The 64,886-nt window shown below is 42.8% G+C and overlaps 3 protein-coding genes across 14 annotated transcripts; 1 reads left to right on the top strand and 2 right to left on the bottom strand.

Annotated features, from left to right (window-relative positions):
- The first annotated feature begins 9,631 nt into the window (after window positions 1–9,631).
- Window positions 9,632–17,447, top strand: LOC127345491 (uncharacterized). The gene is made up of 4 exons (XM_051371969.2): window positions 9,632–10,652; window positions 10,978–11,028; window positions 11,507–11,579; window positions 17,151–17,447. The coding sequence occupies exons 1-4, from the start codon at window positions 9,979–9,981 to the stop codon at window positions 17,355–17,357; spliced, it is 1,005 nt and encodes a 334-aa protein (XP_051227929.1). The 5' UTR covers window positions 9,632–9,978; the 3' UTR covers window positions 17,358–17,447.
- Window positions 17,448–24,655: 7,208 nt separating this feature from the next.
- Window positions 24,656–28,696, bottom strand: LOC127345490 (uncharacterized). Its single transcript, XM_051371968.2, has 11 exons — window positions 28,441–28,696; window positions 28,285–28,344; window positions 28,019–28,186; window positions 27,450–27,513; window positions 26,694–26,983; window positions 26,518–26,589; window positions 26,372–26,408; window positions 26,078–26,160; window positions 25,285–25,323; window positions 25,130–25,207; window positions 24,656–25,038 (listed from the first exon to the last, which is right to left on the bottom strand). The coding sequence occupies exons 1-11, from the start codon at window positions 28,642–28,644 to the stop codon at window positions 24,976–24,978; spliced, it is 1,158 nt and encodes a 385-aa protein (XP_051227928.1). The 5' UTR covers window positions 28,645–28,696; the 3' UTR covers window positions 24,656–24,975.
- A 751-nt stretch (window positions 28,697–29,447) lies between these two features.
- LOC127345489 (uncharacterized) lies at window positions 29,448–37,117 on the bottom strand. 12 transcript variants are annotated; one of them, XR_011756229.1, is made up of 6 exons: window positions 36,872–37,115; window positions 33,374–33,837; window positions 30,673–30,804; window positions 30,150–30,584; window positions 29,771–30,005; window positions 29,448–29,628 (listed from the first exon to the last, which is right to left on the bottom strand). XR_011756229.1 is itself a non-coding variant. In XM_071828640.1 (5 exons), the coding sequence occupies exons 1-4, from the start codon at window positions 31,385–31,387 to the stop codon at window positions 29,962–29,964; spliced, it is 366 nt and encodes a 121-aa protein (XP_071684741.1). In that variant the 5' UTR covers window positions 31,388–33,367; the 3' UTR covers window positions 29,448–29,628; window positions 29,771–29,961. The 12 variants fall into 12 exon arrangements, 1 of the variants encoding a protein (XP_071684741.1); XR_007878723.2 differs by having other exon boundaries at window positions 30,150–30,588; window positions 36,872–37,114; XR_007878722.2 differs by having other exon boundaries at window positions 30,538–30,584; window positions 36,872–37,108.
- Window positions 37,118–64,886: the final 27,769 nt, after the last annotated feature.

Raw genomic sequence — 64,886 nt, 5'->3', positions numbered from 1 at the left:
TTCCTTTAGATCCTGCAATTGCAACTTTTTGTTTCTTGTTTACACTAGTTAGGCATAATGGAAAACAACAAAAATATGAGAGATCTTTATGAACTTTATCTTGAATTAGGACATGATGTGTTTGAAGAGAGAATTAAAAAACCCATGGAACTTTATATGCATGCTAATGGGAATGTTATTGATATGAATGCTTTGAACACTATTGTTGCTAATGCTTCTAAGCTTGGGGAAGCTGGTTTTGATGAGCATGATATTTTTAGTCCCCCAAGCATTGAGGAGGAAATTTACTTTGATGATATTTTGCCTCCTATTTATGATGATTATAATGATAGTAATCTTTTGTTGCCACCTGTTATGGAGGATAAATTTGATTATGATTACAATATGCCTCCTATATTTGATGATGAGAATAATAATGATAGCTACTTTGTTGAATTTGCTCCCACTACAACTAATAAAATTGATTATGCTTATGTGGAGAGTAATAATTTTATGCATATAGCTCATGATAAGAATGTTTAATTTGATAGTTATATTGTTGAATTTGCTCATGATACTACTGAAAGTTATTATGAGGGAGGAAAATATGGTTGTAGAAATTTTCATGTTACTAAAACACCTCTCTATGTGCTATTTTTTTTGAAGCTATACTTGTTTTATCTTCCTATGCTTGTCACTTTTCTCTTCATGAACTTGTTTATTTACAAGATTCCTTTTCATAGGAAGCATGTTAGACTTAAATGTGTTTTGAATTTGCCTCTTGATGCTCTCTTTTGCTTCAAATACTATTTCTTGCGAGTGCATCATTAAAATTGCTGAGCCCATCTTAATGGCTATAAAGAAAGAACTTCTTGGGAGATAACCCATGTGTTATTTTGCTACAGTACTTTGTTTTATATTTGTGTCTTGGAAGTTGTTTACTACTGTAGTAACCTCTCCTTATCTTAGTTTTGTGTTTTGTTGTGCCAAGTGAAGCCTCTAATCGAAGGTTGATACTAGATTTGGATTTCTGCGCAGAAACAGATTTCTATCTGTCACGAATCTGGGCTGTTTTCTCTGTAGGTAACTCAGAAAAATATGCCAATTTACGTGCGTGTTCCTCAGATATGTACGCAACTTTCATTAGTTTTGAGTTTTCTGATCTGAGCAACGGAAGTATTTATTAAAAATTCGTCTTTACGGACTGTTCTGTTTTGACAGATTCTGCCTTTTATTTCGCATTGCTTCTTTCGCTATGTTGGGTGGATTTCTTTGTTCCATTACCTTCCAGTAGCTTTGAGCAATGTCCAGAAGTGTTAAGAACGATTGTGTCACCTCTGAACATGTGAGTTTTTGATTATGTACTAACCCCTCTAATGAAGTTTATGAGAAGTTTGGTGTGAAGGAAGTTTTCAAGGGTCAAGAGAGGAGGATGATATACTATGATCAAGAAGAGTGAAAGCTCTAAGCTTGGGGATGCCCTGGTGGTTCACCCCTGCATATATCAAGAAGACTCAAGCGTCTAAGCTTGGGGATGCCCAAGGCATCCCCTTCTTCATCGACAAATTTATCAGGTTCCTCCCTTGAAACTATATTTTTATTCGGTCACATCTTATGTACTTTACTTGGAGTGTCTGTGTGCTTTTGTTTTTGTTTTTTTTTGAATAAATGCTTGTGTGGGAGAGAGACACGCTCCGCTGGTTCATATGAACACATGTGTTCTTAGCTCATAGTATTCATGGCGAAGTTTCTTCTTCGTTAAATTGTTATATGGTTGGAATTGGAAAATGCTACATGTAGTAGTTGCTATAATGTCTTGGATAATGTGATACTTGGCAATTGTTATGCTCATGTTTAAGCTCTTGCATCATATACTTTGCACCTATTAGTGAAGAAATACATAGAGCTTGTTAAAATTTGGTTTGCATATTTGGTCTCTCTAAAGTCTAGATAATTTCTAGTATTGAGTTTTGAACAACAAGGAAGACGGTGTAGAGTCTTATAATGTTTACAATATGTCTTTTATGTGAGTTTTGCTGCACCGGTTCATCCTTGTGTTTGTTTCAAATAGCCTTGCTAGCCTAAACCTTGTATCGAGAGGGAATACTTCTCATGCATCCAAAATACTTGAGCCAACCACTATGCCATTTGTGTCCACCATACCTACCTACTACATGGTATTTCTCCGCCATTCCAAAGTAAATTGCTTGAGTGCTACCTTTAAATTTCTATTCTCCACCTTTACAATATATAGCTCATGGGACAAATAGCTTAAAAACTATTGTGGTATTGAATATGTACTTATGCACTTTATCTCTTATTAAGTTGCTCGTTGTGCGATTATCATGTTCCTGGGGACGCCATCAAATACTCTTTGTTGAATATCATGTGAGTTGCTATGCATGTTCGTCTTGTCTGAAGTAAGGGCGATTTACCACCTTATGGTTAGAGCGTGCATATTGTTAGAGAAGAACATTGGGCCGCTAACTAAAGCCATGATCCATGGTGGAAGTTTCAGTTTTGGACATATATCCTCAATCTCATATGAGAAAATTAATTGTTGCTACATGCTTATGCATAATAGAGGAGTCCATTATCTGTTGTCTATGTTGTCCCGGTATGGATGTCTAAGTTGAGAATAATCAATAGCGAGAAATCCAATGCGAGCTTTCTCCTTAGACCTTTGTACAGGCGGCATAGAGGTACCCCTTTGTGACACTTGGTTAAAACATGTGCATTGCGATAATCCCGGTAATCCAAGCTAATTAGGACAAGGTGCGGGCACTATTAGTATACTATGCATGAGACTTGCAACTTGTAGGATATAATTTACATAACTCATATGCTTTATTACTACCGTTGACAAAATTGTTTCATGTTTTCAAAATAAAAGCTCTAGCACAAATATAGCAATCGATGCTTTCCTCTTTGAAGGACCATTCTTTTACTTTTATTGTTGAGTCAGTTCACCTATTTCTCTCCATCTCAAGAAGCAAACACTTGTGTGAATTGTGCATTGATTCCTAGATACTTGCATATTGCATTTGTTATATTACTCTATGTTGACAATATCCGTGGGATATACATGTTACAAGTTGAAAGCAACCGCTGAAACTTCATCTTCCTTTGTGTTGCTTCAATGCCTTTACTTTGAATTATTGCTTTATGAGTTAACTCTTATGCAAGACTTATTGATGATTATCTTGAAGTACTATTCATGAAAAGTCTTTGCTATATGATTCACTTGTTTACTCATGTCATTTACATTGTTTTGATCGCTGCATTCACTACATATGCTTACAAATAGTATGATCAAGGTTATGATGGCATGTCACTCCAGAAATTATCTTTGTTTATCGTTTACCTGCTCGGGACGAGCAGGAACTAAGCTTGGGGATGCTGATACATCTCCGACGTATCGATAATTTCTTATGTTCCATGCCACATTATTGATAATATCTACATGTTTTATATACATTTTATGTCATATTTATGCGTTTTCCGGAACTAACCTATTGACGAGATGCCGAAGGGCCGATTCTTTGTCTGCTGTTTTTGGTTTCAGAAATCCTAGTAAAGAAATATTCTCGGAATCGGACGAAATCAACGCCCAGGTTCCTATTTTGCCCGGAAGCATCCAGAACACACGAGAACCGCCAGAGAGGGGGCACAGGCCCACCAAACCCTAGGCCGGCGCGGCCAAGGGGGGGCCCGTGCCCCCCTATAGTGTGGTCGCCCCTTCGACCTCCTGACGCCGCCTCTTCGCCTATATAAAGCCCCTGGAACTAAAACCTCGATACGAAAAAGCCACGGTACGAGAAACCATCCAGAGCCGCCGCCATCGCGAAGCCAAGATCTGGGGGACAGGACTCTCTGTTCCGGCACGCCGCCGGGACGGGGAAGTGCCCCCGGAAGGCTTCTCCATCATCACCACTGCCATCTTCATCACCGCTGCTGTCTCCCATGAGGAGGGAGTAGTTCTCCATCGAGGCTCGGGGCTGTACCGGTAGCTATGTGGTTCATCTCTCTCCTATGTACTTCAATACAATAATCTCATGAGCTGCCTTACATGATTGAGATTCATATGATGATGCTTGTAATCTAGATGTCGTTATGCTAGTCAAGTGAATTTTACTTATGTGATCTCCGGAGACTCCTTGTCCCACGTGTGTAAAGGTGACAGTGTGTGCACCGTGTGGGTCTCTTAGGCTATATTTCACAGAATACTTATTCACTGTTATGAATGGCATAGTGAAGTGCTTATTTATATCTCTTTATGATTGCAATGTGTTTTGTATCACTATTCATCTATGTGCTACTCTAGTGATGTTATTAAAGTAGTTTTATTCCTCCTGCACGGTGTAATGGTGACAGTGTGTGCATCCGTGTTAGTACTTGGCGTAGGCTATGATTATGATCTCTTGTAGATTATGAAGTTAACTATTGCTATGATGGTATTGATGTGATCTATTCCTCCTACATAGTGTGAAGGTGACAGTGTGCATGCTATGTTAGTACTTGGTTTAGCCGTGTTGATCTTTCATGCACTCTAAGGTTATTTAAATATGAACATTAAATTGTGGAGCTTGTTAACTCCGGCATTGAGGGTTCGTGTAATCCTACGCAATTGTGTTCATCATCCAACAAGAGTGTAGAGTATGCATTTATTTATTCTGTTATGTGATCAATGTTGAGAGTGTCCACTAGTGAAAGTATGATCCCTAGGCCTTGTTCCTAAATACTGCTATCGCTGCTTGTTTACTGTTTTACTGCGTTACTACTGCTGCGTTACTACTGCTTGTTTACTGTCCTGGGCAAAGCACTTTTCTGGTGCCGTTGCTACTGCTCATATATATTCATACCACCTGTATTTCACTATCTCTTCGCCGAACTAGTGCACCTATTAGGTGTGTTGGGGACACAAGAGACTTCTTGCTTTGTGGTTGCAGGGTTGCATGAGAGGGATATCTTTGACCTCTTCCTCCCTGAGTTCGATAAACCTTGGGTGATCCACTTAAGGGAAAACTTGCTGCTGTTCTACAAACCTCTGCTCTTGGAGGCCCAACACTGTCTACAGGAAAAGGAGGGGGGCGTAGACATCAGCCATCAACTACTCTTTGTTGAATATCATGTGAGTTGCTATGCATGTCCGTCTTGTCTGAAGTAAGGGAGATTTACCACTAAAATGGTTAGAGCATGCATAATGTTAGAGAAGAACATTGGGCCGCTAACTAAAGCCATGATCCATGGTGGAAGTTTCAGTTTTGGACAAATATCCTCAATCTCATATGAGAAAATTAATTGTTGCTACATGCTTATGCATTAAAGAGGAGTCCATTATCTGTTGTCTATGTTGTCCCGGTATGGATGTCTAAGTTGAGAATAATCAATAGCGAGAAATCCAATGCGAGCTTTCTCCTTAGACCTTTGTACAGGCGGCATAGAGGTATCCCTTTGTGACACTTGGTTAAAACATATGCATTGCAATGATAATCCAGGTAATCCGAGCTAATTAGGACAAGGTGCGGGCACTATTAGTATACTATGCATGAGGCTTGCAACTTGTAAGATATAATTTACATAACACATATGCTTTATTACTACCGTTGACAAAATTGTTTCTTGTTTTCAAAATCAAAGCTCTAGCACAAATATAGCAATCGATGCTTCCCTCTGCGAAGGGCCATTCTTTTACTTTTATGTTGAGTCAGTTCACCTATTTCTCTCCACCTCAAGAAGCAAACACTTGTGTGAACTGTGCATTGATTCCTACATACTTGCATATTGCACTTGTTATATTACTCTATGTTGACAACTATCCATGAGATATACATGTTATAAGTTGAAAGCAACCGCTGAAACTTAATCTTCCTTTGTGTTGTTTCAATACCTTTACTTTGAATTATTGCTTTATGAGTTAACTCTTATGCAAGACTTATTGATGCTTGTCTTGAAGTACAATTCATGAAAAGTCTTTGCTATATGATTCATTTGTTTACTCATTGCATTACCATTGTTTTGATCGCTGCATTCATTACATATGCTTACAATAGTATGATCAAGGTTATGATGGCATGTCACTCCAGAAATAATCTTTGTTATCGTTTACCTGCTCGGGACGAGCATAAACTAAGCTTGGGGATGCTGATACGTCTCCGACGTATCGATAATTTCTTATGTTCCATGCCACATTATTGATGATATCTACATGTTTTATGCATACTTTATGTCATATTTATGCATTTTTCGGCACTAACCTATTAACGAGATGCCGAAGAGCCAGTTGCTGTTTTCTGCTGTTTTTGGTTTCAGAAATCCTAGTAAGGAAATATTCTCGGAATTGGACGAAATCAACGCCCAGGGGCCTATTTTGCCACGAAGCTTCCAGAAGACCTAAGGGAAGACGAAGTGGGGCCACGGGGCGCCGCCACACTAGGGCGGCGCGGCCCAGGGGGGCCCGCGCGGCCCTAGCGTGTGGGGCCTCTGTGTGGCCCCCTGACCTGCCCTTCCGCCTACATATAGTCTTCGTCGCGAAACCCCCAGTACCGAGAGCCACGATACGGAAAACGTTCCAGAGACGCCGCCGCCGCCAATCCCATCTCGGGGGATTCAGGAGATCGCCTCCGGCACCCTGCCGGAGAGGGGATTCATCTCCCGGAGGACTCTTCACCGCCATGGTCGCCTCCGGAGTGATGAGTGAGTAGTTCACCCCTGGACTATGGGTCCATAGCAGTAGCTAGATGGTCGTCTTCTCCTTATGTGCTTCATTGTCGGATCTTGTGAGCTGCCTAACATGATCAAGATCATCTATCTGTAATGCTATATGTTGTGTTTGTTGGGATCCGATGGATAGAGAATACTATGTTATGTTGATTATCAATCTATCTATGTGTTGTTTATGATCTTGCATGCTCTCCGTTATTAGTAGAGGCTCTGGCCAAGTTTTTACTCTTAACTCCAAGAGGGAGTATTTATGCTCGATAGTGGGTTCATGCCTCCATTAAATGCAGGACGTGTGAGAAAGTTCTAAGGTTGTGGATGTGCTGTTGCCACTAGGGATAAAACATTGATGCTATGTCCGAGGATGTAGTTATTGATTACATTACGCACCATACTTAATGCAATTGTCTGTTGTTTTCAACTTAATACTGGAAGGGGTTCGGATGATAACCTGAAGGTGGACTTTTTAGGCATAGATGCATGCTGGATAGCGGTCTATGTACTTTGTCGTAATGCCCAATTAAATCTCACAATACTCATCATATCATGTATGTGCATTGTCATGCCCTCTCTATTTGTCAATTGCCCAACTGTAATTTGTTCATCCAACATGCTATTTATCTTATGGGAGAGACACCACTAGTGAACTGTGGACCCCGGTCCATTCTTTTAATCGAATACAATCTACTGCAATACTTGTTCTACTGTTTTCTGCAAACAATCATCATCCACACTATACATCTAATCCTTTGTTACAGCAAGCCGGTGAGATTGACAACCTCACTGTTTCGTTGGGGCAAAGTACTTTGGTTGTGTTGTGCAGGTTCCACGTTGGCGCCGGAATCCCTGGTGTTGCGCCGCACTACATCTCGCCGCCATCAACCTTCAACGTGCTTCTTGGCTCCTACTGGTTCGATAAACCTTGGTTTCTTACTGAGGGAAAACTTGCCGCTGTACGCATCACACCTTCCTCTTGGGGTTCCCAACGGACGCGTGTTGTACGCGTATCAGTGACTTCGCCCCCATCATGACCAAAAGCGACATGCGCCTCTCTGGCTGGCGTGGTCGTTGCCTCCCTATTGGAGGCCGCTTGATCCTTGTAAACTCGATCCTCACTTCTATGCTCTCGCATGCCATGGCCGGTGGACTCCTTCCCGTTGGTGTTATTGAAGCCATTGACAAAAGGCGGCGTGCTTTCCTCTGGACCGGGGAAGAAACCTGCCATGGCGGTCAATGCAAGGTCGCCTGGGAAGGCGTCTGCACCCCAAAATCTCTTGGGGGTCTTGGCGTCATCTCCCTTCTGGCTCAAAACTCGGCCCTCATGGCAAAATTCCTCACCAAGCTTCACTCCGACACTTCGGCCCCCTGGGCTTCCTGGTTCCGTCGTATGTACGGATGGAACAACTCTCGGGACTTGGGCGATCCCCACCACCTTGACACCCCCATTTGGAAAGACATCGTGGCTGGGCTCTCCTCCTTCCACTCCATTTCTAAAGTTTCTCTTGGCAACGGCTCCTCCACGGCTTTCTGGCTCGATCGATGGTTGGGCGATCAAACCCTTCAGGAACGCTTTCCAAACCTTTTCTCCCACTCCACCCGCCCCAACATCAATGTTGAGGCCACCCTCTCTCTGGGGCTTCGCAGCTCTCTTGGACCGCGCCTCACTACTGCTGTGGAAGATGACCTTCGCGTCTTGGCTGTCGAGCTAAACCTGGTGGATCTCCGCATCGATGTTCCGGACATACGGGGCACTCGCCTCTCTAACAAAAAACTCTCAAACAAGTGTTTCTATGTCAACTCTTTCAGCCATTTGCAGATAGATGACGTCGCGCCAATGGTTTGGAGGAGTGCTGCCCCCTTGAAGTGCAAGATTTTCTGTTGGCTTGCCCGGAAAAGACGCCTACCCACCAACGAACGGCGGTTTCGGCACCACCTCTCCACCTCTGCAACCTGCCTCTCCTGCTCCCTCGATGAAGATACTGACCACCTGCTGCTCTTCTGCCCCCAAGCGACAGAAGTCTGGGGGTACTTCCACCGCGGCTTCGACCCCGCTGCCTACACAGGTTTCTCAGATTTCTGCCTCCAACGCAACTGCACCTATGAAGAGGCCACCATCAACACGGCCATCGCCTGGAACATCTGGAAGCGCAGAAACGCCCTAACTTTCAATGGTGTCTCTGAGCACCTGCTTTCAGTTTCCCGCAGATGTATTGAAGATGTTAGACTATGGGCTTATAGATGTACCACCCCCTCCTCCACCTCCTTTCTTAATTCCTGGTGTAATGGTTATGATCCTCCCTGAGCCCCCTCTCCCCTAGTTTCTGCTCCTCTGCTCTCCCTCAATACTTGTAAAAGCAAACCCTGTATGACCTTTTTCGGTTGGTATAAAGTTGTTCAAGCTGGCGTAAGCCCGCCGTAGTCCAGATCAAAAAAAAAAAATTTAATGTACCGCAAATATTTTTTGATGAAGATAAAGACGAGTTGCACAGATAGATAACTTTTAGTTGGTGCAAAGCTACACTACTTGCACCAAATATTGTTACCTTGATCGACCATGTTTTTTAGGAACTATTACTCGTCATCTTAATAAGGTAAGGGAGCTGCCATGCTGTCACTTCAAGGTAGAACATACTTCACTTACCCACATCCATTTCTCCTACCTGATCTCTGTCTTTCTCTAGCATTCTCTCTCGATCTCTACCCTATGGTTATGTCTACGTGAGTTTGTTCGCGTAGGTAGTTTTCGTGTCCAGTGCCATATCTGTCCACCTAGCTTGCACATAGATTCTACTAGTACTACACCAAGGATGGCATGCACATATATAATTATTATTTTCACAAATCACACATATAGTTATAAATTAGTTAACAACTGACAGCTCCTGGTTTCCAAATTATCTTTTTTTTTCTTCAGTTTCTCTCTCCTCTGCCTGTCCCCCCTCTCTGAAACTTTTATCAACATTCTCTCTCTAGCAAGTCCTAGTATTAAGTTTCAGACCAAAGGGGAAATTTATAGTTCGCTCTCCTCTGTCTCCCTCCTCATCTCCTTGTCTTCTCCATCGCTTGCCATAGGAGAAAAACTTTTATCAAATCTCTCTCCTTGCTTCTTGCTTCGATCCTTGCTTGCTGCGCTCCGATCTTTGAGCCAGCCATGAATGGAGCTTTCGACCATCTGGTCAGCCTCCGCCGGTGAATAAGACATGAGACGTGCTGCTGCACGGCCGAGGTCATCATCATCAGCAGCAGCAGTAGCCACAGCACATCGCCGGCGACACCGCCATGGTGCCAACCACTAGGAGCCTGCCGCCGCACCATGACTCCAGCGGCAAGAACAGCAAGCCGCTGTCGTACTACGACCCAGGATACTACATCGCCGCCCAGCTGGAGGCTGCGCAAGGCGCCGACATCAAGCAGCAGCCGTCAAGGTACCCTCGGCGGCTAGCCATGGCCGATGAGGACAACGTCGTGGGGCGCCGGAGGCCGCGATCCCAACGGGAGGAGGAGGCGGCCGGCACGAGCTCGCGGGGCGGCGGCAGAGGGGACGACGAGGACGCCGGCGGCGACAAGGACTGGCTCAGGCTGGGCCTCGGTGCCATGGCATCTTCCTCGTCCTCCTCCTCCGCCGGCGGCGACAACGACGCCGCCAAGGCTCTGGCGCCACCGGCTGCGCTGGACCTATTCAGCAGCGGCAAGCAAAGCGCGAGCAGGATGAGCCAGCCGTCGTTGTTCCCGCTGCCCATTAGGAGCTACCCCTCCCAGTCCCAGTACGGCCACGACCGGTACCGGCCAACGACGGCGGCGAGCGGGTACATGACCCCGGTGCCGCCGTTCTTGCCGTTTGCGCGGCCTCTGAGGAGCTGCTCCTCCGATCTCTTGATGCGAGTGGTCAGCCCGCCGCCGCCCAGAACGGAGGCCGCCGGCCTGTGGCTAACACTTCAGGCAGCTCCCAACCAGTAAGCATATATACAAATCTAGATATATGTGTGCACGCATATTCAATTTGATTTTCTTCTGATTTTTTTTTTTTTTTTGAGTTTGATCATACACATAGCAATGTGTGTATACTTGTTGCACCCATTGATCCATCTAATGCATCTCATAGCAATGCAAGTCCTATTGCATGCTGTGCATTTTTTGTTTTTTCTTTGGATAAATTACATATGGTTTTGCAGTGCACATATGCCAACAAAGCTAGCTCAGATTACATTTAATTAGTATTGTGTTCAAGCCGCGGTGTGGAGCTTTCGTACTTAACTACTCTTCTTGCCATGCTTGCAGAGTTAGAGAGCCCATTTTGCCTCAGATACCAAAGAGCTACTTAAGAATCAGGTATACCTATATTCGTCTTTTCTTTTTGTTTCTCCAAAGAGTGAAAATTAAATCAATGAAGAATAGTGTTATCGATGCACGCTGAGTATATATGTAGTTTTCCTTTGCTTTGTTAATTTCTACAAGTCCTATCTGCTACCTGTTAGCTAGACTCGAAAGTTTCTAGAATTCTAGGTAGGTCATGCAAGAGATAGGTAGCTAGATGTAATATTAGCACCTATCATTTGATATATTCCATCCGTTCACTAATGTTAGATATTTTAGGTTTTAACCCTAAATGCATGTATCGATACACGTTTTAGTGTACTTCACTATTTTTAATCCGTATCTAGTATATTTTAGAATATCTAAAAGTCTTACATTAATGAACAAATGGAGTATATGAATTGGTCAGTAAAAAAAGAGACTTTGGATATGAATTGAATGGACATGCTTACATACACACATATATCTTATAATGTATATAATTTTTTCACAGGGATAGCAACATGAAGGTGGAAGTGGTGCTAAAGTACTTGGCTGACAAGCTAGGACTCACACAATCTCAACAGGTACATCTCGGAAACCTTAACATCAATCTATTTTGCCCTTGTTAATCTTGAGGTTTTTATATATAAATAATTTACTCCTTTATAAATATCTGTAGGACACTCCTCCACTTTGTTTTCGCAAAATGAAAACGCAAATTTAGCCCAAACATAAATATTTTCTCTTTCCTTTTATATGATTTGTGTATGCATTTTTATTGATCACATTAGTTATATCCGATTTAGTCGAGAAGTACCAGTCGAGTCATTTACGGTGAATAGTTGCGCAATTGTTGAATTTGCACTGCAAGGCATACCGAGTATTGGTTTCTTGCTGTGTGGCCGCATATATGGGTACGCTATTGGGACGTGGAATAATCATGAAAGTAACAGTATACCTAATTAAGCGTACCACGTAGCTAAGCTATGTCAACATCTCATATTTTGTTGGATACTAGACAAAGCAACAGGTCAAAGGCCCACATCATATGCATCAAGTTCTCTTAAACTTAAGCAAGTACAAATGTACAATTACCTTGCGATGCAGTTCACTTGAGTACCATTTCTAACATGAACACACAGTAAACCCTTAATAAAAAAATACTCTATCTACTACACAGGTCGATATATATGGTGCACAACTATCATGAAGCCAATGTGAATATAGTATATGCGTATTTTTACATTGATAATGGTCACTGTCACTTCCGGTTGCTACCTTGTTGGCTTTATTAATTTAAAGTCGGGCAAATCTTTGCCTAGTATCTAAAAAAACTGTCACTTCCGGCTCGTAAGAATACACACACTGTCAATGTCTGTCGATTCTTAATTGTTTGCCATAAGCTAGTAACCGGCGAGACAAATAAGCACCATCTGAAATCCAAAGACTGTTTGGTCCCATGTATGCTCACGGAAGTGATGTCAAGGAGTTGGTTGTGTTGCATACCAAAATATAAGTACAGCATTATGTCATCATCTTTGTACCAAATTCATGTATCCTATTCATAGCTTGATGCATGCAAGAATATTTGCCGCCAATAAGTCTCTTCCGTCAATCGACCACTCACAAAAAATATACTGTTTTCTGTTGGTACACAATTAACATGCCACTAAGACTAGCTACAATGAGAGTATCATAATTAGTATCATGCATGCTATGTTGGCAAAAATCTGATGTGGATCATCAATTAATGAGGTGTGAGATGAGAGTGGTATCATAATATGTTACCGTATTATAGCACGTAAAACTAGAAAACTTAATGGTAAACACATCATGTACACAAATTTGCATTGAGAGTTTACAAAACATTAAATATGATGATACTATGATACTATCTTATGATATTGTGCATTGTGTGGGTAGTATCATAAACTAGTAGCATCATGTGCATGACACTAGTGTATGCTACTTCTCATTGTGACTAGTCTAATGACTGTTGAAGTGTCGATGCACACAAAACTGTTGCAATATGGCTGTCCCAACTCATCTAATTATAGTACAACAGCTAACTTCATTCTCATTAAACTAATTAGTAGTTCATGCAGTGTAGGAGTACTGTACCATTGTCAACACTTAATCATCATGACTAAACATTATCAAGGTCAACATGATTGCCTGATCTCGACGTGCTCGGCCGCCTAGTTTATGCACGCTTAAAACTAGATTTTGTGATTGTGTATACATTTATGAATTTGTACCAGTCAATCAGTTCGTTGTCGTCGTGTACGTACAGGGTGATTTTCGTACATGGGTGACACAATACTAGCGTATTTGCACCTCATTCAGTGTGCGCATGCATAATGGCCTCGTCACGCTCTCGGGTGCAAATATATAAGCGTGCATTGCTCGATCGCTGTACGGAGTAGTAGTGTATATGCACATCACAGCTGCTAGCAGCCTATCACCAATAAATAGCGTTACGTCTACGTGCTGAGGCTGGCTGACTACCTGCTACCTAGCGGCCTTCCCTTTCATTGCGTCGTAGACTCATGGTATATTTTTTTTTCGATATGGGAGCGATGCCCCGGCCTCTGCATCAATCGATGCACACAGCCATTTATTTAAAATAGTACTGTAAACAAGAGAGTTTATTACACATGAAAGTGTGCCATTGAAGCAACACTACCAACCAGCTAAAGATGAAAAGTACAAAAACTAGCCATCTCGAATCCTACTAATATGACGCCATCCAGTAGCCTGGAAATAACAGTCCTGCGTGACCTTGAGTAGACGGCTGCATCCAGTATCCATAATACCCCGCTGGTCCTCCGGAAGCATATACACCCATAGCTGTATCCATTGCGCCGCACGAAGAATAACCTGCAAAAAATTTGTTCCCTTATGTCTGTTAAAAATAATATCATTTCGGCTAGTCCAAATTGACCAACATATTGCCGAAATACCAATCCGGATATGAGCCTTATCCTCTTTTTTAACACCATTTAACCAATTACCAAACATATTTGTTACATTAGCCGGTGGTGGAATGTTATAAGCAAAATATATCATCCGCCAAACAATTTTTGCAAAAGGGCAATGAAGAAACAAATGATCCACAGTTTCATTATTGTTACAGAAACAACATGTTTGACTCCCTGTCCATTTTCTCTTCACCAAATTGTCCTTTGTAAGCAAAACTTTATTACTAAGAAACCACATGAATATCTTAATTTTAAGAGGAATTTTAATCTTCCAAAGATATTTCCGTAAGAATCTAGTATGACCATTCATAAGGTCCATGTACATAGATTTAACAGAGAATAATCCACTATCAGTTAATTTCCAGATAAATTTATCAGGTTCATTTGTTAACTGAATATTCATCAGCCGTTGACATAAGTGTAGCCATAGATTATATTTATATTCATTAAGCGTTCTCCTAAAAGGCTAAAACCAATATTAAGAGGATGCTCGGCCAGAACTGTAGAAACTAACACATTTTTCCGTTCGACTATATTGTATAAAGACGGATATTGGAGAGAAAGTGGAAGATCACCTAGCCAACTATCTTCCCAGAAGCGTACTCTCGTTCCGTTGCCAACCTTAAAGGTTCCTCTTTTGAAAAATTCATGTTTAACCCGCATGAGTCCCTTCCAAAAAGGAGAATCTGTGGGTTTGGCCTCAATTTGTGCTAAAGTTTTATTCTTGATATATTTATTATGTAATATCTGTTGCCACACCCCATCTTCATGTAATAACTTGAATAACCATTTACTTAATAAGCACATATTTTTCAGTTCAAGTACCTCGATTCCCAAACCCCCTTGATCTTTGGGTCTACAAATTATATTCCACCTAGACAATCTATATTTCTTTTTATCATCATCGGACTGCCAAAAAAACCGAGAACGATAATAATCAAGCCTCTTTCTTACTCCCTTAGGAATTTCAAGAAAAGATAACATGAACATAGGTAAGCTTGTAAGGACCGAGTTTATGAGCACAAGACGGTCCCCATAGGATAACATTTTACCCTTCCAACATCCTAGTTTCGACGCAAAACGATTCTCCACTGGATTCCACTCAGAATTGGTATATATACTATATATTTATACACCCTGCTCGTTCAAGTTTTGGTGTATAAATAACTATTTCAAAGCCATCTCTAAGAATCGCCTGGTCAGATTCTAGGATTCATGAAAGTGCAGAATAACCTGAGAGAATTGTAATCGACGTTGAATGAGAAATAACTATTTCTAAGTCGACTAAGGCGCATAATCACTTTGATGTTTAGGTGGCCCTAGAGATCGGCAGATCGCTATTTCTAAGGCCGTTTGGTACACAGACATTTTCTATAGCAAGCAACTACTTGATTCTCGGCGGATAGAGGGTCGCCACTCAACGTTGTAATCTGACGCTGAATGAGAAATAACTATTTCTAAGTCGACTAAGGCACTGAGCCACATAGTCACTCTGATGTATGAGTATTAGGTTTGGTATTTCTAGCCTTGTATATAGGTGGGGTGAGAGTCGTTATTTCTAAGGCCATCTGGACACATTTTCTATAGCAAGCAACTGCTTGATTGTAGAAAATAAACAATTCATCTCAATATATGATATATCACACAGAATGCTTCGTATGCATGTATCACTATAGGCGTTTTCCAATACCGCATGTCACCGAATATTTGGTTAATTTTACTAGATTTGTTCTACTATATTTTAGCTAATTTTAGTATCGCCAAATTTCGGGTAGCTAGCTCGAATATCCATCCCACCATATTGGTTTTCTTAGATTCTCCATTGCTGTTTTTTTTTTACTTTTTTTTATTGTTAATCTAAAATCAGTTCACAACATTGATGATACCAATTTGATACTGCAATGGATCGGGGATCAAACATGCAATTTAAGTTTCCGTCGTACCAAGGATGTGTCGTTTTGCCTTTACGAGAGCATATCGTCACAGATGAAAATTAAATTCATTAAAAAACCTTCAAAATTTAAAACCATTTTTTTGGGGTTATTCATGTCTATATCTTTTACATGTTTGCAAAGTTTCATGAAGAAAAGACATAGCTTTTGTTCGTTGACAAAAATAAAAGCCTGGTGCTGTAAAAAAAACCTTTTTTTTTGGAGCAAACTTATGCGGTTTAGGATATCGACATGTCACCCATGTATTTTAAATTCTCGTGATAAAAGCTGGTTAGTTCTCAATAATGCATATGTGTATATTCCAAAAATAATGATCCGAGGTAGCTATATGCACGGCATAGGCCGGTGTGGACGTCGATGGACCAAAAGTGGTGTAATTGCAATCGATCAGACGTGAACCCGTCACCACGGACGCACGGTGCACGTCCAGATTGCACGCGCGCACGGGTTGAATTGGAAACGTGGTCGATGGAATGATTGCAGCGCAGTGGTGCGTGCAGTGGGCCGGTGGATGGGTCGCTTTAGAACACGTACGGGACGCGGGAGAGAGACAGAGCTGGCTGGCTACACCTAGGGTCGGACTGGATGTACCTACGCGCGTGCGCGATTAGGACACGACCGAGCGGGCAGCTCGGCATCCTGTCAAAAGAGCAGTACAGCCCGGCAGCGACGGCCGCCGAACCTACACACGTACAGCTGCACGTTCATTCTCCCTGTATATCAATGGCGCCATACGTACGTACACATGCATGTCAGCTTCCTGGAATACATGCGTGTACGTATTACATGAGTGCTACGTGTCAAGTGCGGTGTGCATGCGAAGCCAATGTGCAAAAGGCGACGTGACATGCATCATGCATGCGAGATCGCTACGGTGCAACCATCAATCACGGCCAACATATGTCTTTCCAAGTGTTTAAGCTACGGCTAGCTCCATATCCATCTGTCGTCAACATATACAAATGCAGACGCGCGTATATATGCCGTCATGCTTATGTGAAGTCAGGTACTGAGTACTGTACATGCGTACATGCATGTACGTCGTACTTAGAGGAAGATGCCTGCGCGCGTACGTGTACGATTTTGGATAGCGCGTACACATTGTACTAGTTTATTTGTCATGACAATTCAGCCAATTCTTGTGATATAATTTGTTCTCTGCGCTGATGCGTACATCGAAGTGGATTGATTAACCAACACTTCTTTTATCTGGACCCTGCAGTTGGAGCTGACATGTAGAGGGCATCTCCTTCCCCCGTTCCTGCTGATGAAACACGTGAGAGACAGCATCTGGTGCGGCTCACCGGCGGCAATGGAGGACGAGGCCGCTCTCGCCGGGACGATCCCACCTCGCCGCTCACCCGGAGATGCAGCCACCACTACTGACCATGTCATGACACTCTTTTACAGCACAGCTAGGAACCATTAGTTAACTAGTCGAATGATTGATCCATCAAATGCCCCTCTGATTAATTAATTAATCAACAACAACCTGAGTTCTTTGATTTCTTCTCCTACTCTACTCCCTCTCATCTTTGTCTCTCATCTGGCTATAACTGAAGCTTGATTTTCCAAGATTAACCAGCCAATTAACCATGAATCATACCTTTTTTTTGTGTTTCTTTTGCTTTAATTCCCTATGCATCTCTAGCTTCTGTGCAAAAACTATGGCTCATTTGGCAAAAATGCCCATTTCTGTTCCTTCTCTCTCATGCGTTGATGGGCTGAACAGATGAAACGTTCTTTGAAATAGGCTTCCGTCGCTTTATAAATAAAGCTGCAATGACCGCACATATAAAAGGTGATGGGAGACCCCCTTACAAAGCAGATCAAGATAAACAAAAGAAAACACAAGAAAAACATAAACTTTCCACCGAGGGCACTGAAACGAGACAAGAGTACCTAGAGCTCCATGATGCCTCCCCCACCCCCAAGAGGATAACGACACGCCACATTGTCATCATCGAGACCAAAACTCAAGGGATTTCATCCGAAGCTCTAGTGCGGAGAAGGTAACCACAAAGGTGGGCCCAACACCCGCATGCATCGCCACCATCGTTGGTGCCGAAGCGCTGAGCTTTCACCCGGAGAAACCTTTGCACCACCCACATGTCACGCTTTCTTATCTTATGCGAAGTCTTCTATTAGCTCACATTACTTGAATAGGGTAAACATGGTGTTATTTTTCCTCGATATGCATTCTTTAATTTCCGCGCCAAAAACTATATGACTTATATCTAGGAAATGGAGGGAGTATAGTTTTAGGGTATCATTTCGTTCACATAATAGAATTAGAGAAGTATTAGAATTTGCCTCAACTAATATTTTACATCATACAAAACAATAATAAAACCGATGAATTATAAAATACTTTTTTCTTATCCTATCGCGAAGTGCACACTTCTCACTCCATGTTTGCCACCCTCTCGGCCCAAGAAGTACATGTTTTCACAAGCATAGAAAACATGAGAGGGCCATGTATGCTTAGTAGTGAGGTAAAATAACCCTAATGACACTGAATGATATCCAGTAGCACAAATCTCAAAGCATGAAACAAAGAGAATCTAATGGCACCAGCATGCACGGGTCGGACAAACACATTTCTTGTTGAATGTCAGCGGGCAACGAACCCCCAATGCACTGAATCCACATTCAGATAGAAATGATATCACATGAATCATGAATGGAATAATGATATCACATGAATGGAATAGACATTAGTGAAAAACGGGTCTGTAGCACCGGTTTGTAAGGGGCTTTAGCACCGGTTGCCCGTCCGGTGCAAAGCATCCGGTGCTAAAGGGACATCATGTGGCTGGCTGCCGAACGCCCGGGCGCAGGACCTTTAGCAGCGGTTCGTAACACGAATCGGTGCTAAATGTTTCTGCCGCGGCAGCGTTTTGGTGCGGTACCCTGCCGCGGCAGACTCTGTCGTGGCAAGGAAGTGCACCAAAACGCTGTCGCGGCAGAGTCTGGCGCCACAACCCATTTGAAACACGTTAATGCACACATATAGGAAACCATTATATTACACAACATCGTTATGAATATATAGATCGAAGTGACCTCTTTCATCGTGCTTGGCCGAACATATTACATAATGGTATGGTACACGTTCATGCATATATATGTACAATATAATTTCTATGGATCATAGTTTTCCATAATCGATGGACGCTGATGGAATTCTCCATTTGGATCTATGACTTGGTCAAGTAAAAATCCCACCAATTGTTATTGAATTGCTCGTACACGCTCGGTTCCTAGAAGACCGTCCTGCAACCGTTCGATCAAATAATTTGAAGAAAGTGGTCAATATATATGAAAGAAACACAACACAATTGACCGATGGTGATAAAATAAAAATTATGAATATTGTTTACGTACTTGAATTTGTTCTAAAATTCGCCCCGTCTGGTAGGTCGTCTGGCGAATGAACTCGCAAACGTAGAATTCACATAAATTATTCCCGTCTTTTTTGCGTCAAGCACTTTATAAGAACAAAGTTCAATCAGAATAATATTTAATGATGGTAATGGTATTGAAACTAGAATCAAAGAGATGCGCGGACCTAGCTAGTAGTACGTACCGGTATTTGTTTAAGTTGAAGATCGTTTTTCCACTCACCCGGAGCCTTGTTGGTGAACCGTTTCCAAGCCCTGCCCGGCAAAGAAAACGAGTAAAAGAGTTATGAATTACTTGATATCGGGAAAAAAAATGAAAGTTGCTGATATACAACCATAATGATTGAAATTACCTCTGGAGGATATCAGCCACGTCGACCCCATGCCGCAAGGGGTTTACTTTTCGAGTCAATGACTTCTATTACTCCAGCGTCAGGTTCAATGATTAGCAGGATAAAGTGAAACCTCCGTACATGCATAACTCATCAATTACATTTAACATCGAGTAAGCGAAATAGATTTAATGTGTTCAAGATAGTAACACTCACTCGAAGTTGTAAGAAAATAGTATTTCCCTTCTGTGTGCGTGTTTCCTTAACGCTGATACCAAGTTATCCTCCGTGCCCTTGGCATAGCGTTGGACACTATACTCATTCACGGTATATAGGTCAATGAACCCAATATCATAGATTTGTCCATTTCGGCATTCGCGGATCTTCATTCTACATAATATAGTGAGTCAACACATGGATAACACATAAAATCATCTGCCTGTGGGTTTTACTAAGCCACACGGAGAAAATCTTTCAGGCCCGCAGTGAACCCGGGCAGACGTCGGTCAACGTACATCCATTGTTGCCGGTTCATCTGCATCATATAATTAAGTTTATCAAAAAACCATTACAAAACATTATAAATAGTGAAATGACCGCTGTACAAATAAAAGGGTAAAGTTGCTTACCTCGATCGAGGAGGAAAGAAAGAGGAGAAAGCTTAAGTGTCGCTCGGGCACCTCATATCATTTTTGTTTTGTGTGAAATCAAGCGGCATCATTCTCTCAGGTATTTCATCGAGCACCTCATGTGCATAACAAAGAGAAAAAAAAAAAGCACACAACCCTCACAGCTTCCACCAAGAAAAAACAGAGTAGAGGGCTGGCTGGGGTGAGCTGAATTTATAGACAAAGGGGGCTTTAGCACCGGTTCGTGTCACGAACCGGTGCTAAAGGTCCCGCACGAACCGGTGCTAAAACTCTGCTGGTCCCCTGCAACGTCCTGGCTGCACGAACCGATGCTAATGCACCCTTTAGTTTGAGTTCGTAGCACAACCGATGCTAATGCTCTTTGGTGCTAAAAATATAAACCATGTTTTCTACTAGCGAGAAGTATATATTTTCAAGATAAAATAAAAATAATAATGAAGTATACACATCTAGTACGGTTCTAAAATAAAAATAATAATGAAGTATACACATCTAGTACGGTTAGAACCGTGAACTCTTAACTTATAGTTGGCACGATTGTCCTTGGCTATGGAGATGGCACTAGGTCAGTTTTGTTCGCTCTTGGAAATAGCAGCATAGACGCTTTTAGCCGGTTTTGGCTTAAAACCAAGTAACCAACCCAACCCGTAATTAGCTGCGAGACTCGGATCGGCCAACAGGTGCGTCAACTATGCTCTCTTTGACTAGTACGAGCAGCGGACCGAGTTTTTCCCCTCCCAGGTCACCTCGCGCGAGGCGTCTCCGGAGGCTCCCCTCCCAAAACCCTACAAATCCTCCCCATCCAGCATCCACGGCCGCTGGCGTCGGCTGTGTCGGCGGTGGCGGCCACACCAGGCCACCAAGGTGACAGGTGAGGTCAGCGCGTCCCGACGCCCCCCTACGCACGGAGGCGGACGTCAATCTAGGCGGCGAGGGCGGAAAGCGGGCAGCGGTGTGAGGTTGTGGAGGCGCTCTCCGGCGCACGACTGGGGCAATGGATGCACGGAGGAGCTCAGAAGGGGAAGCAGCAGGGTCGGCGGAGCTGGGTTGAGCATCGACAAGCACCGGAGGCGGCGGCAGCTCGGAGTGTCTTGCTAGGAAGGAGCTCCTGCCGGATGTGCTGCGGGCGCCCTCCCTATGGTTGCCGGCGTAGGATCTAGAGGAGAAGGGCGGGCCCAATCCGGGCCTTCACAGGCTCATGCTGGGCCGAAGGGGCTGGGGCTGCTGCCGCCACATACATGGATGTCGCGTGGAGTGGGTGACGACCTGGCAGGTGGCCTTGGCTCGTGCCGGAGTTGAGGAGGCAACAGATCCTTTCTGAGATGGAGGTGGGAGTTGGACATGGCCCTTTGTTGTGTGGGGTGTTGGAGACCATGACTCTGCATCTAAGGCAGCAAGGAACTGCGGTGGCGGCGGTGTGAGGCTACATGGAGATGCTGGCCCAATCCTCGGAGGCGGGGATAAGCGAAGAGATGGATGAAAATCCCGCCCGGCGTTTGTCATCCGGTGGTGTCGGCGCCCATGGATGTCGTTCACTCTTTGGAGGCGTCGTCGAGGTGTGTCAACATGCCCTTAGCTCTCTCTTGGGTGTGGGTAGTTGTCTCTGGGGCGAAAGCCTAGATTCAGAGTTGGATCGGCGTGATGGCAGCCTCCTCGGCGTTGTTCCTCTGTTGGGAGCATCGTGTTTGGAGACACAACATGGAGGTCCTAGGCTGCTCTCCTCCAGTGTTCGCCGTTTCCCAAGTTAATCTTCGGAGGCGCAATGTACGTTGTCACCTGTGAGTCCAAGATGGTGTCTTTCTTAGACATTTTCGAGCCCCGCCTTCCTCTTGCCATCTGCTTTACGGCATCAAGGGTGGATGGTGTGTTGGTAAGGAAAGTTTGTGGCGTCACTGATCTTCGGAGGTGACCGGCGCCAGTCGCGATGCAGCGAAGATGCTTATCTTAGGACAGTTTTTTTTTTTTTTTTGCTTCGTAGTGTGTTGATGGTGGTGTGGAGTTGCGTTGTTCCTAGCAAGTTTTGATTCTTCTTATACTCAAAATTATGCCTTCTATTACTCTTGAAAAAAAAAACTAGTACGAGTAACACGGGTTCGTGAAATTGGTTTGGTTTGGGTTGGATCCACGGGTTGGCCGGTTTAATATTTGGAACCAAACCATGCACGGGGTGGTATGGCACTATGTCAGCCCGCGCAGTAATAACTAGTCCATGAATAAATTTGGCCATGACGAATTGTCATGAGAGAAGGTTTACATGGTTTAACTCGAAAGCTGCTCCGATCCTATAGGAGGACGTAATTCACTAACTTGGGTACCAGCCCGCGCAGTAATAACTAGTCCGTGAATAAATTTGGCCATGACGAATTGTCGTGAGAGAGGGTTTACATGGTTTAACTCGAAAGCTGCTCCGATCCTATAGGAAGACGTAATTCACTAACTTCAGTATACTAGCCCTCCTCCAATCTACTCTCTTTGGTCTCTTTTAATTAATTTGGATTTCCAGGGGACGGATGAATTCCGTTGGAGTCTCACTAAAAACGGCATTTTTTCGGTCAGCTCCATGTACAAAGCATTATGCCTATCTGCACAACCGGTGTTAAATAATAAATCCATCTGAAAAATGAAGATACCGCTCAAAACAAAGGTCTTTGCATGGTATCTTCGTCGAGGTGTGATTCCTACTAAAGATAACCTTGTAAAGCGCAACTGGCAAAGTTGTACGAAATGTGTGTTCTGTCACGAGGAAGAGACAATAAAACACCTATTCTTCAAATGTCGAGTTGCTAGATCTATATGGTCAATTATTCAGATAGGTTCTACCTTATACCCTCCCCGTAGCATTGCAAACATTTTTGGCAATTGGCTTAATGGGGTGGATTCTAGGTACAAAATGATTTTTAGAGTGGGAGCGATTGCGGTTGCATGGTCGCTTTGGCTATGTGGAAATGACAAGGTTTTTAATGACAAAAAATCTTCTCTTATGCAGGTCATCTACCGGTGTACTGCTTTGCTCCGTTCATGGTTACCACTGCAGCGTTTGGAGGATCGAGACTTCTTTATGGAGGTGTCTACACGATTGGAGAACACGGTCACAGAGTTTATTTCCCAACATGGGTGGCTGCATAGTCGGAGGATTGAAGCCAACGGAGTGTCATAATAGTTGGCTTTTATCTTTTTTTGTATCGCTTTTTGATGGATCCTAGACTCTTAAACGGCTGTATGCATCCTGGTTATGCAGATGCTGGGTGTAATGCTTAAATTTTTTTGAGTAATAAAGCGCCTCTTATCGAAAAATTAACTTGGATTTAGTATAACTTTGTACTCCCTCGGTTCATAAAAGGATGTCTCAACTTTGAACAAATTTAGATGTATGTAGATGCTAAAATAGGTCTAGGTACATTCAACATCTATTTATGAACGGAGGAAATACTAAATTTAAGTTAATTAAAAAGGACCAGAGGGAGTACCATTGTTCCTATGCGAGGCATCATAGGTACAAATGTTTAGACCAACAAAGTTTAGAGGGAGAAAGTTAGAGTTGGTTTACCCAAAATGAAATGCACTCCCTCCATTATCTTTTATGGGACAAAGTAAGTAGCAATAATTCTCTACTAGCCCATAGTAAAGTTTTTGTTCTAACAGGTAACCCATTTTCTCACATACATACACTACTCATATGTATGAACGCACATCTAACAAGCCGAGATCATCTAATTTCTCTGTTCTTGCAAATGAAACACGTAAGCCATTTTCTTACATACATACACCATTCATCTCTATGAGCGCACATCTAACAAACCGAGATCATCTAATTCCTTCGTTCGTGCAAATGAAACACGTGAGAGATTGCAATTGTTGCAGCTCACTGGCACCAAGCGAAGAAAGAGGTTGAGCTGCCACATCGACGCTCGCAGGCTACAGCTACCACTGACCATGTCATGACGCTCTTTTACACCAAATAAAATGTACTCCTGGCTGATACCACGGAGTAGGAAACATTAGTTAGTCGACCAATCGAGTCCAACTGGTGTTAATTTATCAACGAAGTAATTTAATTCGTCTTCCCACTTCGCCTTGCTTCTCTGACCTGGCTGCTGATAAACTTTTGTTACTTGGCCCCAGATCAACCAACCAATTAACAATGGAATCACACCCATTTTCTGATTGCCTTTATTTCAATTCCCCTTTCATCTATTGTGGGTAAAAGTTTTGACATAACCATTATATTCTATTTTTCTTTTGCTACGTGCCTCTACAAGAATACGTTGGGAACTACTAGACCAAATTTGCCATCCTAGGATAACGTAGAAATCGCGAACACATTTAGGATAACTGTAGACATGCATCGAACCATGCTTTGTGTGCCAATGAACGGTAGGAGTCTCATTCCATACAGTTAAGTTTTCAAAAGCTGATATGATAAGTATTTGTCAGTGTTGGCAGCTGTTAATCCGAAACAGATATAGATATCTTGAGCTCTTAGCCATTGCCATAAATTTAGTATATCGACAGCTGTCTCCTTTCCCGTTCATTGGCACCCACAAAAACAATCTTGATGTGGCATAGCATCTCTCAAAGGTGGTACTAGTTGTTGCCAATGCCGTTCTTGCCAACGACCATGTGGTTAATCAATTTTGCGTCCTTTCTAGTCTCAAAGAGACTCAACGCCCTCCCTGTTGCATCTTGAATCTAGATACAGGCCTTGAAGGAGCAGAACTACCAGGCTGCCGAATGTTCAGGCAAACAAATACGACATCAATGTAAATCCGCCCACACGACACAGATCAAAAGATACAAAAAAAAATAGGAGCTTACTTTCTCACTATCATTGTTCTTTGGCAGTTGAATCACTGAAAGGTTGTCGTCGTGTTCAACGATAGATCCTGTGAAAGCCTGCCAATAGCCATAAACTCGGTTAAATGCAATTTCAAAAGGGTATATCAGTATACATCAGAGTATGAGCAAATGACCTTTTGTCCACTTGATATTATCTTTCGCTCATGAGAAGACTGCCAAGCCAATAACCAGTAGTCAGCACTATGAATACATCAAAACAATAACAAACCATAGATGAAACATGATATAAACTGCATCCCTAGGTCTCCAGAATGCTGCCAGATTTAGGTCACAGAGATGGACTACCTCCGTTCATGAAACTACCCTTTTAGAAAGCGTGGAGTCAAACTTCATTGACTTTGGCTACTAATAAGTAACAATAAATGCAGAAGAACTTCAGATGGTGAGGTGTAAATGATATCATTGTATTTTTCATGCGATGATTCATAACATATCCCATATAGTTTTCTAAAAATATTATACAAGTTAATGGTCAAAGCTGCATGTCAGAGACCGTGCCAATGCCCAAAACATCATATAATTGTGATTTGTGAAAGGAGTGTAATAGTTCTACACTTCTATCAGCCTAAGGTATACAGATTATAAATGTCAAGCCAGGTAAGCACAAAGTGTATGCACGGAATGCATCATGCTAACAAGTAGACTTCAGAAGTCAGCCGTGTGTGAAGATCTAAAGCACAGCTGCACAGGAATATCTGCATATGACATATGCAGATTGGTTTCAAGATACTGTAAATATATCGGATCAGTAACCAAAAATGCGACGAATGTGAGAGCTGGGAAGTGGGAGCCATTACTTACATTCACGTTGTTTTATAATGTTTCTATAGAAAAACAGAGAACCGAACATATGAAAAAAATTACACGGGCAAGTAATAATGGAAGTAAATCCCTTGCAATTGGTACCTCAGCAGAGTATTTTGGATCCTGTCGAGAGAGAGACTTCGACGAACTAACTATATTCCCGTTTTCATCCTTAAAAGAAACAGCTGCAAGTAGGAAATTTAGGCCACAGGCATATAAGCAGGGTATTAAACTTATAATATAGAACTTCAAGCAACATGTTGGCGAACTAAGAAGTTCCAACTTCAGTAACATTACATAAATAAAGTGACAAAAAAGTCTGTATAGGTGTGTAACTTGGTATTCATAATATCCTGTGCACTGTAACTTGTCACACATGGCAGTATCAGGTCTAACCTTTTCTAAGCGGAGCCTGAACTTCAGAGTTGATTATCTGCACATTGTATGAAAACAAACTGTGACTGCTACAGAAGCTAAGATAAACAACTGCGACTGCTAGCCATTAATTCAGACACAAAGTACAAGATTCTGAAGGAGCTTACAGAGGCTGATGGTGCAACAGAAGCACCTTTCAGCATTTCCTTTCCTCCTAGCTGCTTTAGTGCACTCTTCAGCTATTAGTACGAAAAGCAAAATATAATAAGTTGCACTTCAACACATGGTCAAGTTAAGATAACACCAAAATTATGTAACGACGGCTAGAGAAAAACAAAGATACCTGGGAATTTCCTTGACTCCGGTCATTAGCTCCACTCCCAGAAACTGAGGCACCAAAACTAACATTATCGTGATCATTGCCATCACTTAATGTATCCAAGTTTTCTTCATCATCCTCATTTGTTCCAGCACCTTCATCATCATCGTCGTCGTCATCATCATCTTCCTCTTCATCTTCTTCATTTTCTGAAGAACTTCCAGCTTCCTTTTCTAACATTTCAAGTTCGTCAAACCTCGCCATGATTCGAGCATGTTCCTCATCTGATAATGTCCCAGAAGAACTTGAAGCTTCTGGAAAAGATAAGTAGAAATAATAGTCATGCTGAAGCAGAAGTTTCTTTTTGCCAACAAATGTAGGGGCTTAAGGTTTTTCACTTCTTTTAAAGGCAGAAATAGTCCCAGCACAACAAGACGTCCTGCTGGTATGATGTCAATAACTTAAGATTATAATGCTCTCAACATTCCTCCGTAGCGACACACCATTTCATTGTAGAATGAGATATCAAAGATCAACTTGCTGCAAGATTACTCTAGACCTTGTCAATTCAGGAATGGTCGAGAAAGATATTATACGAAATAAAAAGGCAATTCGGGTCTGGTAAATTTTGGTCTGAACCCATATGGTAAGTTCTCAAAGATACCACGCATCCAAACACCCTAAGGACTTACAAGAAGTATATGCATATCGGTATGACATCAATACTGAGCCAAACACATACTGAAGATAATAATGAAGTAAGGATTCAGACTTGGTTACCTGATTTTGATGAATTTATTTCGGCTTCTTCGTCATATTCTTCCCTTATCTCAACAAGACCTTCCTGCAGGCATCAACATAATTAAGCATCCAATTACAAGTAATTTTGCGCAGAAGCAAAGCCCACAATAAATCAATAGAGTGAAGCTCAACATATTGAATAGTTCTCAATTTTGTTAAGACAAAAGAGTACAATCAACCATATGAGCAACTTAGTTTAGTGCCACTGGTACAAGGTTATATTGCTGCACCTCAACGCATTATGTACAGTAAGATGCTGCTGATGTTACACTATTTTCCAGGGTGTAGAGTAACATATTAGCAACATGCAGCACCCCGCTTTTAATAAGAAGGCTAACACAATATAGCATAAACTGCATGGTATCGGTAGCACAATTGTGAAGCACATGTGTCAACGAAGGTCTACTGCCCATTTTCCTTTTTTTTTTTCGTTACCAATGACCTCAACCAAATTGTTATTACAGTAACCTCTTACTTAGCTGAACATTGGTAAACGAGTACACAATGCCTGAGATGTACTCCTCACAAGGACAGAAAAAGGGCCTTACAGAAGCCTCAGCGGCAGTGGACTCGAAGAACTTGGCCTCAGCCTCAAGATCCGAGATGGTTGCCTTGATCGCTTCCATTTGAGTCTCCAACTCCATTCCCCTCCTGTGCAGTATCTCGGTCGTCTGCTTGGCTGACCTATCAGCATAGTACCCATCCCCTAGAAGCACCTAAGGCACAAGGCAAAATCGAAGCTTCCACGCTGAAGTTCAAATATCCCAGGCAGGTAGAGGTAGAATCAAAATAGGAAAAGTGTGGAATGCCATACCAGGAGTTGATTCGTGTGGATCAAGCTGCCTGGAAAAAAAGCGGCGCCGCCAAAGGGAACCTGCAAAACCAGACCAACGCATCCCCAAATTGGCTCGAGGCAAGTAACCATGCTGCTGAAACAAGGAGATAAGCTGAAGTAGGGATGGGTAGGGACCATGATTTGGTGGGAGAGCTCGTCGGGGAGGCGCTGGACGAGGGAGACGAGGGCGGCGTTGTCGGCGAAGAAGCCCTGGACGCGGGCGAGCTCGGCGCGGCGGTCGGCAACGGCCTGTGCGACACGGGACACGGCCCTCCTCGTATCGTCCGGCGAGAACACTGCCCCCAGCGGCGTCGCCGTACCCTTCTTCGCCGCAGCCATGGCCGGGTGCTCTGGACGGGACTCTGGTTCTGGTCGCCCCCAAAACAAAAACCTCCGGAACTAATGGGCCGTGACTATTTTGCTCCCTTACGCCGGGAACTGCTTTACACCGACCTGGTCGGTGTATAACAGCCACCGACCACCCCCTCTGGTCTTTGTTGGGCCGGCCCATATTTCCTTCGACTGCTTCGCTTCGCTTGTTCGCTGTTCGTTATCGAGCTGAGTTCGATTGTCCTCGGTAGCAATTTTAATTTCGCTGTTCGGTGGACTGCTTCTGAACGGAGCGAGTTCGAATCTAGTCGCTAACAATTTTTCAGTACGTTTAATTTTTGGTAAAATGAACGAAGCAGTCACCACATTGATTCTCACACTAGCGCTTTCTCAGTTCGTGACAGTTTACTGAAAATATACGAAAAGTAGATATATGAACATTCATATATAAATTTGAATCTTCTGTCTACAAAAATATTGTATGTACTGAATTTTATATATGAACAATTTTCAAATTTGAACAGTTATCAATCTAATAACCGCTTGAAACAGTTTTCAGATTTGAAAAGTTTTCAAATACGAAAAATTTTAAATTTCAAAATTGTCAAATTCCCTTGTAAACTCCATTGTAAATCACATACATCAGGTTGTGTACAAAAGAAAAACAAACTGTAAAAGATCAAAGTAAGAAGCATTATTAGATCAAAGGTAAGTTGTAAATTCAGCTCACAAACATGAAAAAAGGTAGAGGAAATTGGAAAATGTCTCATGTGTCAAACTTGAAATGCCAAGTATACATAAGGCAATTAAGCTACATAAGTCAAAAATATATGGAAAATATGTTTATTACAAAGGAAAACTGTCTCGTGATGTCAAAATCTGTTCATCTGATATACATGAAAAGATAACTCGAATGGTGAGAACCTCTCGCAAAAAAAACATAGCAGTGCTTGTAACCTGACCAAATGATCATCTCCATTCTTCTCTGGAAAGCTACATTTAAATAGGATATTAGGAAAAAGTTAGAAAAAGCTCCAAACTTAGAGAACAAAACAGGTTGATAGCAGTGGTCTTTTGCATGTACAGCTTACAGAATAAACTTTCAGCTAAGCTCCAAACTTTTAACTAAGCTCACCTCATTGAAGTACAGAGATCCACTGTTACATATTCAGTTAAACCAGAAGGGCACACTGTTACTATGTTTTCATATTCAGGCAAGTATGTTGTGAGTTGTGACAGATACAAAAGACTATTGTTCAGTACACTCAAAACATCTTTCATCCACTGGTGTGTTCTCTGAAATAAAAATGGCAAAGCTCTGCTTTTTCATGCCAATTTCTCTGATTCTCCTTTCCATGTTGGTGTTGTCCCTGAAAAGAAAAGAACAATCAAAATCTTGTAAAACAATGAGTGCAAGGAGATATTTATTTCTTTTTTATCCTGTTGAAGTAAGATTAAAAAATTTGAAACATAAAAAAAACATGAACAAATTATTGCCATGAATGGTTTCCTACCTTGAACATAAGAAAGCATGAATGAATTCTTGTCATGAACTTAATCCTTTGTTGATCATAAAAAAAAATCATGAATGGATTCTTGGCATGAACGGTTTTCTACCTTGAACATAAATACAAGCCTGAAGAGATTCTTGGCATGAACGGTTTTACCTTGAACATAAAAAATCATGAAGAATTCCTGTCATGAACTCTTTCCTTTGTTTAACACTAATAAAAATCATGAACGGTTTCCCTCTTTGAACATAAATAAAGCATGAACAGATTCTTGGCATGAACGGTTTTCCTAGCTTGAACATTAATAAAGCGTGAACGGATTCTTGGCATAAAGGTTTGTACCAACATAAATAAAATCATGAACAGATTATTTGCATGAACGGTTTTCTACCTTGAACATAAATACAAGCCTGGATGGATTCTTGGCGTGAACGGTTTCTACCTTGAACATAAATAAAAGCGTGAACAGATTGTTGGCACGGTTTCCTTCATTGAACATAACCAAGAAATGAACGGATTCTTATACCATTATAAAGGATGAACATATTCTTGGTATAAATGTTTCTCCTAGCTTCAAACATTAAAAAAGCATGAACGAATTTTTGCCATGAACAGTTTCCGCCTTGATCATAAAAATCGTGAATGAATTTCTTCTTCCCTGCATTCACAACAAAATAAAGAACCATGATATTAGAAAAATAAATATATCGATAAAACAGTCAAAAACGTAAGCACCATATTTGCATACAAGTATATTTTGTTTCTTCCATCACCAGAGGTGCGAATGTCACAAAAGAGCAATTGCATCAATACAGCTCCCTATGAGCCATGACGGAAGCGTGAGAACATAAGCTAACTATTGGTTGATGACGTGAATACATCAGGTTACAGGTTCATGTGACAAAAGTATAAGGAGGTAAATCAGTATGTAGACTAGACTAATTGGTTTGGTAATTCCACACTGTTCTCCACGAGAAAAATCGAGAGCGGAAGGTTCACAAGGTGAAAGAAAAATAAACAGAACTTTGAGCATACATGCTAACAAAAATGCAGGACATTAAACAGAAATTAGACCACAAGGATAGGTATTCAAAATTTGAACCAGAAGGTGATGAAATATTTGTCTCTGCTTTGGTGGCGCTGAAATGTTCAGAGTTATACACCAGCAGGTGGCTGGAAAATTCAGCGATTTTTGTCTGCCTTGTTGCCGCTGGAAACATTCTGAAACTGGAAAGCCGCATGTCGAGTGATCAGCTGTCTGTCATAGCCTACACATGTTGTGCTCGAATAATTTCGCCATTGGTTTATAGAGAAACATAAACAACTTAAATTAGCTCTAACTCATGAACATGTTATAATATCCAGTTGCTACAACGATTTTAAACTTCTATGGTACTACATAAATCTTACCGTAAAAAGTCATCAAGAAGCATGTAGAAAACATATCAAGAGAAGAGATAATCTGTTATAACTATAAAGAAACACATAGAGATGCATGGAGAAACAGAAACAAAAACATGAACGTATTCTACATGCTTGTCACTCAATACCTGAAAGAAGACATTCCGGTCACTACGAGGAGTCCTGCCTTGAACCAAGACTCCCCTTAGAGATGAAAATGACCGCTCGTGTCTTAGTAACCTATGACTTAACACTACACCATTGATTTGCTTCCACCTCTCCCAGAATACCAAGTTGCTAACTATAGGGTCAGATTTGGAGCTACAACAGTCTACCAAAATTATTTCATGACAATAATTCCAAAAAACCAACACTTGATTATTATGATACAATTAATACACCATGAGCATACATCCTATATAAGAACAGTGGATCGAAATTACAGACTGCAGCCTACAGGTAGGTGTCAAACACACAGGGCAACGTCACATCGGTAACTCCACTAGAAGTAATTTGTGCAGTTCAACTAGTAAAATCCTAGGAAACACAGACACTGCCTAACATTCAGAATTCAAAACAGAAACAGAGTGAGCACTCAGTTAGCGCTGCAATTTGGAACCCTAACATCAATCAACAACATGCACGAACTAGTATAAGAGCAGGGGCTAGAATCTGAACTAGCCGATCCAGATCCGCGGAAAACAAACATGTGTGTTTGAGTGCCAGTTTCAGTTCTAACTAGATCAAGCAAGACGAAAACCAGCGGCACAGCGACAAGAGAGCACCACGGTAACAGATAAGCTAAGCAAAACAAAACAGTCGGCCAAGCACTTTAGTAGCAAAATCGCGACGTTGGGGTGTAGCTAGCATGGGAGTAAGGTGTTGGGCAGCGGCTGGCCGCGGAGAAAGTGGTAGCCGGTAGGGGGATCTCGAAATAGCCTGCATTCTAACAAACCCCCTAAAAATCGGAACAAAACAACCACACTATTCTCTGAAAAAAATCCTAATCAGAACGACTCGAATAGTGCGTGTACGAGGGAGAAGATGGAAACAAGCCCTAACCTTCCGCCGCCATTGATGGAAATGAAGGAAGCAGACCATCAACCAGACCCTGCCAGCAACGAGAACAACGAGGAACAAGAACTATAGGGGCGAGAAAGGGGGCGGAGGAGGAGACTACTAAGCAGTATAACTTGGCTAAATTTCCTACTCTGAAAGCATGTCTGAACAGAATGAATATATTAAGTGCGAAAGAGTCCTCATGGCTGCTATATCCGCGAGAATTCCAAGTGTTCAAAAAGATCTCCCACATCAAACATGCAACTTCTTGTCGCATACTCCTGCTACTCCCACCTACGCTTCTCACATCACATCCTTGGTCCTTAAACTACCTACTGCTGGTGTACATGAGAGATAAATATTGCATATGAACAACCCCAAAATTATGCAGCGACCAAAAATAACATTTGTGAAAATGTTCCACCAAAAATCCTATCACCACATTCATGTTGATTTTGCTAGCCTACTGCCTGGGATAGATGCTAACTACAGGACCCCATTTCTCTAATCAAGAACATGAGTTGCGAACTACAAACAAAGTAGCACCACTAAAAACATCAGATGCACGACGTGCGTGAATATAGCTTCCATAGGCGAGAGATGTTGCGCAGCACCGGCTGTCCATGGAACAAAGTCTAGGGGAATCTCTTAAACAGTAAGAATCCTAGCTAACACGTTGAAGAAAACCCACAAAATCAACTGGAGAAACCCTAATTAGAACGAATCTAGTAGTTCCGGTACGAGGATAAGAAGGAAACGATACTAACCTTCCGCAGCCATCGATGGAGAGGAACGAATCCAGTAGTTCGTGTGCGGGATCTCGAAAGAAACAGAACTCGAGCGAGGAAGTGGCTGAGGCGGAAGACCGAACTCGGGGGATGAATCGAGAAGAAGCTCTGCCAGCGGCGGAAATCAAGAAGGACGAACGGGGAAAAGCTAGAAAAAGCAGCCGACCGTATATGGGCCGGCCCAAAAGGTAAGAGGGGGTGTGCGGCGCTCCGTATACACCGACCTCATCAGGAAACATAAAACGTAACGTCAAATGCCACAGAAAGTGTTCCTTCCGGCTAAAAGCATATGGTATATACTTATGTAGGTCACCCACAAATTAGCTTAAAAGAAAAATAATCCAACTTAAAAAGGAACTGGGCAAAAAGACTTTTTGTTCAACACAGTATAAGATCTCATTTTGTCAATCATATGTTTCTCTTCTTCCTTGATCCTGAAATCTCTGAAAAAAATGCAATAGAGAAAATGCATAAACATTTTGAAAAAATCATATATTTAGAATGATCGAATAAATTTCAATTGGTAAAAAATAGTAACTTGAAGGGACTTACAGTTTTAATACACCATCTGTCTCCTTCAATAAATTGCTAACTTAATCAATGGAGAAGATGTGGAGCCTATGAAAGAATAAATACAATTTTCCATGCCAATTTTCCTAACTTGAACATAAATTTCGAGCATGAACAATTTCATTTAACATAAAATTCGAGCATGAACGGAATATTTTGAATGAACGGTTTTTGTACCTTAAACCTAAGAAGATTCCCCTACCTTGATAGAAAAAAATAGAAACATGAACGGATTGTTTTGATGAACGGATTCTTTGCATGAACGTTTTCAAAAAAACATGAACGGTTTTCTGTCATGAAAAAGTTTCCTAACTTGAACTTTAAGAAAACATGAACAATTTCTTTGCATGAACGGTTTTCCTACCTTGAACATAAAATTAGCACATGACAAAAATCTTGGCATGAAACTGTTGTGCCTTGAACATAAATTGAAACATGAACGGATTCTTGTCATGAACAAATTCCTATCTCGAACATAAAAAAAATGAACTATTTCGTACCTTTAACAAAAAAAAAATCCATGAACGGTTTCCTAACTTGAACATAAATTTCTAGCATGAACGGATTATTTGCATGAACGATATCATAAAAAAAACCATGAACGGTTTCTTTGCATCAACGGTTTCCTACATTGAACATAAAAATTAATCCATGGACAGTTTCTTTTGCATAAAATAGTTTACTACCTTGAACCTAAAAAAAAAACCATGAACGGTTTGTTGACATGAACAGTTTCCTAACTTTAACATAAAATTCGAGCACGAACGGATTATTTTTGCATGAACTGTTTTCGTACCTTCAACTTTAAAAGATTCCCTACCTTGAAAAGAAAAAATAGAAACATGAACGAATTCTTGTGATGAACGGATTCTTTGCATGAACGGTTTCTTGTCATGAAATAGTTCCCTAACTTGAACTTTAAGAAAACATGAACGTTTTTTTCTGTCATGAACGAGTTCCTACCTTGAACATAAAATTAGAGCATGAAAGAAATCTTGGCATGGCACTGTTGTAGTGTTGTGCCTTGAACGTAAAATTGAAACATGAACGGATTCTATTCATGAACAAATTCCTATCTTAAACTTAAAAAATGAACTATTTCTAATCTTTTAAAAAAGGAAATCCATGAACAGTTTCCTATCTTGAACATAAATTTCTAGCATGAACGGGTTCTTTGCATGAACGATGTCATAAAAAACCCATGAACGGTTTCTTTGCATAAACGGTTTCCTACAATTGATTCATGAACACCATCTTAAAGGTTGCGTCTGGTATAATTGGGGTGCTTTATCTAAACTGAATCAGCACAGACGCATATTCGCCATGTTTCAGATATATCTTTGCAATGTTTGATGAGAACCAGAAGACAGGTATCGAGACGGAAAAAGTAATTCAGGCTCTTTAGTCCGGACAAGTCAACGGCGTACGCCATCCGGTTCTAACTGCATTTGCTATGTACGGACGTGGGTTGCGACTGTAAAAAAAGCGCATATAATGTGGCAGTACTGAAGTGTAACAAGGCACCTGGATATGTATATCGATCCATGGAGGAGCAAATCCCTGGAGGAGGCCAGTAGTAGTGCGTCACTATGAATAAGGAGAAGGAACTGAAAACAGTTACTAAGCAGCAATCCATGCTTCTGAATGATGCAATAATGTCGACGATGAGTCCACTACGATGGCCTTTTTTAAAACAGTAATTTCTAACTTTAGACAGCAAAGGACATTTTATTTCCGAAAACACACTCCTTATGCAGATGCGCAAAAAATATTTACATAAACTCAACGAAATCTAAACACCGTATATTCCTCAAAAATAACTCTTAGGCCCTAACTGCTTACCTAAACCAGCCAAACACAATTCTCACTCAACTTCGGGGACCATTCAGGTCAAAAAGAATCCTATTCATGTGGTAATAAAAATAAATCAAGTGCGAAAAAGAGCGAGGTATCCAAGTTACTCCCAACTACGCTTCTCAAATCACATCCTTGGTGTTTAGAAGGACCTACTGCTGGTGTATATGATAGACAAAAATAAAATTTGTGCAAAATCCTAACAAAAATCCTATCAACCCTTTCCCTGTTGATTTTACTAGCCTACTGTCTGAGAGGGATGATAACTGACCGCATTTCTCTAATCAAAGAACATGATTGAGCGAGTCAAAAGCCAAGAAGAACAATGTTTTTGCTTCCAGGGTTTAGTTCATTGAAGAGATGGTAGAGATACTTATAGATTTTGTGCTTATACATGGCGAAATGAAACTTTTGCAGACCTACAGTTCCCTCAAATTTGCTGGTGAGCTCACGGAAACCAAGTTAGCCAAGTTTCAGTGTTCTACCGCTAGTATGTTTAATAACTAATATCCTGACACTTTGTGTATGCAGGGCTGGTAAAAGATACTGAAGAAGAATGACAAAAGAACTGCAAAACAAAAGGAGCACAACTAAAAAATATGGTTGGTAAGAACTCCTGCAATATCAACTCTTGTCCATAATATAGTTGAGGACTCATTTATCTTTCCACCATTATCTATAAAATGTGTTATTATCCCTAATTTATTTCAGCCTAAAGGTTGCTTGTCAGTTAAACGTATGATGAGTTATGAATTGAAACCTCAAAAGTAGCAGCCGGTCTACAGTGGTACATCAGAGCAGAAAAATAATTGACACGGTCGCTCCCAGCATGGTAAACATTGGGGATAAGCTGCTAGCAAAGCAGGAGAAATCAGATGCTCGCAAAAAAGCATCCATATGCCAAAGATGTTGCGCAGGGCCGACTGTACATGGAACAAAAGGCTAGAAGATGCTCTTAAACAGTACGAATCGAAGCAAAAAACAACTGGAGAAACCCTAACTAGAACGAATCAAGTAGTTCCCGTACGAGCAAACGAAGGGAACGATACAGACCTTCCGCCGCCATCGGTGGAGAGGAAGAAAACCAGTACTTAAGCGAAGAAGTGGCGGAGGCGGAGGCGGACGACGGAACTCGAGCGAAGAAGTGGCGGACGCGGAGGCGCAAGACGGGGACTCGGGGGGCGGCGCAGGACGGGACGATGCCGAAGAAACAGTATGCCGAAGAAGAAGCAGTCGACCGCCGAATATGGGCCGGCCCAAAAGGTACGCCAGGGGTGTGCGGCGCTCCGTATACACCGACCAGGTCGGTGTATAGGATTTGCCCCTTACGCCTGCCCTTACTTCACTTGTCATATAGTTGGGCTTTGATATTTTTAAGTGGACTGACTCAGCCGGCCCAGGTAGAGGTTCATTGCACCTGTTTTGGGACGCGAATGGGAGGGGAGGTCCTAGACATCGCTTTAAGCGATTATTATGGACAATATCGCTTAAGAGCACACCACCTGGGCTAGGCCCATTTATCTCCCGTGCTTGTACAAGCTACCTCATTTGGATGGAACCATCGCTAGTTCGCTATCTGTAGTAGTTTTTCCGGTGGTTTTTATTTAGAAAAATATTCACGCTTTGAATAAATGTTTGAATTTGAAAACTATTTAATTTTTGAAAAAAAGTTCAAATCCAAAAAAAGTTCAAACTAGAAAAAAAAATATTTGAAAAATGTTCAAACGAGAAAATGTTCAGATATTAAAATATTTAAATTCAGATTTTAAAAATATTGAAATTCAAAAAATGTTCAAACTAGAAAAGATGTTCTCATCTAGAAAAGATTTAAATTTTAAAAAATCAAAGTTGGAAAGTGTTCAAATTTGAAAGTTGTTCAGTTATTAAAAACGTACAATTTTTAAAATGTTCAAATTTGAAATTTGTTTGAATTTAAAAGGATAGTATAGAAAAAAATGAAATATCGAAAAAACCGAACAGAAAAGAAAATCGGAGAAGAACGAGGAAAGTAGGAAACATACGACATGGTCAGAACGCACGAAAACCCCAAAATAGCAATGTCATGCCCCGAGATCGGGCCTGGACGAGACAGCCGCGCGCCTATAAACCGAGAGGCTTATACTCGCGCAAGGCTAAAAATGCAGGCAAAAAACCAGCACAGTGGATCTCGAGAAGCTCAAACACATCATTTTTTACAAATTTCTTTACAATTACACAAGAAATTACAACTAGATTCTCTAATTCGCTTCCCACCCGCTGGTTCCGCCTAACCATCCGATCGACGAACTCTTTCGCTGCTGAACTCTGATAAAAACATTGGGGAGCTGGGTGAGTACGATAAGTCATACTCAGCAAACCGATGATACACAATCATATAAGATGTAAAATAGAAATGCTTTTCGAAAACAAAAGGTGGTTAAAGTATTTAAGCAGATTAAAAACGCATGGTGCCACACATGAAAGTAAGTTTCCCTACCCGGGAATCACAGGGGTGAAATTCACACTTTTACACTCTGCAGAGGGGTACTCCGACATCGACAGCCTCAACTAGCACCACACAGGCGCTAGAGGAGCAAAGCCCTTATACCCGCTAAGACCCGGACACCTGAACCTACTGATGTCGATCGCTCCTACGGATCCATCATCGACGCGTTCCACAACAGGGCCGTCCCCAGCGGAGAACTCAGTCAGTCCCATACCTGAACTGTGACCGGTACAATATGTTTACCTTCGTAGCACCAAGTTTTCTCTTATAAAACAATCATTTTCTCAGTTGATCACTTTCTATCAATATTCGCGCTAATGCCCGATTCGTACCGGTGGCTCCAGCGGATCCATCACCGTGTACCGACACCGGCGGATTAGCCCACGAATATCTCCGACACCATCTACCAACTAATGTATCAAGTATTTAATAGCAAAACACACTTCACAATAATACATGAGAGGTATAAAACAGCTTGCCTGGTTCCACAAATCATCTTGATAGGAAGAGGTACTTCAGATCAATATATTCTCCTAAGAAAACCTTGCAATCAAATGCAATCCAAAAGCAGCACAAACTCTCCACTATGGCTTTTGACTCTCCTCTACAATTACTAGCGCCTCCACTAATTATTTTCTACTTCCTTTGAACATGGGCACAGCTACATACGACCTTCTCTCAACGCAATGGTGGTAGTCTATCTAATTCTGGTTCTCACACTCAAGCTCGATGATGGGCGTTGGGCTTTGAAGTGCTAGGACTGCACCTATTTATACTAGGAAGCACCGTCTACACTCAGCAAAATATCTACACTGGAAGCGTCAAGAAACGATGTGATAACCCGATTTTTCGAATTATTAATCAATTAGGGTTAAATACTAAATTGCTTCTAATTATTTTGTTAGTGCTAATCTGTTGTGTTTAAATTAGTTGTTAAATTATGCATGCAACAAAAAATAGAGTAATTATTCTAATCGCACTAGAACTTGACTTATTTGTGCACTACCTCTAGTAGGGTGAATACATTAATCGATGTAGCTAACTAGAACTAGTACAAAGCATGCATATGTGCATTGAATCAGCCATGCAGGATTAGCTAACGTGAGATGTTTTGTTTAGAAAGAGGCAACGTGGCTGTATACTAGAGGTATACCTGGGTTGTGTTGGCAAGCTCATATGGCTTAGTCAGCAAGCTACCATCGACGTGTTTTGGCCAGGTTGTAGTACTAGTTTCTTTTGCTCACTTCCGGACGTCGGCCAACCTTTGTTTAATCCAACCCAAGCGGCAAGGTTTCGAAATATCCCAGATATTTTAGGTAGCGTTACCGACGACCACTGCCTATAAATAGCAGTGTTGCTGTTGCTTCAGAACACAGAACTAGAGAGAAAATAGAGCGATGCCGCAAAGAGTGAGAGATACAAAGCTAGGATTAGAGAGAGTGAGAGACGGGTGAGATGAAGTGAGATGCTGCCATGAGCATGTCGCGGAGATAGGTGGCGATTGGAGGGAGAGTTCGGCACACACATGTACTCATGTAGTATTCTTGGCGTGGCGTTAGGAGAGCCGATGGGTAGTATGGATGGATAGTAGTATCTACAACTGCTATTGGTTTTCTTTGGACCCGAGGAAGATTAATCTATGCAAATATTATTGTCATAGATTATGGTATCTGTCGAGAAGGATTCTCTCTAATTTGAGGCAAGCTGATTTATACCCTTCATGTATTTTTGTAGAATACATATTGCTGTTAAATACATGATAGTTGGTAGATCGTATCGGAGATATTCGTGGGCTAATACGCCGGTGTCGTTATACGGTGATGGATCCGCTGGAGCCACCAATACGAATCGGGCCTTAGCACGAATATCGATAGAAATTCATCAATTGAGAAAATGATTGTTTGATAATAGAAAACTTGGTGCTACGAAGGTAAACATATTGTACCGGTCACAGTTCAGGTATGGGACTGTCTGTGTTCTCCGCTGGGGACGGCCTCTGTTCGGGAACGTGTCGGTGATGGATCCGTAGTAGCGACCGGCATCAGTAGGTCAGAGTGTCCGGGTCTTAGCAGGTATAAGAACACTGCTTGACTAGCGCAACCTAGTCATGACTGTCGATGTCGGAGTACCTCTCTGCAGAGTGTAAAAGTGTGAATTTCACCCCTGTGATTCCCGGGTAGGGAAACTTACTTTCATGTGTGGCACCATGCATTTTTAATATGCCTAATTACTTAACCATGGTTTTGTTTTTCGAAAAGCATTTCTGTTTTACAGTTTATATGATTGTGTATAACCGGTTTGCTGAGTATGACTTGTCGTACTCACCCCAGCTCCCCAATGTTTTTATCAGAGTTGCGCAGCAGAAGACCTCGTCGATCGGATGTTTAGGCGGAACCAGCGGGTGGGAAGCGAATTAGAGAACCTAGTTGTAATTTCTGGTGTAATTGTAAATAAACATGTAAAATATTGTTTTTGAGCTTCTCGAGATCCACTGTGCTGGTTTTGCCTGCATTTTTTGCCTTGCGCGAGTATAAGCCTCTCGGTTTATAGGCGCGCGGCGGCTGTCTCGTCCAGGCCCGGTCTCGGGGCGTGAAATAAACCCAGATCAATATATACTCCAATGGAAAACCAGCATATGTAATCCGATTGCAGTATAGTGCATGGACACCAATCAAACTATGGTTCGGCTCGCTTCTAGGATGAAGTAACACCACTGGCTCAACTCTCTACGATAGATTCACAACCCCTACACTACTCTTGAACTTCTGTGTGTATACTTCTCCGTCGGCAACTCTCTCTGGTCTCATTCTCTAATTCTCTCAGTGGCTCTATCTTTCACTCTCGCACGCGCTCACTGATTTCTATCTAGTCTCTCCCTCGCGTTGTGGGTTCTGGAGTGCAGCTATTTGTAGGAGACACCACCGTCAAACAAGCTAAAATATCTTAGCAGTGTGCGTTACGAATAAGCTGACTTTGCTTCTACTGAGCATGCACAAGTCTACGTGATACCTTGCCGACTTGTGACTTGCTTAATATCTAAGGTGCTCTGCACCTTGCCGCTCACGGCTCTGACTTGAGCTGAACCAACTATTGCTGCCGACGTAACAAGCCCCAGAAAAGATCTACACTTCTATCCTTGTCTTAACAATAACACAAACTAGTACTAGGCTACAAGCTAGCTCCATCGATACATAGTACATGTATTAGTACTAGTGGCCATACTAAGATGATTCAGGTAAGTCTGTAATTAACTCATCTATTTATATTTTTATCAAGCATTGAATCAACACCAAAATCTTATTTTTTTTTCAACTAAACAAAATATTATGAGTTTACTAACAAAATCATAAAATAATTAATAACTCTGAAAATCAGGGTTATTACAAGCAATATCGCTATTAATGGGCCGGCCCAACAAATCCGCCCTTGTGCGGCGCGCCAGATAGAGCCCTCATTGAGCGATGAATAGGAATCGCGGACTGGGAGCGGGCGCACCTACCTCCCGCTCATTAGCGAGAGCGAGTAGCCATCGCCTGAAGGCAATTCCGGGTGGGCCGACCCATTAATTTGTTAGCAAGATTGAAAGTGCATGGAGCTTCCATGTGTGGTTTTGGTGATTGATGATAATGGACTAATGTTTGCATTGAGTTATATTTGTAGGTGTCGTCCATAGGCAATGCTTGAACCATATGTTGGCTTCAAGGTTGCAATAAGAAGAAATTGATGAAGAATATCAAGTGTCAAGTATGTCTTGAAGATGAAGATGAAGTGAGCCCCCAAAGGTAACTTCAAGACAACAACATGATGAAGAATGAAGCGCAAGTTCAAGATGAGCTAACTCGAAGAGATTATATGCTTGAAGCTTGTCATCCATATGGTGATCATGGATATGTGAAGATGCACCGAAGAAGAAGCTCTCCCATAGTGGAGTATGGGGGAGCAATTCGCGTGACTTCATCAAGCAAGCACAATCAAAAAAGGTGTTCCATCTTGTTGCGGTCAAGACCGTCATCATCGAGCTCAAGTGGAATGCGCAAGATTAAGGTTTGCTCTTGATAGGGGTTTTTCTCACCGGTCTCATGGTTTAGTTGGAGACCGGTTTATAGTTTAGTTGTCGTACTATCAAGAGGGCTCTCGAGTGAGTAACTCGATCATATCATTCGGAGAGCTCAAACCTTTGCATCTTTGCATCATCTTTCTTGATTTTTATTTGGATCTTATCCATGTGATATTTTAGAGCTTGTGGTTATTCTCATAACAAGCTCTAGTTCACCGAGAATGGTTTTTTGCACAGGAAACTTGTTGCATTTTCGAGGTTGGAGGTTTTACCGGTATGTTCTTTTTACATAGGTCAAACCTTTCATCATTTACTTCTATCCTCCCTTGTTGGACTATGATTGTTCCCTGCATGATCTTGTAGATCTTATTCCTAGATTTAAAACGAGCCCCAAATCGTCAAAATTGAACTCCGTATGCTAAAGTTATGCCCGTTTCTGTCACATCCCAAAATTTTCTAAATTTTGGAATGTAAAATAAAAATAAATTTAAAACTTCATTGTTTGAACTTGATTGAGAAATCGTAAGGAATTAAAACTTTTTCATAGTATAAAAAAACTTTTCCCAAAAAGGTGTTTTCAAATTCTTTTGGTTTAAAAGTATTTTTAATAATTCCTACTTTGTTTCTAAGGATTTAGGATTTATAAAAGATTTCTTTGATAAAACCAAACCCTAGAAACACTATTTGCAAAACATTCCCATATAGCCAAAGGGCAATTTGGTAAATTATACAGTTCCAAAATCATTCATAAACTCTATTTTTGACAAAGGGGTATTTTACAAGATATTATAAATATTTATGGAACCTCAAAAACGCTATTTTGAAAATATGCATAAAAGAATCCTATTGGTATACCCTAGCATTTTGGATTTTTGAATATTTTTTTTGGAACCAAAGCAGTTCCAAAGTGTTCTCCTTTGAATTATCTTTGCACTAGTATTTTATTCAAAAAAAAATTGATGATTGTTTGAATCTGCTTTGGATCAAATGGGAATTTGATTTTCATTCAAATAAAAAAAATCTTAAAAAAAAGATAAAAGAAAAATTGACCGACCGGTAGGGCTGGACAAAAAGCTCGAAGATCAGCGAGTTAAATGAGTGCTCGTTTGCTCGACTCATTTGAGCTCGGCTCGTTTTGTTAATGAGCCGAGCTGAGCATCAGTTTTTGCTCGTTAAGATTAACGAGCTAAACAATCAAGCCGACTATGTTCGTGAGCTACTCGTTAAGATCGGTAACAAGCTAGGCTTCACCAGTTTTGACTGCAAATCACTTTAGTTATCTCAAGTATTTGGCAGGAAGGGGCCAAACAAAATAGTGTTCTTTAACCATGCTTGAAACTCCTACATTAGGATCTAAAAACCTATGCTTCATCTCTTCCTCACTAGGCAATGCACACATGTTTGTTTTCCATTGCCTCCTTAACGATCCTTAACGAGCTGCTCGCGAGCGCTCGGAAGAACATAACGAGTCGAGCCGAATAATGATTTCAGCTCGTTATTCTTAACGAGCTTAACGATTCGAGCCTTAACGATCACGAGCTTAACGAGCCGAGCCTTAACGATCCGAGCAGCTCGTTAGTCCACCCCTACCGACCTGCCAGACCAACTCTGTAGGAGGCAGCCCAACCAACCGAAATCGAGTGCGTCAACGACCACCGAAACAACTGACGCCACCATCATTCCGTCCATGTGATGCTCCGGTTCCGGAAAGAGATAGAGGACGCCGACCTCAACACCGAGGATGAGACCTTCACTCCATAAGGCCACAGCGACCTTGAATCATCTGCCTAAATCAAGAAGCCGTTTATTTCCTTGCCTGTTGCATTGCTTTCTTTATAAATCTGTTTTTTGCGTGATGCAATGGTAAGGGCGTCTTCAACGCGCCGACCTAAATGAACGCGTTGGGCCGTCAGTTTTGAGTTGTTTGGGTGACCGCGCGGACACCCGGATAGCGGCCCGCGTCCGCGTGTCCACTTGGATCCCACGCTGCGCCAACGCGCGGACGCATCGCAAATGTGAAGAAAATCAGAAACAAAGGAAAAAAATTTAAACCTAAACGTAAGTTTCATTAAACATATGCCCTATTTTGGGCAAATTTGTACATATGCTATATTTTGGGCAAATTTAAACTACCAAAAGAAGCCCTCTATATGGGCTTTAAAATTAAAAACAAATAAAAAACCCTCTATTAGGGTTTGAGGAGGACGAGGTGGCCGCCGGTGCCCCGCCTAGTCCCTGTGGGCCTCGTCGCCTTCGCCGTCGACGATGTCCCCGGCGGCGAGGCGCTGTTGTGGCTAAACCGCGCCGGGGACTCCGGCCACGGCGACCACAGGGCCTCCTCCCAGGCCGAGTGCGGGTCCGGCGCCGCCCGCTGCTCCGCCGCAGCAGCCCGGAGTTGCGCCTCCTCCCTGAGGCGCAGCTCCCTCTCCTGCCACGCGAGGCGCTTGGATTTCTGGCGCCTCTCCTGCTCCGCGAGGCGCCTGGCCTCCTGGCGCATCTCCTCCTCGCGGCGGAGCCTGGCCTCCTCGCGCCGCCGCGTCGTTGCCTCCTCCTGACGGACCTGTTCGAGCAACGCCTAGGCCTCGGCGTCCTCGACCGCCTGCCGGACCCCCTCCTCCATCGCGGAGGTGCGAATGGCCGCCACGAGATGCGGCCACTTCGCCTCCTCCTTCGCCGCGGACTGCGCCAGAGCGGCGCGCAGGTCCGAGTCTTCTTCCTCCTCCGGCTTCGGCAGCAGTGGCGCGGGTTGCGCCAATTCCAAGCCGACGCGGGTGGCTTCTCCGATGTGGAGACCGAAGCAGTTTCCCCCGGCCCTCAGCGCCGGCGGAGGACGGCGGCTGCTGCTGGCCTCGCCGTCGTTTGCGCCGGGAGCAAAAGCCCTCTTCTTGGCCATGGCGTCGGTTGCGCGTGCGTGGGGAACCGTCGACTGGAGGGGAGTGAAGAGTGGACTGGATAGGGACAGATCCCTCCCAGTCCACATTTAATATGACGCGCGCCCCCACCGACAGCTGGGCTCAAGGGAGGCAAGCAGGCGGACGCGACCGAACGCCGCGTGCCATCCGCGGCCACGCAAACCTGGCCCAGATTTGGACCGGGTTTGGGTCATCCCGGACACCGTGACCATCCACATTTGCGATGCGTGGCCGCGTTGGGCCGCGGTTTTATCCGGTCGACCCATTTGAACGCGCGGGCACGAAATGTATCGTCGTGTTGGAGATGCCCTAAGAAGAAAGGACTCATCTCTTTTGTGTCATGCCTTGCAGCCAATGATCATGCTAAAAGTTGGCAATCGCATGGCAGAGTAGAACCGACCCAAGGCCCAGTGTGTTATTTCCATAGCCTCAGGGCACAAACAAATTTGGGCAGATCGTGGACACCCAGACCCCCAAACTTCTATGACCTGCAAACTACAGACCATTTGACACTATGTTTGGGGTGTTGCCATGCTGATGGTGTAACTACAAGTACAACCCACCACCATCACAGACGATGCAAGTACTAATGTGTGCGACAAACCAAATTTGACTCAAGTGAAGGTATTCACAAATGATACAAAACATGAAGCTAGATCATTTGAAGGTCATGAAACATTGTATCACTAGCCAATTTAATCAAAAGTTCGAACTGATAGAAAGAAACTAGACAGTGTATTTATATTCAACACTCTTCCTCACGTTTAGGCTATTTTAGTCTTTATTGTGGGTTCGGTGCACATGCCGCATAATCTTTTTTCATTTTTGTTTTTAATATTGGGTGAGCAAGACCTTAAACTTGAAACCTTTTGACTCTGATACCATAAAAAGTTGTTGTTCTAGCTAGTTGAACCAAAACACCGAATTAATGGAAAGAGACTGGCATTTTATTTATGTTCAACAGGTCACACTGGAGCGATCTTACGGGAGCACTAGATACCGTCAAACATATTGATCCTAGATCCAAAACATACTAGTTGAGATACACACAAAAGTATTTGCGAAGCATATTTTTCCACATGGTTAGTACTAGTACCATTTGAAATATACTAAGAAAACTGCAGATGATCTATATCTATACCTAATAATAAAGGGAGAAGCGTTTTCTCGGTTTGGTCCGTATGATCTAAGGTTTCTGCCAAAAAGTTTCGTCAACGTTTTTTTTGACCGTTTTACCCTCCCACCAAAATACATAATACCACATGTTGCCATTGTACCGGTTCGTTTGTTCTTTTTCGTCCGGCCTCAGCTCACAGAACGATCCCGTCCTCCGAGCGTGAGGACCCCGCCATACGGGCCGTGGCGCTGGAATCTCTCTTTGGGCCGCGAGCTTGCTAGAATCAGCGAAACACTAAAGCTCTATCTGCGCTTTTTATTTTCCATAGTCCCACCTCGATCTCTTATATGAATTTTCACTGGTTTATATACGTAGTGTTCGGAATTAACAACAGGCAAGCAGCAATACCATTGTTTGGCATAAGACCCAGGATTATCAGGAAGGGAAAAAAGAGAATCGCACGCTGCTCTGCCACCTGCATATGATGCTGGACGGCTGGACCAAACGAATCTGAGGGGAAAGGATAAAAAACCGAGTAACGACGGAGAATAGAGTTCACGATGAATCGAGGCCGGCGGGCACGATATTCACAGGTGCAAGGACCGAAGGAGGAGAGGATATGACGGCGGCCGGCGTCGAGGAATAGGGCCAGTGCCGGGATGCCGGAGAGAGGGTCCGCCTTCCACCAGCCTCTCGGGCGCATAAGAGAGAAGCCAGATCGAGGACGACTGGACGAGTAGCACTCCGCTTCCTCACGAGAAAGCTGGGGAGGGAGAGAGAAGGGGCAAGTGACAAGGTATTAACTTGTCAATGCCTACAAGTAGTAGACTAAGGTTTTGTTGGATGTAGAGGGCAAGTAGATCTCGAAGGTTTCGGCCGAAAAGTACTCGACGAAATACAAACTAGGGTTTACTCAACAATGATTCGATGATCCTCTCGTCCCTCGACCCCCCCTTATATATGAGGTGGAGCCGAGGGATTCATATTGTACACGTTACAGAGTCCGGGAAGTTTCTTAACTCATCCCGTAAGATTACAAACAACCCTTCCTATTACAACTCTAACTTTCCTCAATAGTATCTTTGGGCTTCCGAGTCTTCTTATTCTTCGGGTAGTGGGCCTTCATCAAACCCCGGGTACTATCTTTGGCAGGCCCATTGGGGATGCCTATGTCAGTAGCCCCCGAGATTTTGCTTGAATCGTAGAATCAGGGAAAATCTCCCCTGTTTATTTTTACTCGACAACTTTGACTTGTCTATATTTCTTCACATGAATTTCTATATTGTACAGGGATAATGGTAGTTGGGGCTAGTTCATCTGACGGATCAGGTACTAGTTAACTGCTCTAGTGGCAATCCGCAAAAACCTACTTCAAGATCACGTCCCTGGACATGATCTCGGGATACTGGTGTAAACTTCGACAGGTGCCGCTTAAGGTCTTACCATTCTGTCGAGTCCCAGTTAAATTTATCGGGTACCTAACGCGTCCGTTAGGATTTTTCTTCGTATCTGTTGATACGGATAAAAGTAGCAAACCATCGTCAGAGATGGGGCCACGCCGCACAGAACGGATCTGGGGTCTTACCTTCGCAGTGTTTTGCGGCATTCAGAATTTATTCGCAACTTTTGGCGTTCTGAGAATATATTGTCGAGTGCTTATTCGACTGTTGGAATAGCACATTTCATCGAGTCAATTTCTGACTTATATTGTTCTCCCGATGGGAGTATATATAGAGTTATCTTTATAACTCGAAATATGCTCCTTCTTCCTTCCTTTACTTTCTTTCTTTCTATTTTTCTTCTTGATAATTTTCATCGGGCACGCGAACAGCGTTCCCGATGGGAGTAGCCCCCGAGGCTACAGCCAAGGACTTGTGCTTGGTTGTAGGCTCAACATTTTAGTACACCTTGTCGCTATATTGTCATTCTTTCTCGATATTTTCTTCTTTTCATCTCTCGGGTGCGCGAACAGCGCTCCCGATGGGAGTAGCCCCCGAGGCTATGAACAAAAGCTTGCGTTTGATCATAGGCTCCCGCAATTTCTATATTGTCATACTCGAGATTTACTTTTTTTGAAGTAGCCCCCGAGCATTAGGGCAAAAACTTGTATTTGATCCAAGGCTCCCGAAGTATTCAATAACTTCTCCTGTCGCCAATCTTCTTTTTTGTTTCTTATCGAAATTTTCTCCCTTAGTCGAAGTTACTTTATTGCCGTTAATAGCCGCAATTTTTCTGTCTTGTGGGTCCATTGTCTCCACCACGTTGACGCGTCGTGCAAGTGGGGGACACACGTCCTCCGCTTTTCCTGGCGCACGTACTGTAACGCCTGTTCCATTCCATCCCAGTAAAAATACTTTTTTACCCTTCATCTGCAAGATCTTTTTTCACCGCACGATTTCTTCATCCAACGGTGCATTGCTTCGCCCAATTCCCATATAAACCTTTCTTCAACCTCCGTTCGCACCTTCGCTTGCGCCGCACCTCTGCTCCTCTTTGCAAAAACTTCCACTGCGCCCAATTCTCTTTGATCTTACGCACGCACGAACTTCGCTTCTCCAGTGTCGTTGATGCCACCGCGCGCGCGACTCACTCGCCACAGTACTCCAGAGTCCAAGATGGCCGCTGAAGATCTTGAGTGGGAGAGATCTAAAATCTCCAACCAAGACGTCAACATGCTGAAGAGGCTAGGCCTGATGAAGAAGGAGGACGCCATCCGCTTTCCCAGCGAAGAAAGCTACCCAACCCCTCCAATGGAGTACCGGGTTAGTTTCGTTGATCACCTCATCCGCGGCCTTTCTGCCCCAATTCACGATTTCCTCCGCGGCCTTCTTTTTGTTTATGGGATTCAGCTGCACCAGCTGACCCCTAATTCCATCCTCCATGTCGCCATTTTTATCACTCTTTGCGAGTGCTTCCTCGGAGTCCCTCCTAACTGGGCTCTGTGGAAGCGCATTTTCTGCCTCCGCCGCAATGGCTCCCACAACGCCACCTATAACATAGGCGGCGTTGTTATCTGTGTCCGAACTGACGTTGATTACTTCGACGTCAAATTTCCTGATTCTGTCCAAGGGTGGCGCAAAAGGTGGCTCTACATACACGAAGAAAGTGCCAATTCTGTTGAGCACAACATAGTCCCTTTTGACGGAAGTGCCAAAATTCTGCGCCGCCGCTCCTGGGATGCTGAAGCTTCCGAAGAAGAGAAAACGGCGACAGAAGCACTTATGTCTCGTATTCATCAACTTCAAAATACTCGAGGCAAGGAGCTGTCTGGTGTCCAAATCACCGCCTACTTCCTTAGGATTAGGGTGCAGCCTCTTCAGGCTCGCAAAAATCCCCTTTGGACGTATGCTGGTGCAAATGACGCCAATAGGCTCTCCAAGGATCTTTCTATGAAGGACTTGGAGAAGCTTATTCGAAGAATTTCCTCGCTCAGCAAGAAGGATCCTATTCCCTCCTCTTGCCGCGTGGAACCATACAGTGCCGCCAATCCTCTCCCTCAGGTATTTTTTCTTCTCGAATTTTTGTCTTGTCCCGAACTTTTCCTGCATCATATTTTATTGATATCTCTATAATTTTTCTTTTGTCGCTATTTTCCTGCAGAACCATCCTACTTTGGCTTCCCTTCCTCATCTTCCTGAGGATGGAGAAGTCGAAGAAAGGGCTATCGTCGCCGACGACAACCAAGACGCCCCCTCGTTTATGAATGAACCCGTAGATTCTCGAAAATCTGCGGGTTCTTCCGAAAAAGATGCTGCCTCCGAGGGCACCACATCGGCACAATCTCCTCCTCCTGCTGTTTCTCCAAGGAGCAAAAGGAAAAGGAATGACGCCGAGGATTCCGGCACCTCCAAAGCCGAAGAAGTTGATCCTTCACGTCAGAAGGCGGCTTATGATCCATACCTTGAATCCCTCATCAGCTCGTAAGTTGTCTTTACTTCTTATCTTTGTACTCGAAGTTTTTTTGTCTATCTTGCTTTTTATGCTGTCGTCTTTTGTTCGCAGTGATGATGAGGAAGAACTACCAACTCTTGGCGTGGCTGCTCGAACGAGCTCGTCGCGTACTCTAGTTGTTTCAGAGACACCAGCTGAAGGAGAGAAATCCTCGCCTCCTCAACTGAATGTTGGTGCTCCCACTCCTCCTTCGAGCCCTCTTGTTCCTTCCCCAAAAAGGACAAGGGTGGAGCCAATCGTGGAACCTACCCTTGAATTGGGTAACTCCTCCAATTCCTTCTTGGATGACGTAAGTTCTTAATCTGCTTATCACTGTCTAAATTTCCTCTTGTTTTCTTCTGCATGCCTTCGTATTTTTCCCATATCGACATTTTTGCTTTCTTTTTTCCTTTGACAGCCTACGGTCAAAGAGCTTCTTCGCATCGGTGCCCAATTTGTTGGGTACCGTGAATGTGCTAGCAAAGCCGAAGGTACTAATTTTTTATGACACCCGCTTTACGATTTCCTGCTCCTGCTTTGCTTGTATTTTTGAAAACTTCTTGATTATTGTTGCAGAGAAACTTGCAGAAGCCAACAAGCTTGTCGACACTCTTGCTCAGAAACTAGAGCAGAGTGAAATGGCTCGCAAGAAGGCTGATCTTGATGCTAGCCAAGCTAAAGCAGAGGCTGAAGAAGCCACAGCCAAAGCTGCTGGTGTCGAAGATCTGCAGAGGAGGCTGGCTGACGCCGAAACTGCTTTGAATGAACACAAGGCCTCCCAAGCTGCCCGTGAAAAGGCAATCACCAAGCGCTTGACCTCGCAGAACCGGCGCTTTGTCGGTAATTTTATCGTACCCTTCTATCCTTTCCTTTTTGAATATTAATTTTCCTTCCTGCTGGCGACCAATGTGTATTTTCCTCGGCAGCCAAAACAAACCAAGAATTTGAGCTTGAAGATCCCGACAATGATCCTCTTCTAGACGCACTCTCTTTCTTGGAATTTCATGGAACTGAAGTTCGCGAGGGCATAGATCATGCTGACGCGGGTTTATCCAAGTTGTTCCCCTACTTCTTCCCCAAAAAAGAGGAGCCCAAAACTTTCCTTGCCCTTGCCAAGGAATTTGATTCGTCAGAAGATCTTGGACTGAAGATGCGCCAGGAGAACATGAAAGTTGCTGTCGAAAACACTATTGCCTTGGTCGCGGACAGCCTACAAACTGTCGACTGGACGAAAGTTGGTGCCACCGAGCAGATAGAACAAACAAAGTGGCGTTCGTTGATCAAGGCAGCTAAGCCCAACACGAAGAAAATCCTGGCCTATCTCGGGATCAAGCCAGTTTCGACTCCCAGCTCCTCAAAGCCGGAGGTCTAGTTGAACGCCTTCTCTTTTTCTTTCTTTTGTTTTTGATGATGTCGCCAAAGTAGTTATTTGGTGACACGTACTCCATTAGCTCCACTGTAACGCCTTTGTAACTATTCCGAAAGATTAATGAAAACTCTATCTTTCTTGTTGATTGATGTCGACTTTTTTGTTAAATTTCAGTTGGTATTTATAACTATACTCCGTCTTCCGCTCCTTCCAATGTTTCGCCGTCTCCATCTTGCTCAAGGAGAACTCTTGCTAATACTACACCTGTCGAAGATTCCTTGCCGCAAGAATTGGATGAACTTCGGCAGCAACTTCAGTATGCAAAGAAGCAAACACTTATGATGATGGAACAGTCTCGTAAGGCATCTGAAGCCGAAAAAATTGCACTTCAGCAAGCTCGCGAGGCCGTGGCTGCTAAGGAAATCGCTGCTTCCGAGGCTGAAAAGGCGACTACTCGAGAAAATTTCATGCTCGAGTTAATGAATGAAGCCAGCGCGGATATGTCGGGTATGCTTGTCGCATCCTCCCCCTTTTTTTTATAAGACCACGATACCTTCCGTCTTCATGCTGCATCTCTTAAAATTTTCTGCTCTGTTGTTTGATAGGTTCCTTTATTGATGCTGCTGCCGAAGAAGAGAGGGTAAATACTAGGACGAACCTCCTTGTTAATCTTGCCCTTGACCATGGTTCTCTCGTGCAGGCTACCCGAGAGAGGACCCGACAGTTGTCGATTTCGTGATCGCACCTCTCAAACTCGCGACTTCCTTGACTTCTGTACCAGGACCCTGTCTATGGTTTATAACTCCATGTTTCCTCGGAACGTTCAGCCACAAACTCTTCCCGAGCTAATGGGGAAATTTAAGGATCCCCACAAGATCCATGGTTTTGTCAAAGCTCAACTGGTAGCTGGCGCCAGGTTTGCCCTTATCATGCTTCAGATCTGCCACTCGAAGCTTGACCTTCTTCGGATGGATGCCGACTTTTTTGCAGACGGTCATAATGCTGATTTTCTTGGCGCTGCTCCCAAAGAAGGCAGAATTACCCTTGATGACATATTGAATCACGACTAATTATTTTTCTTTGGTAGACGACTCTTCTTTGTAAACCACGATTGTGATTATATTGTGAAGCAATCATCATATTTCTATATTTGTCTAGCCCCCGAGTGTTTCGGTGGCTATTTTCTGTATTTGTGTATTGCGAGGTTTTGAACCAAGGCATTTATTCAATATGTAGTTTTGGCGAGTATCAGCCCCCGAGCTTCTTTGTCGAGTACTATTTTGTATTTTTATTGACTCGCGAGGTATTTTAATACCAAGGCGAGGCTTTCTTTTTTCGAAGAACTATATTGAAATTCGTCGGGTCTGAGCCTTTGAGCGTGTCGATGAAGAAGAGCTATATTGTCACTATCTTTATTATATTGCAGCACCGCGAGCCCGCCTCATTAAAAACCTTTCCCGGCCCCACTCGGTGCCCCGAAAAAGGAAAAGAGTGCGTCTGAAAACTCGCGGGCGTTTCAGTACATTGAAGTTTTACAAGGACTATATTTCGACTCTAGGCGTAGAACCGCCTGAGTTGCGCCACGTTTCAGGGGTTTTGCTCCTCCACCCCTGTCTTCTTGTCCTTTATCCTGTATGCTCCTCCTCCGATTACTTCCGTAACGATGTAAGGGCCAAGCCATGGTGACTCGAGTTTTTCATGACTTTTTGCGTGAGCCGAAGAACTAGGTCTCCCACCTGAAAGGATCTTGGCCGCAAACGTCGACTGTGGTAATTCTTCAAGTCCTGTTGATATTTGGTTACCCGAGAGAGTACTTCGTCTCTAGCCTCGTCGAGTGCATCGACGTCATCTTCTAACACTTTCCTCGATGCCTCTTCATCATATTCCACGACTCGTGGAGAATCATGCTCTATCTCGACTGGTAGTACTGCTTCTGCTCCATGGACCAAGAAGAACGGAGTTTCTTGCGTCGCTGTGTTTGGTGTCGTTCGTATGCTCCACAATACACTGGGCAGCTCCTCTGGCCAGGTGTATCGAGCTTTCTCCAGTGGTGCTAATAAGCGTTTTTTGATGCCGTTGCAGATGATTCCATTAGCTTTCTCGACTTGACCATTGGTCTGCGGGTGCGCAACCGACGCAAAGTGTAGCTTGATACCCACTTCTTTGCAATAATCTTTAAACTCGTGGGATGTGAAGTTACTGCCATTGTCCGTGACGATGCTATGGGGCACTCCAAATCTGAAGACGAGACTTTTGACGAATTTAACTGCGGATGCGCCGTCTGGTGAGTTTATCGGCTTCGCTTCTATCCACTTTGTAAATTTGTCGACAGCTACCAGCATGTACTCCTTTCCTCCTGGCCAGGATTTGTGTAACTTTCCCACCATATCGAGGCCCCATTGAGCAAAGGGCCACGACAAAGGTATTGGCATCAGCTCTGCTGCCGGGGAGTGAGGTTTTGCGGCAAACCTCTGGCACGCATCACAGGTTCGTACTATCTCCTTTGCGTCCTCTATTGCTGTCAACCAGTAAAATCCAGCTCGAAAGACTTTGGCAGCAATAGCTCGGCTACTCGCGTGGTGACCGCAAATTCCTTCGTGTACGTCCTTGAGGATCGTCCTTCCTTCTTCGGGTGTGACGCACCTCTGTAGTACTCCCGAAATACTTCGTTTGTATAGCTCCCCTTTGACCACAGTAAAAGCCTTTGATCGTCTAATAACTCGCCTTGCTTCAACTGGATCGTCGGGTATTTCCTTCTTCAGGATGTATGATATGTACGTCTGCATCCATGGTATCTGTATCATCATGACCAGGTCCTGATCTTCTTCTTCTTCCTCTTGCTCTTCCTTGGTAGCCCCCGAGGGTTTTTTCTCCTTCTTTTTTGGTTTTGTCGACTTCGTAGATCTCTCTGCTATCTCTTCCCAAAATACACCTGGCGGAACTGCAAGGCATTGCGACCCGATGTTTGCAAGAACGTCGGCTTCGTCGTTGCTCAATCTGCTGATATGATTTACTTCGCATCCATCGAACAACTTCTCGAGCTCGTTGTAGACTTCTTTGTATGCTATCTGATACGTCTCCGACGTATCGATAATTTCTTATGTTCCATGCCACATTATTGATGTTATCTACATGTTTTATGCACACTTTATGTCATATTCGTGCATTTTCTGGAACTAACCTATTAACAAGATGCCGAAGTGCCAGTTCCTGTTTTCTGCTATTTTTGGTTTCAGAAATCCTAGCAACGAAATATTCTCGGAATCGGACGAAATCAACGCCCAGGTTCCTATTTTTCCCGGAACCATCCAGAACACCCGAGAGCCGCCAGAGGGGAGCCCTGGGGGCCCCACACCACACCCTGGCGCGGCCAGAGGGGGGGCCGCGCCGCCCTATGGTGTGGGCCCCCCAGAAGCCCTCCTGCGCCGCCTCTTCGCCTATATAAATCCCCTGGATCGAAAACCCTGATGCGTTCGACGAAAACCACAGAAACCTTCCAGAGCCGCCGCCATCGCGAGGCCAAGATCTGGGGGACAGGAGTCTCTGTTCCGGCACGCTGCCGGAACGGGGAAGTGCCCCCGGAAGGCTTCTCCATCGACACCGCTGCCATCTCCACCGCCATCTTCATCACCGCTGCTACTCCCATGAGGAGGGAGTAGTTCTCCATCGAGACTCGGGGCTGTACCGGTAGCTATGTGGTTCATCTCTCTCCTATGTACCTCAATACAATAATCTCATGAGCTGCTTTACATGATTGAGATTTATATGAGTTTTGTATCACTACTATCTATGTGCTACTCTAGCAAAGTTATTAAAGTAGTTCTATTCCTCCTGCACGTGTGTAAAGGTGACAGTGTGTGCACCGTGTTAGTACTTGGTTTATGCTATGATCATGATCTCTTGTAGATTGCGAAGTTAACTATTGCTATGATAATATTGATGTGATCTATTCCTCCTACATATGCATGAAGGTGACAGTGTGCATGCTATGTTAGTACTTGGTTTAGTCTGTTGATCTATCTTACACTATAAGGTTACTTAAATATGAGCATTATTGTGGAACTTGTTAACTCCGGCATTGAGGGTTCGTGTAATCCTACGCAATGTGTTCATCATCCAACAAAAGTGTAGAGTATGCATTTATCTATTCTGTTATGTGATCAATGTTGAGAGTGTCCACTAGTGAAAGTGTAATCCCTAGGCCTTGTTCCTAAATACTGCTGCGTTACTACTGCTTGTTTCTTTGTTTCTTTGCGTTACCGCTGCAATACTACCACCATCAACTACACGCCAGCAAGCTATTTTCTGGCACCGTTGCTACTGCTCATATATATTCATACCACCTGTATTTCACTATCTCTTCGCCGAACTAGTGCACCTATTAGGTGTGTTGGGGACACAAGAGACTTCTTGCTTTGTGGTTGCAGGGTTGCATGAGAGGGATATCTTTGACCTCTTCCTCCCTGAGTTCGATAAACCTTGGGTGATCCACTTAAGGGAAAACTTGCTGCTGTTCTACAAACCTCTGCTCTTGGAGGCCCAACACTGTCTACAGGAAAGGAGGGGGAACGTAGACATCAAGCACTTTTCTGGCGCCGTTGCCGGGGAGGAAAGGTAAAAGGTACTCACACTCCAGATCTCGGCTACTAAGCTATTTTCCACCATTGTAAGTACTCGAAGCTATTTCCTTTAGATCCTGCAATTGCAACTTTTTGTTTCTTGTTTACACTAGTTAGGCATAATGGAAAACAACAAAAAAATTGGTGAGCTTTTTAGTCTTTTTCCTGATTTAGAATTGTTTGATGCAAAAATTAAAAAACCTATGGAACCTTATTTACATGCTAGTAGTGATGTTATTAGTATGAATGCAATTACTACTAATACTATGGATAAGTCTAAGCTTGGGGAAGCTAGTTTATATAAAAATAATCTTTTTTGCTCCTCAGCTTTGGAAGAAATATTTTGCTCTGATAATGCTTTATCTCCCATATGCGATAACTCTAATGATGCTTCTGATATTTTAAATCCACCTGCCGAAAGTATTCCGTATAAAATACCTATGCAAATTATTGAACGCGTTATGGATAACCGTTATACAGGGGATGGAACTGTCCACCCTGGAGATCATTTATTGTTCTTGCATGAATTATGCGGTTTATTCAAGTGTGCAGGTATCTCTATGGATGAAGTGAAGAAGAAGCTATTCTCCGTTTCGCTGTCTGGTAAAGCGGCACATTGGTATAAATTGTTGGAGAATAGACATTCTCTTGGTTGGGAGGAAATTGCATCTCTCTTTTATTCTAAATTTTATCCTCCTCATGAAGTGCATATTGATAGGAATTATATTTATAACTTTTATCCTCGTGATGGAGAGAGTATTTCTCAAGCGTGGGGGAGATTGAAGTCACTAATGCTCAAATGTCCCATTCATGAGCTCCCCCGTAATGTTATTGTTAACAATTTTTATGCGAGGCTTTCAGGACAACACAAGGACTATCTGGACGCGTGTTCGGAGGGATCTTTCACAAGCAAGGAGGTTGAAGCTAGGTGGGATCTTCTTGATCGGATTGAGGACAACGCTGAAGGATGGGAGAACGACAAAGGTAAAGAGTCAGGTATAAATTATGATTATGAATGCATTGAAGCTTTTATGGATACCGATAAATTTTGAAATATGAGTGCTACTTATGGTCTTGACTCTCAAGTTGCTGCAAATCTTTATAAAGCCTTTGCTTCTCATTTTGAATTGCCTAAAAATAATTTTGATAAGTATCATGAACCTTTTAAAGAGGCTTGCATGAAGAATGAAATTGTTGTTAATTATTGCAATAAGCATGCTCAAACTCCTAAGAATGCCATTTCCTATAAGCATGTTAATTTTTGTGGAATACATAGACCTTGTGGAATTAATCAAATCAAAGATGAATATTGTATCCATCATGCTAATGAAAAAACTAGAAAGTGGTTTAGGGCTCTAGATGATCTTGGTAAAAAAGTTTGCGCCCTCTATCCTTTTATTTGTGAAGTTTGCCATGAAGTGGGTCATTTTAATTTTCAATGCTCCTCCAATGATAATTTGAACCCAATGAGTGCTGCAAATTTGTATTGTGATGATGAAATTACTCCTAATCAGCATGATGAACTTACTTTATTTTTGGGGTGTGAAGAACTGTCGAGAAAAATCTCTTTGTTACATATGAGTGATCTTGATATTGATGATGTCCTACATGGGTGTTTTTCTTATTGCATTGATAATAGCCATACAAATACTTACATACAAAATATTTTAGAAGATGACACCTTGCCAAAATATGATAGGACCGCTGTGTGTTTTCAACTAATTAATGAAAAGGAGGGATCCTCCCAAGTTTCTTCTATTGTTTCTGAAAGTAAATCAGGTTATGCGGACAAGCCACCCTTCAAGCCTCTCCCTCCTGAAGAAGAGAACGAGGAAAAGGAGAAGGAGAGGAAGAAGAAGGGAACGAAGAAGAAGAAGAAGAAGAAGAATAAGGGGAATAAAAAGAAAGAGGTAACAGCATATCCCCGCGTATACGAGATAACGATAGGTAACCGTAAGTATGTTGCTCCTGATGATTATTGTGATAATGAATCTGAATACGATGATCTTCCTATGCCCTTTACATACATTAGCAATCATGATTTGAATGAACACACTACTTTTGATATTGCAAATCTCTGGGAAACTAATTCTGAAAATGATGATAATAATTGCCATAGTGTCAGTGCTATCCATGCTTCCTCCCATAATAATATAGAAAGCTGTAAGCTTGGGGAAGAGGTGTTTGAAAATCCTTTTGCTACTGATCATTATGTGTTTGATACATCTCCTTCTAATAACAATAATGGTATGGTTATAGATAAACCGACTGTGAAAGATAACTATTCTATTTCTTATGATGACACTGTGCCTCCGATCTTTGATGATTATTATAAAGAATGCTATGATATAGGTTATAATTATCCTTATGAAACTTGTCATAGTCATGATTGGATTACCAAAAACAATTCTTTTAATATGCAACTTGTTTACCATGTTCAAATTCTTGATAATAATCTTGCTCCAATTACTAATAATGAGAATAACTCTTCTTATGCCAAAATTAATGATACTTCTATGCATATGAACCATGATAATAATGTTTTAAGTGATGGGTATATTGTGGATTTCATCAATGATGCTACTGAAAGTTATTATGAGAGAGGGAAATATGGTTATATGCATCTTAATAATATTAAGTTTCCCCTCTTTATGTTGAGAATCTTGAAGTTACTCGTGTTTTATCCTCTTATGCTTGTCACTTTGTTCTTCATGAATTCATTTGTGTACAAGATTCCTCTTCATAGGAAGCATTTTAGACTTAAATTTGTTTTGAATTTGCCTCTTGAAGCTCTCTTTTGCTTCAAATACTATTTCCCGCGAATGGATTATTAAAACTACTGAGCCCATCTTAATGGCTATAAAGAAAGAACTTCTTGGGAGATAACCCATGTGTTATTTTGCTACAGTACTTTGTTTTATATTTGTGTCTTGGAAGTTGTTTACTACTGTAGCAACCTCTCCTTATCTTAGTTTTGTGTTTTGTTGTGCCAAGTTAAGCCGTTGATAGAAAAGTAAGTACTAGATTTGGATTACTGCACAGTTCCAGATTTCTTTGCTGTCACGAATCTGGGTCCACCTCCCTGTAGGTAGCTCAGAAAATTAAGCCAATTTACGTGCATGATCCTCAGATATGTACGCAACTTTCATTCAATTTTAGAATTTTCATTTGAGCAAGTCTGGTGCCATTTTAAAATTCGTCAATACGAACTGTTCTGTTTTGACAGATTCTGCCTTTTATTTCGCATTGCCTCTTTCGCTATGTTGGATGAATTTCTTTGATCCATTAATGTCCAGTAGCATTATGCAATGTCCAGAAGTGTTAAGAATGATTGTGTCACCTCTGAATATGTCAATTTATATTGTGCACTAACCCTCTAATGAGTTGTTTCGAGTTTGGTGTGGAGGAAGTTTTCAAGGATCAAGAGAGGAGTATGATGCAACATGATCAAGGAGAGTGAAAGCTCTAAGCTTGGGGATACACCCGGTGGTTCACCCCTGCATATATCAAGAAGACTCAAGCGTCTAAGCTTGGGGATGCCCAAGGCATCCCCTTCTTCATCGACAACATTATCAGGTTCCTCCCCTGAAACTATATTTTTATTCCATCACATCTTATGTGCTTTTTCTTGGAGCGTCGGTTTGTTTTTGTTTTTTGTTTTGTTTGAATAAAATGGATCCTAGCATTCACTTTATGGGAGAGAGTCATGCTCCGCTGTAGCATATGGACAAGTATGTCCTTGGTTTCTACTCATAGTATTCATGGCGAAGTTTCTCCTTCGTTAAATTGTTATATGGTTGGAATTGGAAAATGATACATGTAGTAATTGCTATAATGTCTTGGGTAATGTGATACTTGGCAATTGTTGTGCTCATGTTTAAGCTCTTGCATCATATGCTTTGCACCCATTAATGAAGAAATACATAGAGCATGCTAAAATTTGGTTTGCATATTTGGTTTCTCTAAGGTCTAGATAATTTCTAGTATTGAGTTTGAACAACAAGGAAGACGGTGTAGAGTCTTATAATGTTTTCAATATGTCTTTTATGTGAGTTTTGCTGCACCGGTTCATCCTTGTGTTTGTTTCAAATAAGCCTTGCTAGCCTAAACCTTGTATCGAGAGGGAATACTTCTCATGCATCCAAATACTTGAGCCAACCACTATGCCATTTGTGTCCACCATATCTACCTACTACATGGTATTTCTCCGCCATTCCAAAGTAAATTGCTTGAGTGCTACCTTTAAACAATTCAAAATTTATCACCTCTGATTTGTGTCAATGTTTTATAGCTCATGAGGAAGTATGTGGTGTTTATCTTTCAATATTGTTGGGCAACTTTCACCAATGGACTAGTGGCTTCATCCGCTTATCCAATAATTTTGCAAAAAGAGCTGGCAATGGGATTCCCAGTCCCAAATTAATTAACAAAAATAGACACTCCTCCATGGTATGTGATTGTTGGACGGCACCCGAAGGATTCGGTTAGCCATGGCTTGTGTAAGCAAAGGTTGGGAGGAGTGTCATCATAATAAAACTAAAATAAAAAGGCACTCCTTCATGGTATGAGATTGTTGGCAGGCACCCGAGGATTCGGTTAGCCATGGTTTGTGAAAGAAAGGTTGGAAGGAGTGCCACCCAAAAATAAAATAAAATGGGAGCCGCTCTTTGAAGGTTTGCCTGGCAAGGGGGTTAGAGTGCCCATTACCATTCGTTGACAACAACATACACCTCTCAAAACTTTATTTTTTATGCTCTCTATATGTTTTCAAAATCAAAGCTCTAGCACAAATATAGCAATCGATGCTTTCCTCTTTGAAGGACCATTCTTTTACTTTTATTGTTGAGTCAGTTCACCTATCTTTCTCCACCTCAAGAAGCAAACATTTGTGTGAACTGTGCATTGATTCTTATATACTTGCTTATTGCATTTGTTATATTGCTTTGCATTGACAACTATCCATGAGATATACATGTTACAAGTTGAAAGCAACCGCTGAAACTTAATCTTCTTTTGTGTTGCTTCAATGCCTTTACTTTGAATTATTGCTTTATGAGTTAACTCTTATGCAAGACTTATTGATGCTTGTCTTGAAGTGCTATTCATGAAAAGTCTTTGCTTTATGATTCAGTTGTTTACTCATGTCATTACCATTGTTTTGATCGCTGCATTCACTACATATGCTTTACAAATAGTATGATCAAGTTTATGATGGCATGTCACTCCAGAAATTATCTGTGTTATCGTTTTACCTGCTCGGGACGAGCAGAACTAAGCTTGGGGATGCTGATACGTCTCCGACGTATCGATAATTTCTTATGTTCCATGCCACATTATTGATGTTATCTACATGTTTTATGCACACTTTATGTCATATTCGTGCATTTTCTGGAGCTAACCTATTAACAAGATGCCGAAGTGCCAGTTCCTGTTTTCTGCTGTTTTTGGTTTCAGAAATCCTAGTAACGAAATATTCTCGGAATCGGACGAAATCAACGCCCAGGTTCCTATTTTTCCCGGAACCATCCAGAACACCCGAGAGCCGCCAGAGGGGAGCCCTGGGGGCCCCACACCACACCCTGGCGCGGCCAGAGGGGGGCCGCGCCGCCCTATGGTGTGGGCCCCCGTGGCCCTCTGCGCCGCCTCTTCGCCTATATAAAGCCCCCTGGATCGAAAACCCGATGCGTTCGACGAAAACCACAGAACCTTCCGAGCCGCCGCCATCGCGAGGCCAAGATCCGGGGACAGAGTCTCTGTTCCGGCACGCTGCCGGGCAGGGGAAGTGCCCCCGGAAGGCTTCTCCATCGACACCGCTGCCATCTCCACCGCCATCTTCATCACCGCTGCTACTCCCATGAGGAGGGAGTAGTTCTCCATCGAGGCTCGGGGCTGTACCGGTAGCTATGTGGTTCATCTCTCTCCTATGTACCTCAATACAATAATCTCATGAGCTGCTTTACATGATTGAGATTTATATGAGTTTTGTATCACTACTATCTATGTGCTACTCTAGCAAAGTTATTAAAGTAGTTCTATTCCTCCTGCACGTGTGTAAAGGTGACAGTGTGTGCACCGTGTTAGTACTTGGTTTATGCTATGATCATGATCTCTTGTAGATTGCGAAGTTAACTATTGCTATGATAATATTGATGTGATCTATTCCTCCTACATATGCATGAAGGTGACAGTGTGCATGCTATGTTAGTACTTGGTTTAGTCTGTTGATCTATCTTACACTATAAGGTTACTTAAATATGAGCATTATTGTGGAGCTTGTTAACTCCGGCATTGAGGGTTCGTGTAATCCTATGCAATGTGTTCATCATCCAACAAAAGTGTAGAGTATGCATTTATCTATTCTGTTATGTGATCAATGTTGAGAGTGTCCACTAGTGAAAGTGTAATCCCTAGGCCTTGTTCCTAAATACTGCTGCGTTACTACTGCTTGTTTACTGTTTTACTGCGTTACTACTGCTGCAATACTACCACCATCAACTACACGCCAGCAAGCTATTTTCTGGCACCGTTGCTACTGCTCATATATATTCATACCACCTGTATTTCACTATCTCTTCGCCGAACTAGTGCACCTATTAGGTGTGTTGGGGACACAAGAGACTTCTTGCTTTGTGGTTGCAGATTTGCATGAGAGGGATATCTTTGACCTCTTCCTCCCTGAGTTCGATAAACCTTGGGTGATCCACTTAAGGGAAAACTTGCTGCTGTTCTACAAACCTCTGCTCTTGGAGGCCCAACACTGTCTACAGGAAAGGAGGGGGAACGTAGACATCACTATCATACTATCGTGGACTGCGTCGCATTGGTTCATGACTTGCTGAGCCACCAACTGCGAGTCGCCAAAGATTTTTAGTCGAGTTGCACCGCAAGCTTTTGCCATCTTCATCCCATGTATGAGGGCTTCGTATTCTGCCTCATTGTTAGAAGCGTTTGGGAACGTCATCCTCAGGACGTACTTCAGCTTGTCGCCTTCTGGTGATATTAGTATCACGCCTGCGCCAGCTCCTTCTAATCTTTTGGACCCGTCGAAATTCATGGTCCAAGTTCTCGATAAATCTGGTGGTCCTGTGTTTTGCAGCTCCATCCACTCTGCGATGAAGTCTGGCAAAATCTGCGACTTGATTGCTTTTCTTTTTTCATATGTGATGTCCCGAGGGGAAAGTTCTATTCCCCAAAGGGAGACACGACCCGTAGCTTCTGGATTGTTTAGTATATTTGACAAGGGAGCTTCTTTGACTACTATGATCGGGTGTGCCGAAAAATAGTGGCGCAATTTTCGTGCTGTTATGAACACTCCGTATGCTAGCTTTTGGTACTGAGGGTACCTTTGTTTTGAGGGCGACAAAACTTCGCTGACGAAGTATACTGGCCTCTGCACTCCGTGGATTTTTCCTTCTTCCTCCCTTTCGACGACAAGGACTGTGCTTACCACCTGGGGTGTGGCCGCAATATACAGCAACAAAGGCTCCTTCTCTTTTGGCGCCACCAAGATGGGGGGTGTCGAGATTTTGCGTTTGAGGTCCTCAAAAGCTCTGTCCGCTTCTTCGTTCCATTGGAACTTGTCTCCCTGTTTGATCAAGGCGTAGAATGGTAACGCCTTTTCTCCTAGCCTGGCTACGAATCTGCTTAAAGCTGCGACTCGCCCGGTTAATTGCTGTACTTCTTTCAACTTAGTTGGCTTCCTCATCGTTACGATGGCCTGTATTTTTTCGGGGTTTGCTTCGATCCCTCTTGCTGACACTAGGAACCCGAGAAGTTCTCCTGCAGGGACGCCAAAAGAGCACTTTGTCGGATTCAGCTTGAGACAGAACTTGTCGAGGTTGTCGAAAGTTTCCTCCAGATCCTCAATTAGAGTGTCGCCTTTTTTGGATGTTATGACTACATCGTCGATGTATACTTGTACATTTTTTCCGATCTGCTCTGCTAGGCACTTCTGCATCATCCGCTGATATGTTGCTCCCGCGTTTTTCAACCCGAAGGGCATTGTTCGATAGCAGAACACGCCGTAAGGGGTGATGAACGCTGTTTTCACCTCATCATCTTCTTTCAATCTAATCTGGTTATAACCAGAATAGGCATCCAGGAAGGAAAGACGTTCACATCCTGCCGTGGAGTCGATAATTTGATCGATCCTTGGGAGGGGAAAGTGATCCTTTGGGCAATGTTTATTAAGACACGTAAAGTCGACGCACATGCGAAGGACCTTCGTGTTTTTCTTCGGCACCAGCACTGGGTTAGCTACCCATGTGGCCTCTGTATGTATTTCTTTGATGAAACCTGCTTCTCTGAGTCTGTTAATTTCCGACAGCATAGCCTTGCGGTTTGGCTCCGAAAAACGTCGCAGAGGTTGTTTGATTGGTTTCGCGATTGGATCCAAGTGTAGGTGGTGCTCGGCAAGTTCCCTGGGTACTCCTGGCATGTCAGCTGGACACCATGCGAAGATTCTCCAGTGCTCACGGAGGAACTCGACGAGCGCGCTTTCCTATGCGAGGTCCATGTTATTTGCGATGGATGTCGTTTTCTTCGGGTCTGTCGGGTGAATCTGTACTTCCTTGGAATCT

The sequence above is a fragment of the Lolium perenne genome, chromosome 3 (genome assembly GCF_019359855.2).
Source record: "Lolium perenne isolate Kyuss_39 chromosome 3, Kyuss_2.0, whole genome shotgun sequence".
Lineage (NCBI taxonomy): Eukaryota > Viridiplantae > Streptophyta > Magnoliopsida > Poales > Poaceae > Lolium > Lolium perenne.
The sequence above is the reverse complement of the archived record's forward strand: the minus strand, read 5'-3'. Positions and strand labels throughout refer to the sequence as shown.

Excerpts from the sequence above, each read along its gene's own strand:
- LOC127345489 (XM_071828640.1), bottom strand. The coding sequence starts at position 31,387 with ATGCGGCTTTCCAGTTTCAGAATGTTTCCAGCGGCAACAAGGCAGACA. Across the intron at positions 30,589-30,672 it reads TATGTTCATCCTTTATAATG|GTAGAAACCGTTCACGCCAA; the intron begins GTATAAGAATCC and ends TTTATGTTCAAG. Across the intron at positions 30,006-30,537 it reads GGCTTGTATTTATGTTCAAG|GGACAACACCAACATGGAAA; the intron begins GTAGAAAACCGT and ends TTTTCTTTTCAG.
- LOC127345490 (XM_051371968.2), bottom strand. The coding sequence starts at position 28,644 with ATGGCTGCGGCGAAGAAGGGTACGGCGACGCCGCTGGGGGCAGTGTTC. Across the intron at positions 28,187-28,284 it reads TCCACACGAATCAACTCCTG|GTGCTTCTAGGGGATGGGTA; the intron begins GTATGGCATTCC and ends CTTGTGCCTTAG. Across the intron at positions 25,039-25,129 it reads AGAACAATGATAGTGAGAAA|CCTGGTAGTTCTGCTCCTTC; the intron begins GTAAGCTCCTAT and ends AACATTCGGCAG.
- LOC127345491 (XM_051371969.2), top strand. The coding sequence starts at position 9,979 with ATGGTGCCAACCACTAGGAGCCTGCCGCCGCACCATGACTCCAGCGGC. Across the intron at positions 10,653-10,977 it reads CTTCAGGCAGCTCCCAACCA|AGTTAGAGAGCCCATTTTGC; the intron begins GTAAGCATATAT and ends CCATGCTTGCAG. Across the intron at positions 11,580-17,150 it reads GACTCACACAATCTCAACAG|TTGGAGCTGACATGTAGAGG; the intron begins GTACATCTCGGA and ends TGGACCCTGCAG.